At 39.1% G+C, this 67,318-nt stretch overlaps 1 protein-coding gene and 3 long non-coding RNA genes across 5 annotated transcripts; 2 read left to right on the top strand and 2 right to left on the bottom strand.

The window, feature by feature from the left end:
• Nucleotides 1-1,971: 1,971 nt before the first annotated feature.
• On the top strand, nt 1,972-6,311 carry LOC121655549. Its single transcript, XR_006013238.1, has 3 exons — nt 1,972-3,718; nt 3,905-3,967; nt 6,282-6,311. It is a non-coding gene; the product is annotated as an uncharacterized LOC121655549 (long non-coding RNA).
• A 2,932-nt stretch (nt 6,312-9,243) lies between these two features.
• Nucleotides 9,244-11,817, top strand: LOC121655407. Its single transcript, XR_006013189.1, has 4 exons — nt 9,244-10,270; nt 10,592-11,337; nt 11,434-11,568; nt 11,664-11,817. It is a non-coding gene; the product is annotated as an uncharacterized LOC121655407 (long non-coding RNA).
• Nucleotides 11,818-25,596: 13,779 nt separating this feature from the next.
• On the bottom strand, nt 25,597-26,496 carry LOC121655239. The gene is made up of 3 exons (XR_006013111.1): nt 26,417-26,496; nt 26,195-26,324; nt 25,597-26,099 (listed from the first exon to the last, which is right to left on the bottom strand). It is a non-coding gene; the product is annotated as an uncharacterized LOC121655239 (long non-coding RNA).
• A 1,583-nt stretch (nt 26,497-28,079) lies between these two features.
• On the bottom strand, nt 28,080-29,172 carry LOC121654706 (ATP-dependent DNA helicase PIF1-like). Of its 2 annotated transcripts, none has more exons than XM_042008951.1 (2): nt 28,559-29,172; nt 28,080-28,424 (listed from the first exon to the last, which is right to left on the bottom strand). In XM_042008951.1, exons 1-2 carry the CDS (start codon nt 29,135-29,137, stop codon nt 28,383-28,385), a joined length of 621 nt encoding a protein of 206 aa, XP_041864885.1. In that variant the 5' UTR covers nt 29,138-29,172; the 3' UTR covers nt 28,080-28,382. The 2 variants fall into 2 exon arrangements, with proteins under 2 accessions (XP_041864885.1, XP_041864878.1); XM_042008944.1 differs by having other exon boundaries at nt 28,080-28,427.
• Between the last annotated feature and the right edge of the window lie 38,146 nt (nt 29,173-67,318).

Raw genomic sequence — 67,318 nt, forward strand, 5'->3', positions numbered from 1 at the left:
CAGAAATGTCAGTCAAAGCTCATCCAGGTGTCTCATTGTGGTCTGTCTGTGTTACCTGACAGAGTTTCCTCCAGGTGAGGAGAGTCTGGCTTCAGCAGATCACCTGGACAAGCTCAGCTCAGAGAGTCAGAGGATAAATCATCATGTTTAAGTTTAGAAGTGAATCTACAGTTTAGGCCTGAGTCAGTCTGGCTGATCACATGATGGTGGATTTACCCACTCATGTCTTACTTTGTAAAGTCAACACGTGTTAGTTACTCTGATTACTGGGTCTAGTTACTCTGAGCTGGTAGTGATGTCAGCATCACATCTGTTTCTAGTGGCTGAGATTTTGGAAGGGTTGTTTCACAGCAAACCAAACACAAGCATTAAAATCCAGGATCAGGATTTTCTTCACGTTCATGTTTTTGTTCATTAAATAACAGCATGGTTAAAGATGTGTATTTTTTTTTTTTATCAGATGGTGTATTAACTTCATTTTCAGAGCTGGTGAGGACCAGATAATTTCTCATTATGTCCTGGTATATTACACCTGTGAACTGGAAGAGGCTGGACTGTCTGCTTCACATGACTGTAAAATCCTGATAACATGACATGAACATGTTTAAAGCCGTGGTTTCTTCTGGTTGTTTTAGAGTCGGGAACCTCAGGAACACAGAATCTCTATTAGCTGTATTATAGCTGCAGCTATTACAATATGTCTTCATAAATAATGTGCTGGACAAGAGTTGATAACTAGCTTTGGCTTAAAAACTCTGCATGCCATCAGCTACAATATTTTGTGACTATGTACAAATGCAATGTCCCTGTCAAATAACTCAAATAAATAAAAAAAATATTAAGTCAATCTCAGTCTAAATTTATTTTAATTTACATTTTTTTCTAAAACAGTGAGAACCACTGCTTTAAATCAGTCTGTACTTACCAAACAGTCGATAAACCACCAGGAGTTTTTCTCTCTAGTCTGAGAAAAACAGAGAAACAGTTTATTATCTGAGCTGAGAGGACTCAGTCTGCCAGACCTCCAGCACACACACACAATACTGAGGATACCACATTTTAAACTTATTTTACTGTGAACTGTTCAATACGTGTAATTTATAAAACACCAGATAATGAGCAGGTCCTCTCAGGGACGTTATAATGATACGGTCCAGCTCAGATGAAATATAATCCAGTTCAAAGTGATCTAAACCAGTTCTTACAGAATAATGACCTGGCCACAAAAACAATTCACTGTAGCAGTCGTTTCATTTCTATGTAGAGTAGTATGTTAAAGGTCATGTGGACATAAAATCAGTAATAAATACAAGGAATTAATTTTACATCTAGTCAATCTGATGTGTCTCACATTTACAGACAGCAAACAGCTGTAAGACACATCTGCAGTCAGACTGTAGAGTCCTTAAGGTTACTATGTTTATTCTGGTTTCAGTAAAAATCCTCATACCTGTCTGTGCCACCAGAGAAAAACATCTCATCTCTGCTTGTTTTGGTCCCTGTACTCAGTTATAACATTATTAAATATACAGCAGTGCATATTAAACCTTTAACTGAGAATATGAGTTTTCTGACTGGTTAGTCCCTCCAGACAGGATAGTATTAGCAGTTAACTGTATATGAATCCCTCAGACAAAACACACCTAATTATCTACAGGTCTGGTTGAACAGACAGCTAGCAGTTAGCATAATGCTAATCGCTACCTTACTGTACAAGCCTAGTTACTATAAGTGGGATAAGAATGAGTTTTGCTGCTTTCTCCCTAGCTGCCATTTGCCAGGTCATAACTTCGTCACTGTAGTTAAAGAATATACAAATCTGGTGGCTCATTGGTTTGTTTGAATTGGTTTGCTGTTTAACAAGAGCTGGAAGCATATTTATGATGTTAAAAATGAACCTATAGCGACCGTTAGCGTTAGCGACGCTAACGGTTAGCTAGCTTCAGACTGTTAAAAAACACTTGTTCATATGGTTAAAATAGTAATTAATTTCGATCATTCTTGGATTGTTTTTACGTCGCTTACATTTCAACAACATCTCAGGACATGTTAGAGGACATTTACAGGTGTTTATAGTTAAAATATTAATAATTTAACCGTGAGAAATATGGCGTATGCTCACCGTCTGACGAAGCCAGCAAAAGGGGAGGAGGGAGCGCAGCGCGAGGGCCTAGTAGAAACGTTGTGGTGAGTTCACGTGAAGTCAGAAATTCCAGTGCTTGATTAAAGACAGGTAAAATGTGAGTGTTGAATTAGTAAATGTGAAGCTGAAATTAGTTTTAAGTTTTTAAAGCTAAAACAAGTGTTTCAATTAGTTTAAAATGGTGGAAAGGTAAACTGAAATACAGCTAATATAGTTAAACTGAAGTGTTATTGTTAAAGCAGTATCTAACGTAATAACAAAGCTGAATTAAACAATTTAAGTATTTAAAGCTCAAACTGAACATTAAAGCTGCTGAACTGTTTCATTCTTTTTTTTTTATTAATTGTAAAAGGCTGAAAGAACTGAGTTTTGGCAGTTGGAACACAGTCCATCATGTGGCTGAGCACCAAAGAGATGCTTCATTTTCTGATCTCTTCTACCTTCATCTCTAGTCTGTGTGGGTTCTTGCTGTGTGGTTACTCCAGCTTCCTTCTACTGTCCAAATACATGCATGTTAGGTTAATTGTTGACTCTAAACACTGTCTAGGAGTGAATTACTTTGTCTCTGTGTTGGTCCTGTGATGGATTTGTAAGCTTGTCAGCGTGGACTCTGCCTTTCAACTTTGAATTGGCTCCAACACCTAACAACGATGAATCAGATAATAAAGCTATAAGCCCCGAGAAGCCGTGGGTTACAGGGATTTTACAACGGCAGAGGGGTGTGCTAAGGCCCGACGCGAACCTTTAAAAAGGTGCTCCTCCAGGGGCTGCCACATTTTTTCCTCAATGAAAAATTTCCCACCCATACTTAATGCAACCTCCAGCAGGCCTTCTTTGTTTGTCTCCAAAACCCCAATGACTTTCACGGCCATGGCATCAACTGGAACACTTAAATTCTGTGGAACACATAACATATACACATTTCACACCTTCATGAAGATAAAAATTATATACACACACACATCAGGATTATATATATATATATATATATACCTGATCTCTGACGTCTGATATTTGATGGAGGACTTCTGATAGCAGGTATCACGTCTCAGATGTCAGGTAGCTGATAACTGCTATCTGACCTCTGACTTCTGATAACTGCTATCTGACTTCTGATAACTGCTATCTGACTTCTGATAACTGCTATCTGACCTCTGACTTCTGATAACTGCTATCTGAATTTATTTATTTATTTATTTATGGAGCTGAAGTCAACACCTGAAGTTTTAAAAGTACAAATAGCAGAGGAGGACAGACAGACAGTCCTGGAAAACTGTTCCCCACTTTTCTGTCTGTCTGTCTGTCCTCCTTGCATGTCTCCTGCTCTTGTTCTTTCTTAACTTATCCAGGACTGTCTCTCTGTCCTCCGTAGGAGGATTTAAATACTCGACACATTACCATCAACCAATAGTAAGGTGAAGTTTTCATATATGAGTATATGTACGTCAGACACTGTACTGACTGATTTATCTGGTCAGGACGTCTCTTTCTGCAGCCCTGAAGAGGCGAGCAGGGCTAGAGGACCATGATCCAGACATTATCAGAGCAGGACACCAGTGTACGGTAGGATTGCAGGTAATTTCTTTCGTTTATCTTTTTTTAAACATTGTAAAGTAAAAATGAGCAGTAGTCTCAGTCCTCTTCTCCTGCTGGTCTTGTTGTCCTCATCATTTCACAAGACAATAGAGGACAAAGAGATGGTCCTGGAAATCTGTGTTCCCCAGTTTTTGCAGACTGTTTCTCTGTCCTCCTCTCCTGTAGGTTCTTTTGTCTTCAGACACTCTTTGTGAGCAGTGGCAGTGCAGTTTCATTCCAACCAGTCTGGTGAGTTCAAGGTGAAGTGGGAAATTTCAGCAATTGTCAAATGTTCTAGGTTTTGGTACTCCGGCTTCTTCTAGCAGTCCAAATATATAAATGTTAAGTTGATTGATCATAGGACTTAAGGCTAGTGGTTGTTTGTCTTACTGTGTTTGCCCTGTCATGGACTGCTAAGCTGTCCGGGGGGCACCCTGCCTCTCACCTGGGAAATGCTGGTAATTGACTCCAACCCCAAGCATGATGATAAACAGACTAGAAAATGAATGGATGGAAAACAATCAATGAGAAGTGTGGTGCTTAGTCAAATGTGTACTGTGCACCCTCCCTTTGCCATCATACACTTCAAACTGGTCTCGAAATGACATTTTTATTAATGCTTTTAAACAAACACTGTAAACATTAGTGTCTTAAGCAGAACTGGTTTAAATATTTGTATGTGTGTGTCTGTCTGTTCCCTCTCTCTCTCGTTCCATCTCTCCCTCTCTCTCTTGCTCTCTCTCGCTCTTTTTCTCTCCACCTCTCTCTCTCTTTCGCTCCGTCTGTGTCTCTGTGTCTCACCCTCTTTCTCACTCTGTCTCTCCCTCTCTCTGGCTCTATCTCTCCCTCTCTCTGTGTGTCTTTCTCTGGGTCTCTCTCTCTCTGTGTCTGTGTCCACAACATGTGTAATATTATGCAAAAGGGGGAGCTCAGGATCCCCGCTATGAACATAAACTCTGTGTCTATTTGTTACAAGTACAGTACCAGTCAAACGGTTGGACACACCTTTCCATTAAATGTAATAAAAAGTGTGTCCAACCGTCTGACTGGTACTGTATGTGGAAAATGAAACGTTTTGGCTTAATAACAAATTAACATGTACTGCAACATTCAAAACATTCAGAAACTAAAGTAAGTACGGGCAGACACTGCACATTTCTCATGGTTGGTCCACTGGATGAATTGTTGTGACCTTCCCCCCACCAATGATGGCTTTAACGTAAAGGTCCGATTTAAACATTAGGTCTTCAAGGGGTGACCACAGAGACTCCTCAATAAAAAACTTGTCGTTGTCACTGGTGGCGATTTCCAGAAGACCATTTCGGCCCGTCTCGATTATTCCAGTGATTTTGAAGACTTTGTCCTCCTGTTTCACGCTTGTCTGTGAAACACAACATACATTTTTTCACCTTAATGTAAAATGTAATGTCTCTCTGTCTGTGTCTCTCTCTGTATGTGTGTCTCTCTGTATGTGTGTCTTTGTCTGTGTGTGTCTCTCTCTGTATGTGTGTCTCTCTGTATGTTTGTCTTTGTGTGTCTCTCTCTGTCTGTCTGTCTCTTTGTCTGTGTATCTTTCTCTCTATCTGTGTCTCTGTCTGTGTCTGTCTTTCACTCTGTGTGTCTGTCTGTGTGTCTCTGTCTGTGTGTGAGACTGTATGTTTTTCTCATCTATTTTAAAAAATGCATATTGAAGGGAAATTATAGAAATTACCAGCAGCTGTGTATTGGCTGTAGACTGCAGCCGCAGTCCATAGCTGCTTTTGTTGAAGACGAGGTGGCTCAAGGAAACCTCCTTTCCATAGTCTACCTCCAGCAGAGCAGCCTCCCTCCAGAGGCAGATATCCACCTGGGTGTCCTCCTGTAACCATAAAACATAGCATTAATGTTTTTGTCATTGCACACTGTAAGAGGTGACAAACACCTGCCTGACATACAGATATACATCAGGGGAGTCAAACTCATTGTAGGGTTCTATCTTCAGGGCAATCTGATTTCCAGTTAGCCAGACCAGTACAATAACAGCATAAATAACCTATAAATTATGAACTCCACATTTTTTGCTTTGTTCTAAGGAGAAAGAAAAAGCAAATGTACATTCCTTTACATAAAGAACCAGGCACTTAAGAAAAATGAATTGCTGAAATATTAATGTTTCTTTATTTACTGATGTATTTTTCTAAATATTATAATCATTTTTATTTTTTGATAGATGATATAAGAATATCTATCAGAAAGGAAGTCTCATGTCTCCAGACCTTCCTTTCTGAGCAGCGGAGCAGCAGTTTCATTCCAACCTGTCCGATGAGTTTATTGTGAAATGAGAAATTCCAGTAATTGATTGAAAATGCTCTGAAATGTGCTAAATATCAAGAAGAATAAATATCAAGTTTCTAATATGTCAGACCTCAAAGTAACAATGTCTCAACAAAAATTAGATTTCCTTTTTAGTTTTTTTAGTTAGTCTTACACAATGTTTTTTTATTTTTTGTCCCAATTTCTGTGAAGACAATCTTTATTTCCTGGTTAATAGCGCTGATTGTGTCCCTCTGCACCGCCCACCCAGCTGGAGCACCGCCCACCCAGCTGGAGCACCCAGCAACTATAAAGAAATATTATGTAACACTAAATAAACTGCAATCAATCTCAGATGTATCTGTTCATATTTATTTTTATAAATTAGAACAAATGACTAAATAACCAGCATCATTACTGTCATTTAGCAGCTTTTCTCCAAAGGGATTCACCCCTGTGGAAATTGAACTTTAAACTCCTGCATGGCAGTTGGATGCTGAGATATTCAGCCGCTTTTTTCCTACACCAACCACCTGTAGTTTTCTTTGCTACGCACAGTTTGATAAATGAAGCTCCTGGTCATCTACTTTATTTCTAAAACATCAAGCACACTGTACTTTGTATTACACAACTCAACATATCAGTTTATTTCTGGAGCACAATGAAATCTCGTTATCAACTACACTCAGTAAAAACAAAGATAAAAGCATCCTGTTTAATGTGATCCTGTGACTCCGTCCTTTTCTTCCTCACATTGACTCTACTTACCTGTTGCAGCTTTATGTTTTTTAATGGGATTTCCTCGGTCCTCATCTGAATTTTTTTGGGAGCTGAACTCTAAATATAAAAATGAAGGTAAGCATGAATTACATCATTCATTTCCAAGTGTTTATCCAATTACACTATGCCAATCAGAGCTGATGAAGCAGTAAAGCACTATTACGACAATCATTAAAAAAAACAAAAACAAATTGCTCATGTCTTATTTGTACAATCATTTCATGAAACGGACAAAATACACCCAACAACACTATTTTTGTAGTGAGAAAAGATTATAATATTTTAGGATATTACAAGACTTTAACACTTGGATACTTTTCCCTAAAACAACAGGTTATACAGTAGAAAGTGGTCAGTACTAACAGTTTTTTTTGCAATGTTTCATGCTGAAGACTGATCTCACTGAAGTAGTTGGAATGTAGCCTGATCTTTGATGGTTGGTGAGGAGAACTCATACAAAAGCATTTTGTATGTACAATGAAGTGTACAAATGTGGTCATTGCTCAATAAACAGTTAAATAGATAGAAGTTGTAATGTGGATTAAATTTATTGTACACAACCTTTTTCAATTGTGGTGTGAAAACTTACTTCGATGACCCTTCCTTCTACGGTCATATGACCCTGTACCTTCCCAAACTCCCTCAGGTGGATCTTCCTAGAGGGTGGGTCCAGTAGAGCAGTTGCCTCCTTCTTCAAATCTTCAGGCACAGCCACTGGAGAACTGCGCATGAACTGTGTTTTGTTTGTGATTAAAATGGTGTATGGGGGGGAGTTTCCTCTCAAGGAATATCCTCTCATGAGGTAGTTTCTCCCTGCAATCACGCTCTCTGAGAACTCCTCAAATAACACAATTTTTGTAATGATGTTTCCATCACTGATCACTGCCAATTTATTTACTTTTGTCACCATGGGAGTGACAGATCCTTCTGCAAAGTCCCATGAAAGGACTTTGGATTGTGCTTTGGTTGCCACTACATGAACTTGAATTGGTGGCAGTTTGCTGTAGGGGACTGAAGCCTTGGTCTGCAATACAATTTGCAATGCCATCCTGTAACAACATGAAGGTGATACACAGGTAAGAAAGAAAATTAAAAGAATCTTTGATGAATCATTTTAAAAACAGATATAGATTAGAAAGATACTTGTGAATTAAAGTTCAAGGTTCACAAACTAATTTGTTTATAATGTGAAATAAAGTATCCCTGTATAGAATTGACGGCATTTTAGTGCTAACAACTCTTTATGTTCACCAAGTTTTGCCGTCTCGCCCAAAGCAGTGCATCTCCACCATCTGTGACTAGACCAGGGGTCTGCAACCTGCGGCTCCAGAGCCATATGTGGGTCTCTGGACCTTCCACAATGGCTCCTAATACATGGCTAAAAATACTGAAGAACTCATTTTTTTAAGATAAAGATAATAAATGCAGGTTTTGAGCAACTATTGTAATTAGGTTGGAAACTATGGGCTTTTTATATTTATTTATTTATTTATTTATTTATAATTTATGATTTATAATTTATAATAAAAGATTTTCCACAAATATCTACATCACATAGATGAAAGTCTGCCTATCGTCTTTTAGAAAGTTGTATGCTTTTTATTTTAAAACCTAAAAACAGAAATAAAAATGTGGCTCTTAAAAACTAACAAGTCCTATAATAGATAGCATTCAAAAATTATAAGTTATCATTTTTCAAAAGGTCGCCTAACATTTGCGGTTCTAAACGAGCTGGACTAAACTGTACGGTCACCTAACCCTCTGTCTGAAAGAAGCAGGACACGAGCGGAGGATTGCTATAAATGACAGGAACCAGCAACCTATCAGTACACAGAGTTTTGAGACGTTAGAGCCAATCAGAAGCAGAGTAGGGCGGGCATTTGTAAAAACTCCGCTAGGAAAAAAGTTAAAGGAAACCCGAGCTCTGAAAGTGTCAGATAGACCATCAGTCTGGACGAAGAAAGATGTCTCTGTCAAAGTTTATCAAGAAGAGAAAAGTGGACTAAGAAAACAGGGGGGTTAAAGAGGAATTATTATAACAAGTAAAATATGACAAAGAAATATTTTATTATTTGTAATATTTTTGTATAACATATATTTTAGTTTGACAGATGTAACTTCTTGTCTCGCTATTCTCCATATTGTCTATATTACAATATCAAAAACTAAGTGGTCATTTTTCTCCAGAAAGACCACATTAATCCGTAGCTGTGAGGGGTGACTTTTTTTCAGTTATTATTATTATTTATTTATTTATTTATTTTAATTTTTCCGTTTAGGCCTGAATTGAGAATGTAACCCGTTAATTAAAAAGTATTTAGCTAACTAGGAAAACTGCTACGTCACGACCGGTCCCTTGCTATAATGTCAAAAGGATGTCATTTACAGGTAATGTAAATTACTTTTAACTGTTATGTCAACTAAACACACATTATATATATGTTAAACAAATATATATATATATATATATATATATATATAAAAATTTTTAATAATGTTTTAACAACATAGGAAAATGAAAACCTCAAAACCCTTAACTTACCTCTTACTCACTTACTTCTCTGTAGGAATGAATTCCCGCCGCTAGGTGTCTCACGCGCAGCCGTTTTCACGAGAATTCAGCTTCAGTTCTCAGTCGAGTTCTCGCGAGAATTCGGCTCCGTTCATCTACGTGGTCCTTGCCCACGCTGTGCAATCAATGTTGTTTGAAAATGTTTTTATTTAATCATTTTATTCAATGCTTCATGATACTCAACACCTATCATGGAGATTTGGCATATTAATTTATTGCCATCATTACTAGCTTAATGATTCTGGCGTTAGCGATGGATTGAAGTATGTACAACCCAACGCACGGCGGCAGCTAATTCTGTGCCGTTTCTCATCGCTCCATGTTTACGTACGTACATAGTCACTGACACGAGCCAGGTAATAGCAAAAATGTGCCTGTAAACTAAGTACTGCTAATTATACACACGCACACAAAAAGGTTGCCAGCCAAAACGTTAGCATGATAAGCTTGTTGTTGTCAGTTATTGTTGGTTACAGAAAAGATCCCACCTTGTTTTCTAGAAATCAATGTAAAGGTTAAAAATAATGGAGTAAACCTTCCAATTTTTGCAGAAAGAGAATGAAACCACGAAGACCAGAACAGAGGACTCAGCAGCAGAATTAGACAGAGGGATATGTTGAAGTGGTGAGGCTGAATTTTTTACAGTTTAAGGAGACATTTTAGAAGAATTGAAATACTTGACACGTTACCATGAACCAATACTAAGGTGAAGTTTTGATGTATGATTATATGTACGCCAGACATTGTGCAGATTTATTAGGCCAGCAGGTGTTATTGTGCAGAAGACCTCTTTATCAGGAAGCGGTCCAATAACAATGAAGACCACTTCAGGGCTCACCTGGGCAGGACTAGAGGACCAAGATACAGACAGTAGCAGAGCAGGAGACCAGTATACTGCAGGATAGCAGGTAAGGTAAAAATTCCCAAATTTCCCTGAGGACTCTCCAAAGGGATTAATAAAGTATTTCTATTTCTATTCTATTCTAATTTAAGTCCTTTTTCTTTGTTTAAACATTGTAAAATAAAAATGAGCAGCGGTCTCTCTGTCCTTGACAAGTAAGACATGAAGGACAGAGAGACAGTGTGGATGGACTGAGGAACACAGTTTTTTTTTTTTTTTTTTTTTATTTTTATAAAACATATATAGCTCTCTATTTTCAAGTTGTGTTTGTGTATGTAAATTAGCATCAGCCAGCTTTAACTTGTAGGCCTTTGTGGTTTGTTTTCAGATGTTGGAACTCTATTTCATGGACATCATGAAACGGTCCAATGATAATATGAGGAAAGGAACATATGTCAGATGCCACACAGCAAGAAACAGCCACTTCCAGGTTGGAATGTGATGCGATGAGACATAGCAAGATAGCAACAGCTGCAGCAACCACAGGTGCATGTGTCTTGTCTCCTCCTCGTCCTCTGGAGTATTGTCTGCAGCTGGATTGAGCTCAGTCCAACTCATCCTTACTAAGTCACAATTACATGTGTAGTATGACCGGTTTTTGTCCGCTGCAGAACTTTCAAGAGTTGAAGCTGCACAAAAGGAGTCAGGATCAGTTTGGTTGAGCTGTAGTTGCCTTTTTCTAAGATGAGCTGATGTAAACTTGTGCAGGTTAGTAGCTTACTAAGTGTTCCACCACGGGTCCTCCTTGGCTGGATGTGTAAGTTTTTCTAGTGCCTAAAACATGAAGAATGTATCAGTGTTTATGTTGGTTTGTGTAATATGTAGTACATGGTACCGAATACTTATGTTCAAATAAAATGATGGTACAGAATAATTTAGAAAAAACTCTATCTTAAATTAAAAGAATAAAGGACGTAGGTCTTTGGCCTGTGCATTTACCTGGGTGGGTTTGGGTGTGGGTTGATCCTGTGCAAAAGCTGCTAAAAATGACTAAATCGAAACATCAGAAGACTTCACGCGACTAAGAGACTCCTCCTGCCAGTGATCTGGGATATCCTCACAGTAGGAGAAAAGGTGATGAAATGAGTTATTGATATTATAATGATTAAAATATATTCATCCATGTTGCAGATTACAGCATCTAGAGACCATTTACTATGTGTTTATCAGCTCTTCCTCTGCTGTGAGTCTTTCTCTTCACTGAGACCATCGATCCTGATCAGAATAATGTCATCAATACTCCCAAAACATCTGGGTGTGAAACTGCACTGGCCAGGAGGAGACTGGACCTGCAGCACATTTAAAGTATTTATTTATCATGTGTTACGCAGGCTTTCAGCTGGTGGTCTTAGAAAAACTGAGTTAATAACAAAATGTGTTTATCCATTTCTTTTTTTCAGGACCAGTTCCACGTTCATGCCTGCACGACACCATCTGAGCTCTCAGAAAGAGAAACCTGTGCTGAGTCTTGGATCAGAGGCCAAGCATGCTGCTGTTGAGGACCAGCCATCGTTTCTGGACTAACTTCGTCTCATCTGTTCAGCTAAAGGCCTTCTCGGTAAGATTCATCCTTCATGTGTGCAGCAGAGGGCGAACTGGTCCATGGAGGCAGCAGATGATCACCATCTGAGAAATGAAAGCATCACATGGTGAACACACCATACATGTTCACTGTGTCTCCATGTTCTCAGGCTCTCTGGTCTGCACTGGTCAGACACTCCTCAGAGTGTCCATATTCCATATAATCAATTATATATGTGTATTATATATGTGTATATATACATACATATGTGTGTCTATACATAATATTTACATTATTGTGTGTCAGTTGGTGTTATTGTATATTCTAAGAATAATAGATATATTTATAATTATCAATAGAAATGATTATTACAGTGTAATTAATATAGTTACTGGTTATAGAAAGCATCCAGCAGGATTCACACATATGTGTGTTGTCTTTAGATGTTGACTGTACCTAATATTTAGACCTTAACAATAATAAGTTGCCTAATTAAAATGGGGCATTGCAATGACATTTCTACACTTGACATTTTCCTCCATAAACACTGCAAATGCAGCTAACAGCAGGTCCACAATTCAGTTTTCTGACACAGCATCACTGATTGAAGCAGAAGAGACGGCCAAGCTAGCAGAGCCTGGATCATGTTTGTGTGAGTCCTGCTTAGGTGTGTGGTATCTGCTGGTATGTAGGTAAAAAACAGTTTTTACACATGTCTGCATTTAATCTGGGCCAATATAAACCCCAGTTAGGAGACAGTCATCATATAGAACAGAGTTCCCTAACCCTGGTCCTCAAGGCCTATCCTGCAGGTCTAAGATGACTCTCTGCTGCAACACACCTGATTTAAGTTAAATGTCTCTTTGACCAGCTGTGCAGCCTGCTAATGATCCATTAATGTAAAGCATGCTAACATGCTTTAACACTTCTGTTAGTGTTAACATAACTAACATGCTATGTAATGTGCTTATTCAACTAGCTGGGATTCTGGCATGTTGATGGACATAGTTAGCATTTTTGCTAGCATGTTAGCTAACATGCTGTATTTACAGTGTTATTTACAGTAGATGTGTGCACAGTAGTAGAAAATCTGTAAGGATTAAAACCTAAAAACGGAGGTAAAAAGGCCTGAAAAGGTTTAAAGTTGTACTGAAATGTGCTGAAAATAGCTGAAGATAGCTGAAAAGAGCTGAAATGTGTGTGTGTTTATATATATATATATAGAAGTATATATGAACCTCAAATGAGTAGGTAAAATATTTAAAGCTCAAACAGGTGTTAAATGCATTTGAAATAGTGAAAAGTTTAACTGAAATAATCTTGAGATAGTTAATCATGGCTGAAAATGGCTGAAGTCTGCTTGCTGAAGCCTCAGCTGAAATAACCATGAAGCTGAAGTCATTAGTTAAAGTATTTAAAGCTTAATTCAAACTGGAGTTAAAAGGTGCTAAAAGGCTGAAAGGTTGAACTGAAGTGTGCTTAAGATTGCTGAAGATGGCTGAAAAGGGCTAAAATATGGTTGTCGAAGAAGTATATATGAAGCTTAAGTCAATAGTTGGAAGGATTTAAAGCTCAAACTGGTGTTTAAATGTAGTTAAAATGGTGGAAAGTTGAACTGAAATGTGCTTGAGATAGTCAAACATGGCTGTAAATGGCTGAAGTCTGCTTCCTTAAGCACCAGCTGAAGTAATCATGAAGCTGAAGTCAGTAGTTAAAGTATTTAAAGCTGAAAGTGAATATTAAAGGTGCTGAACTGGTTGAATGTAGAAGAAATGATTGTAAAAGGCAGAAAGAGCTGAACCAGAGTCGAATTGGCAGCTGAAACACAGTCCATCATGTAAGTGAGCAGCAAAGGACATGATGAGAGGACAGAGGAAGAGAGATAGAGGAGGACATGTGGCCTGTTGTAATGAGAAGGACAAGAAGGAGACAGGAGAAGAGGACAGAGAGACATGGCTGGACTCAATAGGAGGCCAAAACCAGGTGAGATGTCCATAATCTGGATCAATAGGACTGAATGAATCAGGTGAAAAGTCAGCTGGCTGCTCACAGCTGAGAGCACTCAGTGAGTTGTCATGACAACGGCCCCTCACTTAACTGACAAGCAGAGAGCAGAACTGCACTGTTCCAATCACTTTGCGCACCTCCCGAACAACTCTTGTTTAAGAGAAAACTATAATAGTTGTCCGAATAATTTTTTCACCGTGAGCGACAGGAGGGTCTGGGGAACGCAGGGATGTGGTTTATTTTACTGTAGTGTGAACAGAATTTAAATGGTGACGAGTTAAAAACACATGAGAAATGCATTTTCCTCTTAGAATCCAGATTTGAATGGAAGTCTATGGGAGCAAAAATAGACTTTTCCTCGCTTGGAGAGGCATAGCTCGAGATCTGTAAATCCCAGCTCTGTCATTCTTGGTTCTCTTCGAAGCCAACTAAAATTCCTCCGTTTTGATGTATAATTTATGTCTCTACGATGAAAGTTGTAGGAGTTATGAGAATTTGTTTGGAGTAGCGGAACAGGCTGAAAAGCTAGAGGGCGCTAGAGTGGGAAAGATTTTGTTGAAAATGAAAATTTTTATGATTTTTAAACTTCCATAAATCCAAAACCGTAAAACATATCGGCAAAAAAAAGTCATTTTTAAATAGCGCAATCCGTTGTGAGTTGTTTAAAGTTTGAATGGTGTTTCTAGCTGAAAGTATGTAAAAGTAGTAGGAGTTGAAAGAAGCAGAAGTTTTTGAATGAGCTGAAAGGTTTTCAATTGATTTCAATGGCAAAATATTTTTGTTTAAAGTTAAATATTTTAAAAAGCATAAAAGTTATAAATACCAAAAGTCAAAGCAGGAATGTCCTGAACGAGCTGAACGTTTTGATACCAAAATTGTTGAAATAGCACAAAAAATGCAGAAGGAGAAAGGTGCCGAAAAACGGCGGAAGAATATGGAATAATAATAATAAAGAAAAACAGGAAAACTATAGTGTGAATGCTTAACAGCATTCACACAACTAGAAAAAGCTGTTATTGCATAACAGCATGTGTGAATGCTGTCATGCTGAATGATTGGAATAAAATGCTGAAAAGTGGCTGAAGATAGTTTAAAAAAGGCTGAAATGTCTTTTTGAATAAGTAATTTATTAAGCTGAAGTGAAAGGTTGAAGGACTTAAAGCTCAAACGTGGAAGTTAAAAGGTGCTGAAAGGCTGAAATGTTGAACTGAAATGTGCTTAAGATTGCTGAAGATGGCTGAAAAGGGCTGAATTATGGTTGTTGAAGCAGTATATATGAAGCTTAAGTCAATAGTTGGAAGGATTTAAAGCACAAGCAGGTGTTTAAATGTAGTTAAAATGGTGGAAAGCTGAACTGAAATGTGCTTAAGATAGTTCAACATGGCTGAAAAGGGCTGAATTATGGTTGTTGAAGCAGTATATATGAAGCTTAAGTCAATAGTTTGAAGGATTTAAAGCACAAGCAGGTGTTTAAATGTAGTTTAAAAGGTGGAAAGCTGAACTGAAATGTGCTTAAGACAGTTCAACATGGCTGAAAAGGGCTGAATTATGGTTGTTGAAGAGGTATATATGAAGCTGAAGTCAATAGTTGGAAGGATTAAATGTTTAAATGTAGTTAAAATGGTGGAAAGTTGAAGTAAAATGTGCTTAAGGTAGTTCAACATTGCTGAAAATGGCTGAAGTCTGCTTGCTGAAGCACCAGCTGAAGTAATCATGAAGCTGAAGTCAACAGTTAAAGGATTTAAAGCTGAAAGTGAATGTTAAAGGTGCTGAACTGGTTGAATGTAGAAGTAATGATTGTAAAAGGCAGAAAGAGCTGAAAAAGAGGTGAATTGGCAGCTGAACCACAGTCCATCCTGTAAGTGAGCAGCAAAGGACATGATGAGAGGACAGACAGAGGAGGAGAGATAGAGGAGGACATGTGGCCTGTTGTAATGTGAAGGACAAGGAGGAGACAGGAGAAGAGGACAGAGGGACATGCCTGGACTCAATAGGAGGCCAAAACTAGATGAGAAGTCCATGATCTGGATCAATAAAACTGAATGAATTAGGTGAAAGGTCAGCTGGCTGCTCACAGCTGAGAGCAGTCAGTGAGTCGTCATGACAACGGCCCCTCACTTAGCTGACAAGCAGAGAGCAGAGCTGCACTGTTCCAATCACTTTGCGCACCTCCTGAACAACTGTTCATTAAAAGAAAACTATAAGAGTTATCCAAATAATTTTTACACCGTGAGCGCCAGGAGGGTCTGGGGAACGCAGGGATGTGGTTTATTTTACTGTAATGTGAACAGAATTTAAATGGTGACAAGTTAAAAACACATGAGAAATGCATTTTCCTCTTAGAATCCAGATTTGAATGGAAGTCTATGGGAGCAAAAGTAGACTTTTCCTCGCTTGGAGAGGCATAGCTCGAGATCTGTAAATCCCAGCTCTGTCATTCTTGGTTCTGCTTCGAAGCCAACTAAAATTCCTCCGTTTTGATGTATAATTTATGTCTCTACGATGAAAGTTGTAGGAGTTATGAGAATTTGTTTGGAGTAGTGGAACAGGCTGAAAGGTTAGAGTGAGAGGCTAGAGTGGGAGAGAGTGGAAGTGAACATTCTAAAAGTTATTGATTTTGAAACTGCCATAAATCAATAACTGCTAAAAGATATCAAAAAGTTGAATAGAAGTTTAATAGCCCAATCCCTTGTGAGTTGTTTAAAGTTTGAATGGTGTTTCTAGCTGAAAGTATGCTGAAGTTCTAAGAGCTGAAAGAGCTGAAAGTTTTGAAGGAGTTGAAGGCTGAAGTGCTGAAATCCTATTGATTTCAATGGGAGCTGAAGATCAATAAATTGATCAATAATTTGAAAAGTTGAACAGATATCAAAAAGTTGAATAGAAGCAGGAATCTCCTGAACGAGCTGAATGTTTTGATACCAAAATTGTTGAAATCGGCTGAAGCTAGCTCAAGATGTGGAACGACTAAAAACAGCGGAAGAATAATAATAATAATAACTAGAAACAGCTGTTATTAGCATAACAGCATGTGTGAATGCTGTCATGCTGAATGATTGGAATAAAATGCTGAAAAGTGGCTGAAGATGGTTGAAAAAGGCTGAAATGTCTTTGTTGAAGAAGGATTTATTAAGCTGAAGTGAAAAGTTGAAGGACCTAAAGCTCAAAGTGGAGTGAAAAGGTGCTGAAAGGCTGAAAGGTTGAAAGGTTGACCTGAAATGTGCTTAAGATTGCTGAAGATGGCTGAAAAGGGCTGAAATATGGTTGTTGAAGAAGTGTATATGAAGCTTAAGTCAATAGTTGGAAGGAATTAAAGCTCAAACTGGTGTTTAAATGTAGTTTAAATGGTAGAAAGCTGAAGTGAAATGTGCTTAAGATAGTTCAACAAGGCTGAAAATGGATGAAGTCTGGGTGTTGAAGCATCAGCTGAAGTAATCATGAAGCTGAAGTCAAAAGTTAAAGTATTTAAAGTTCAAACAGAATATTAAAGGTGCTGAACCGGTTGAATGCAGAAGAAGTCATTGTAAAAGGCAGAAAGAGCTGAAACAGAGTTGAATTGGCAGCTGAACCACAGTCCATCATGTAAGTGAGCAGCAAAGGACATGATGGGAGGACAGACAGAGGAGGAGAGATAGAGGAGGACATGTGGCCTGATGTAATGAGAAGGACAAGGAGGAGACAGGAGAAGAGGACAGAGACATACGTGGAATCAATAGGAGGCCAAAACCAGGTGAAAAGTCCATAATCTGGATCAATAAAGCTGAATGAATTAGGTGAAAGGTCAGCTGGTTGCTCACAGCTGAGCGCACTCAGTGAGTTGTCATGACAACGGCCCCCCACTTAACTGACAAGCAGAACTGCACTGTTCCAATCACTCTGCGCACCTCCCGAACAACTCTTGTTTAAGAGAAAACTATAAGAGTTATCCAAATAATTTTTTCACCGTGAGCGCCAGGAGGGTCTGGGGAACGCAGGGTTGTGGTTTATTTTACTGTAATGTGTACAGAATTTAAATGGTGACGAGTTAAAAACACATGAGAAATGCATTTTCCTCTTAGAATCCAGATTTTAATGGAAGTCTATGGGAGCACAAGTAGACTTTTCCTCGCTTGGAGAGGCATAGCTCGAGATCTGTAAATCCCAGCTCTGTCATTCTTGGTTCTCTTCGAAGCCAACTAAAATTCCTCCGTTTTGATGTATAATTTATGTCTCTACGATGAAAGTTGTAGGAGTTATGAGAATTTGTTTGGAGTAGTGGAACAGGCTGAAAGGTTAGAGTGAGGGCTAGAGTGGGAGAGAGTGGAATGAACATTCTAAAAGTTATTGATTTTGAAACTGCCATAAATCAATAATGCTAAAAGATATCAAAAAGTTGAATAGAAGTTTTATAGCCCAATCCCTTGTGAGTTGTTTAAAGTTTGAATGGTGTTTCTAGCTGAAAGTATGCTGAAGTTCTAAGAGCTGAAAGAGCTGAAAGTTTTGAAGGAGTTGAAGGCTGAAGTGCTGAAATCCTATTGATTTCAATGGGAGCTGAAAATCAATAAATGATCAATAACTTGAAAAGTTGAACAGATATCAAAAAGTTGAATAGAAGCAGGAATCTCCTGAACGAGCTGAACGTTTTGATACCAAAATTGTTGAAATCGGCTGAAGCTAGCTCAAGATGTGGAACGACTAAAAACAGCGGAAGAATAATAATAATAATAATAATAATAATAATAAGAATAATAAAGAAAAACAGGAAAACTATAGTGTGAATGCTTAACAGCATTCACACAATAAGAATAATAAAGAAAAACAGGAAAACTATAGTGTGAATGCTTAACAGCATTCACACAATAATAAATAAAAACAGGAAAACTATAGTGTGAATGCTTAAAAGCATTCACACAACTAGAAAAAGCTGTTATTGCATAACAGCAAGTGTGAATGCTGTCATGCTGAATGATTGAAATAAAATGCTGAAAAGTGGCTGAAGATGGTTAAAAAAGGCTGAAATGTCTTTGTTGAATAAGTATTTATTAAGCTGAAGTGAAAAGTTGAAGGATTTAAAGCTCAAAGTGGAGTTAAAGGGTGCTGAAAGTCTGAAAGGTTGAACTGAAATGTGCTTAAGATTGCTGAAGATGGTTGAAAAGAGCTGAAACATGGTTGTTGAAGAAGTATATATGAAGGTGAAATGAAGAGTTCAACAATTTAAAGCACAAATTGCTGTTTAAATGTAGTTAAAATGGTGGAAAGTTGAACTGAAATGTGCTTAAGATTACTGAAGATGGCTGAAAAGGGCTGAAATATGGTTGTTGAAGCAGTATATATGAAGCTTAAGTCAATAGTTGGAAGGATTTAAAGCACAAGCAGGTGTTTAAATGTAGTTAAAATGGTGGAAAGCTGAACTGAAATGTGCTTAAGATCGCTGAAGATGGCTGAAATATGGTTGTTGAAGAAGTATATATGAAGCTTAAGTCAATAGTTGGAAGGATTTAAAGCACAAGCAGGTGTTTAAATGTAGTTAAAATGGTGGAAAGTTTAACTTAAATGTGCTTAAGACAGTTCAACATGGCTGAAAATGGCCGAAGTCTGCTTCCTTAAGCACCAGCTGCAGTAATCATGAAGCTGAAGTAAATAGTTAAAGGATTTACAGCTGAAAGTGAATATTAAAGGTGCTGAACTGGTTGAATGTAGAAGTAATGATTGTAAAAGGCAGAAAGAGCTGAAAAAGAGGTGAATTGGCAGCTTAAACACAGTCCATCATGTAAGTGAGCAGCAAAAGACATGATGAGAGGACAGACAGAGGAGGAGAGATAGAGGAGGACATGTGGCCTGTTGTAATGAGATGGACAAGGAGGAGACAGGAGAAGAGGACAGAGGGACATGCCTGGACTCAATAGGAGGCCAAAACTAGGTGAGAAGTCCATGATCTGGATCAATAAAACTGAATGGATTAGGGCAAAGGTCAGCTGGCTCCTAACAGCTGAGAGCAGTCAGTGAGTTGTCATGACGACGGCCCCCACCTCAGCTGATAGGCACACATAGAAGAGACCAGAGCTGCACTGTTCTCATCACTCTGCGCACCTCCCGAACAACTGTTCATTAAAAGAAAACTATAAGAGTTATCCAGATAATTTTTTCACCGTGAGCGCCAGGAGGGTCTGGGGAACGCAGGGATGTAATTTATTTTACTGTAATGCGAACAGAATTTAAATGGTGATGGGTTGAAAACACAGGAGAAATGCACTTTGGGCCCAGAGTCCAGAAGGCCTTTAGAATGGAGTTCAATGGAGGGCGTAGGTAGACTTTAGAGCAGCGTAGCTCAAAATCCGTAGCTCCCAGCTCCATTATCATCCAGGGTTCATTTGTAGCCAAGAAGATTTCCTCCGTTTTGATATATAATTTGTGTCTGTACGATAAACGGTGTAGGAGTTATGAGAGTTTGTTTGAGGAGTGAAAAAAGCTGAAAAATCAGAGTGTGAAACAGATATCCAAGTTTTAGTGATTTTTAACCTGGCATATCTCATAAACCAGAAAAGATATCAAAATTCTGAATAGAAGATTTATAGCCCAGTCCCTTGTGATCAATTTAAACTTTGAATGGAGTCTCTAGCCCAAAGTATGCCGGAGAAGAAAGGTTTCAAAGGAGACCATGTTTTTGGAGGCTCTGCCAAGATTCCCCATTCATTGCTATGGAAATATGGTGGGTCGAACAACCCTCGATATCTTAAAAAGTTTAATAGATACAGACAACAGGAGTCATAGCAGACATCTACAGGCCGAGCCGATCGATTTGATGTATGAACGGAGTCTGTGGGCCGAACGCTGCGAGAGGAGTAGGCGGACGACCGATGTTCACACCCCAGAGAAGAGGGAAAAACAATTCTATCACTAGAAAAAGCTGTTATTGCATAACAGCATGTGTGAATGCTGTCATGCTGAATGATTGAAATAAAATGCTGAAAAGTGGGTGAAGATGGTTAAAAAAGGCTGAAATGTCTGTTGAATAAGAATTTATTAAGCTGAAGTGAAAAGTTGAAGGATTTAAAGCTCAAAGTGGAATTAAAAGGTGCTGAAAGGCTGAAAGGTTGAACTGAAATGTGCTTAAGTTTGCTGAAGATGGCTGAAAAGGGCTGAAATATGGTTGTTGAAGCAGTATATATAAAGCTTAAGTCAAGTGTTGGAAGGATTTAAAGCACAAGCAGGTGTTTAAATGTAGTTAAAAAGGTGGAAAGCTGAACTGAAATGTGCTTAAGATAGTTCAACATGGCTGAAAAGGGCTGAATTATGGTTGTTGAAGCAGTATATATGAAGCTGAAGTCAATACTTGGAAGGATTTAAAGCACAATCAGGTGTTTAAATGTAGTTAAAAAGGTGGAAAGCTGAACTGAAATGTGCTTAAGATAGTTCAACATGGCTGAAAAGGGCTGAATTATGGTTGTTGAAGAGGTATATATGAAGCTTAAGTCAATAGTTAGAAGGCTCTAAAGCACAAGCAGGTGTTTAAATGTAGTTAAAAAGGTGGAAAGCTGAACTGAAATGTGCCTAAGACAGTTGAACATGGCTGAAAAGGGCTGAATTATGGTTGTTGAAGAGGTATATATGAAGCTGAAGTCAATAGTTGGAAGGATTTAAAGCACAAGCAGGTGTTTAAATGTAGTTAAAATGGTGGAAAGCTGAACTGAAATGTGCTTAAGATAGTTCAACATGGCTGAAAAGGGCTGAATTATGGTTGTTGAAGAAGTATATATGAAGCTGAAGTCAGTAGTTGGAAGGATTTAAAGCACAAGCAGGTGTTTAAATGTAGTTAAAATGGTGGAAAGTTGAACTGAAATGTGCTTAAGATAGTTCAACATGGCTGAAATGGCTGAAGTCTCCTTGCTGAAGCACCAGCTGAAGTAATCATGTAGCTGAAGTCAATAGTTAAAGGATTTAAAGCTGAAAGTGAATGTTAAAGATGCTGAACTGGTTTAATGTAGAATAAATCATTGTAAAAGGCAGAAAGAGCTGAACCAGAGTTGAATTGGCAGCTGAAACACAGTCCATCATGTAAGTGAGCAGCAAAGGACATGATGAGAGGACAGACAGAGGAGAGATGGGGGAGGACATGTGGCCTGTTGTAATGAGAAGGCCAAGGAAGAGACAGGAGAAGAGGACAGAGGGACATGCCTGGACTGAATAGGAGGCCAAAACCAGGTGAGAAGTCCATGATCTGGATCAATAAAGCTGAATGAATTAGGTCAAAGGTCAGCGTGCTGCTCACAGCTGAGAGCAGTCAGTGAGTCGTCATGACAACAGCCCCTCACTTAACTGACAAGCAGAGAGCAGAACTGCACTGTTCCAATCACTTTGCGCACCTCCCGAACAACTCTTCATTAAAAGAAAACTATGAAAGTTATCCAAATAATTTTTTCACCGTGAGCGCCAGGAGGGTCTGGGGAACGCAGGGATGTGGTTTATTTTACTGTAATGTGAACAGAATTTAAATGGTGACAAGTTAAAAACACATGAGAAATGCATTTTCCTCTTAGAATCCAGATTTGAATGGAAGTCTATGGGAGCAAAAGTAGACTTTTCCTCGCTTGGAGAGGCATAGCTCGAGATCTGTAAATCCCAGCTCTGTCATTCTTGGTTCTCTTCGAAGCCAACTAAAATTCCTCCGTTTTGATGTATAATTTATGTCTCTACGACGAAAGTTGTAGGAGTTATGAGAATTTGTTTGGAGTAGTGGAACAGGCTGAAAGGTTAGAGTGAGACCTAGAGTGGGAGAGAGTGGAGTGAACATTCTAAAAGTTATTGATTTTTAAACTGCCATAAATCAATAACGCTAAAAGATATCTATAAGTTGTATACAAGTTTAATAGCCCAATCCCTTGTGAGTTGTTTAAAGTTTGAATGGTGTTTCTAGCTGAAAGTATGTAGAAGTAGTAGGAGTTGAAAGAGGTGGAAGTTTTGAAGCAGTTGAAGGCTGAAGAGCTGAAATGCCATTCATTTCAATGGGAGCTGAAAATCAATAAATGATCAATAACTTGAAAAGTTGAACAGATAACAAAAAGTTGAATACAAGCATAAATGTCCTGAACGAGCTGAACGTTTTGATACCAAAATTGTTGAAATAGGCTGAAGCTAGCTGAAGTTATAGCGTGACGAAAAACGGCGGAAGAATAATAAGAATAACTAGAAAAAGCTGTTATTGCATAACAGCATGTGTGAATGCTGTCATGCTGAATGATTGGAATAAAATGCTGAAAAGATGGCTGAAGATAGTGAAAGATAGCTGAAATGTGACTTTTGAAAAGTATTTATTAAGCTGAAATTAATTGTTTAAGTATTTATAGCTCAAACTGGAATTTAAAAGTGCTGAAAGGTTGAAAGGTTGAAGTGCAAAAACTGCCGCTGTCCATGGTGCTGTCAGGAGGTGTGTGAACGCTCACAACAGACAAACAGTGCTGCTGTCCATGGTGCTGAAGGAAACAGAACATATCGGACAGACCGAGTGCTGAAATGTGGTTGTTAAAGATAGTTTGGATATATTTCAAATGAAGTTATACTTGAACTATATGATTCTCAGGTGTAAGGGTCTGAAGTGGTGAAAAGTGGAATAAATCATTGTAAAAAGCAAAAGAAAAGCTGACACTGGTGAGAAAATATGATGAAACGATGAAAAGTTTAACTTAAATGTGCTTAATATAGTTGAAGAGGTTTGAAGACAGGTGCAATCTGCTAGTTGACAAAGTATTTATGCAGCTGAAGTTAACACTATTAGTCTTTAAAGCTCAAAACCTGAAACCTTCTGCTGAAGTCTTAGCACAAGTAGTAATTAAGTTTAATTCAATAGGAGAATAATCTCAAACTCAGTCTGACAATATTCAAAATGTGCATTTTTATTATTCTTTCTACAAAACAGATCAGTGGAGTTTGTATAAGTAGAAGTTAGACATTTTTAATCAAGGAAGCCATAGATTACATTGAAACTCAATAACATGTAAATGTAGTAACATGAATGACAATTTGAAAAATAAATGTGGCAGAAATTAATTTTATAACAATGGAACAAATTAGACTTTTTAGATTAACCAGAGTTTGATAACATTTCAGATTGAATAAATATAACACATCAAAGTAATATCACTATTAGAAAAAAAATAGCCATTTTAACAAAGAAAGCAGAACATCTGCAATTACAGCACAGATTTTAAACATTTTCTCCAAGAAAATGTGGCAATATCCAAAGCAAATATAATTTATATTAACATTATGACTGAAACATTCACAAGTACAATACAGTTTAACAGATATATTAAAAAATGTAAATAAAATAGTAGGAGAATCTAACTAAACAAAACAAAAAAACAAAAAAAAAAGGAGAATTCTCCACCCTAAAGAAAGCACTGGCTTTGTTTGATAAACGTAATCATATTAAATGCCAGCAATTATATGGAATAAAACATTGGAAAATCAAAAAGCTATTAATAGCACACACTCAAACAAACATCACCCTTTGTCGGGCATTAATAGTAATAAAAAAAATACATATCACAGTTTAAATGGATATGTGGAGCCCATCAGACTTTTCTTTTGTGCTTCGATGTGGGTACACACAGTCTTTCATAGACCCAGCCCCACTGCAGATAATGATATTATTAGTGAACTCTATGAACACATAACCTGAGTTACCCCAGGTTGAACGTAAAACTACAAGACGACTCACATCTCTGGATGTGGCCTGTGTGACCTCCTCAGTAGTTGTGGGCATTTCAGAACTACTTTGAACACCCTGAGGATCATTGTTAATATATTTGGTCACATTATATTCTTTATATGATGTTTGTCTCTAACTGGGGTCTATATTAGTCCAGGTTAAGTGTATATATGTGTTTTCTACCTACATACCAGCAGATACCCCACACTTGAGCAGGACTCACACAAACATGTTCCAGGCTTTGCTAGCTTGGCCGTCTCTTCAGCTTCAACACTGTGATGCTGTGGTGGTTAACTGAATTGTGGACCTGCTGTTAGCTGCATTTGCAGTCTTTATGGTGGAAAATGCCAAGTTTTGAAATGGCATTGCAATGTCCTATTTCATTTAGGCAATTTATTATTGTTAAGGCCTAAATATTAGGCACAGACAGCATCCAAAGATTAACATATGTATGTGTGAGTCCCGCTGGATGCTTTCTACAAATAATCAGTATAATTACTGTACTGTAATAATCATTTGTAATGATAATTATAAACATATCTATTATTCTTATAATATACAATAATAGCAACTGACACAAAATACTGTAAATATGTATATACACATACACATACAGACACATATATATGTAAATATATACATCTTATATATTCCATATGAATATACGGAATATGGACAATTGTTCACACCCCAACACACTCTGAAGATAAACAGAGTGTCTTCGGGTGGGTGGGCAGTCAAAGGAACCAAAGAGAAGGCTAACAGAACAAAGAAAACTAAAACCTTTACAACATTATAATTTATTATCAGGGGAATAATCTGTTTTTAATTTAATAGAATTCACTTGGCAAATATTAACTTTTAATTTATGTTATAAATATGCTTTATTAAATAATTATTTGATTATAATTGGCAGTTATTGTGATTCTTTCATTACTATTATTACTACTATAAATAATATGAAACTATACTATAACATGTAGTCTTTACAAAGACTGGTGGTGTAAGCTGAGTTCAGTTCTGTTTTTACATTGGTGGTTGTCCAGTGTGTTGGTGCAGACTAGACAGTCTGAGAACATGTTGTCACAGTGGAGATGTACGGTGTGATCACCATGTTATAAATATGCTTTATTAAATAATTATTTTATTATAATTGGCAGTTATTGTGATTCTTTCATTACTATTATTACTGCAAAACTAATTCTTTAACTATAAATAATATGGAACTATACTATAAAATATAATCTTTACAAAGATGGATGGTGTGAGCTGAGTTCAGTTTTGTTTTGGTGGTGGTCCAGTGTGGTGGTGCAGACTAGACAGTCTGAGAACATGTTGTCACAGTGGAGATGTACGGTGTGATCACCATGTGATGGTTTCCTTTTCCAGAGGCTGATCATCTGCTGCCTCCATGGACCAGTTCAGTCTCTGCTGCACACAGGAAGGTTGAGTCTTACTGAGAAGGCCTTTTGCTACACAGATGAGAGGAAGTTAGTCCAGAAACGTTGACTGGTCCTCAGCAACGTTTCCCTGCAGCAACATGCCTGGTCTCTGACTCAAGAGTCACCACAGGTTACTCTTTTTAAGAGCTGGTGTCATGCAGGCATGAACATGGAACTGGTCCTGAGGAAAAGAAATGGATAAACACATTTTGGTATTAACTCAATTCATCTAAGACCACCAGCTGAAAGCCTGCATAACACATGATAAGTATATACCTTAAATGTGCTGCAGGTCCAGTCTTCTCCTGGCCAGTGCAGTTTCACACCCAGATGCTTTGGGAGTTTTGATGACAGTATTGATGATCAGGATCGATGGTGAAGAGAAAGACTCACAGCAGAGGAAGAGCTGATAAACACAAAGCAAATGGTCTTAGACGCTGTAATCAGCAACATGGATGAATATATATTAATTACAATAATAATGAATAATTTCATTACCTTTTCTTCTACTGTGAGGAACCCAGGTCACTGGCAGGAGGAGGAGGAGTCTCTTAGTTCCGTAAAGTCTTGCTTCCTCTGTTGTTGTTGTGCAGCATGGCAGCATGATGTCAATGATCTTTCTCAGGCCCAGTCAGGTGGTCAGGTGAAGCTTCACAGGTGACATTTCCTCACCTACTTGAAGAAAGACTGGGATGGCAGCATGTAGAAGACTTCTCTGTGTGGTCCAGCAGTGGTGTCTCTTGTTTGCACCAATAGTTCATGAAGATGATGTAGAAGTGTGATGGTGTAGATCTTCTGCAGATGGTTGTGCTGGATGAAGTTGTCACAGAGGACACAGGAGAACATGTCTCCTGTCTGGAGTACACACGTCTAAAAAAGAAACTTCTAAATAAAAACATCTTTTCTGCCGGTAAAGCATCCTCGTGTCAAAGATTTGGCCATTCAGCTCTAAGTACACACAGATAGTGCAATGAAACTGTGAATAGCTGAATAAATCAGTGATGGTTCCTTTGACTGCCCACCCCACCCCCAACCCACCATGCCCTGCACCCTGTGGGTATCAGCTGGTATATCAATACACCAGAAAGCTCATGCTTTCTGGTGTGTTGATGTAGTTATTTTGAACAGCTTTAGTCCAGCTGCTGGATGTATACAAACCAGCAGCTGTACTGCATGGTAAGCCTTCTGGATGCTGCAAACAGTTGCTGGTATATGCAAAACCAGCAACTGTGCTGCAGTTGCTGCAGTACAGCTGCTTACCATGAGGTGCAGCGGCTGGTTTGTACCAAATCAGCCGCTGCACTGCATGGGAATTCTTCTGCATCCAGAAGGCTTACCATGTTTGGCCTGTGCATTTACCAACCCAAACCCAACCCACCCAGGTAAATGCACAGGCCAAAAATCTATTTCCATAATTATTTTCTACCATTAATTCTCTATCCATAAAAGTTCTGTACCATTAATTCTCTATCCATCAAAATTCTGTACCATTATTTCTGTTTCCATAAATATTCTGTACTATTATTTCTGTTTCCATAATTTCTCTGTACCATGATTTCTCTGTATTCATGATTTATTAAATTTTTGCACACTTTTCACTGATCTGTACACCAAAATACAAAGTAAAATGTTTTTCAAATAAACGTCCTCTTTAAAACTCACCAGACATGTTCATGGTTCACTGGTGGAAACGATGCAGAACACCGGGTTATGGTAGCTCCAGTACGTCCTCATCACACCAGAATGGAGACACTGCTGACGCTGGGATATAAATACAAGATCTAGTAGTGTGTTCTTGTCTGTGGTGGCAGATGTGATCAGCTGTGTATAACCTTTAGACTGGAACAGCTCCAAAATGGGCTTGGGAGAAGTGGGTACCTGATTCTCATTGAAGTCGCCGCAAACAATTACAGGGTGACAGTCCATCGTCTCCAGTGCATCCAGAAGGCTTACCATGTTTTCCAGGAAGCGTCTCAAACTGTAGCTGGGGGGTCTGTACACCGCTGCGATCAGTGCCTGGACTGGAGCCTCAACCTTCAGAACTACAAACTCAAGATCAGTCACATTATGCAAATACTGTTTTTCATGCACCTGAATGTGGTTTCGCACATAAACAGCAATTCCACCGCCACATCTGCTGGCCATCTGAGGAATGTTTGTGTACGACACGTGTCTGTTACGCTTGTACAAGGTGAATCCATCCAGCTGAAGACTGTCTGCAACAAAGGAGCCCTGCAGGTGAGATTCGGTTAGACACAGTACATCGGCCAGACACAGTTCATGATGTCTCTTGATGTCATCGATGTGAGATGGCAGTCCCTCTGTGTTGTGATGGACGACGGTCAGAGTGTCAGGCCTGTTAACTGTTTCTCTCAGAGGAAGAAGAGGCATCATGTCATCCACACTGGCTTGTCTCATGGTCTGGATGGCTGCAGTAACTTCAGGGTTGGCGTAGATTTTCTTCTCATCCAAGTCCAACAGATAGAGTCCGCTGAGAGAAGTCACCCTGCTTAGAGCCACATAAGCCATGCCTGCTTCAAAGATCTTCTTCAAGGAAACTACAGCGGCATGTGTCGTTAAGCCTTGAGTTTTATGCACGGTACAAGAAAAGGCCAGCTTTACGGGGAACTGTCTACGTACCACTCCTTTCTGTTTCACAGTATCCTCTGCTCTCTCCACGTAAACCAGATCGTCAGATCCTGCAGGTCCACTACGTCTTCCAGCTGTTTGACTGTCCATTCTCAGCCCAAGCTTTGTGATGCGTTGATCCGTCTCAGAAGTAATCACCTTCATCAGAGTACCAAAGGCACCATTCACCAATCCTTTCTGTATGTCGATGTTTCTGGTGAGCATGACACGAGCTCCTTCCGCAAGTTTCAGGGTGTCAGGTAAATCATTGCGTCCTCCTTTGCTGGGTTTGTCTTGCCGTGTCATTCTTTCTGATCGAGAATCTTTCTGGAAGTCGTCTGCATCAATAGTGATGATGTCAGAAAATAACCGAGACAGCGTTGCTGAGTTGTGATCTTCAACCAACTTATTTGTGGGGAAAATGTGCAGAACATCGGTGGAACAAAGTTCTGGTTTAGTGATGGCTTGTGTCAGCAATTCTCTGTCAGACTCAGACAGTTCCTCATCTTTCTCCTTCACTCGAATTCTGTTCAGCATTTCTGCAAAGGCAACATCATCTTTCTGACGCATGATCTCAGTCAGGGTGATCATCTGAAAATGTTCCTGCCATAGGTCAATCTCAGATGGGTCGTGTACACAGAGAGGTTTAGACTGTCGTACTGGTGGCAGCTGATAAAAATCTCCAACAGCTAGGACTGACATTCCTCCAAAAGGTCTGTTATTACCCTTGATCTGTTTCAGTCTGGCATCCACATAGGCGAAAAGCTGCTTGGAAACCATAGAAATCTCATCAATGATAATGATCTCAGCATTGTACAGTTCAGCTCTGACTTCATCCAGTTTATTGCCAAGTCCTTGAATGGGAGGTTTTAAACTGCGAGGCAAGCGAAGGAGAGAATGCAATGTCGTTCCACCAATCCCGAAAGCTGCAGTTCCCGTAAATGCAGTGAGAAAAACAGTAGGGCTCGATATGTCGGCTTCCTCTGCATGTCTCCGTAGTCTGCTCAGTATCTTTGATGCTTCTGAGTGAATGCATTTGATAAGATGAGACTTTCCTGTTCCTGCACCACCGTTGACATAAAAGAAAAATGGCTCTTGATTGACAGAACAGACACGTTTGATGCACCAGTTCCTGATTGCATAGAACACACAGGCCTGCTTCTGGTTCAGGTTCTGATACATTTGTCTGAGAACAGTTGGATCAATGGCAGGGGCTTCTCTGATTGCACGGAGTTCTGTTGCAGCATCTGACTGAGGACAAAGGTCAGGAACATTTTCCTGCTCATTTTCATTGATTAGCTCTCTTACCAGCAGGTCCTCATCACAATCCAACCTCACAACTTCAGATTCTGGAGCAAGATTACACCATTCATCAATCACAACGTTTCTGTTCTCCTCAAACTCCTCCAGTGCTTCTTCAATGGCCTCACTGTGTTTCTCGTACTTGTCTCTGTTGTGTTTGACAATGTTCTTCACATAGACAGAATGGTTTGATCCGGGTAGCACGACCCATCCAGAAGAGTAAAAAGACTGATATGTAGGAAAGTTTCTCTTTAATTCCTGCTCTGATCTGTGAGGAAGGTACAGTCTCAGTAATCTCTCATGAAATTCTTCAGGATGCTTTTCCTTTGAACAGTGGTAATATCTGATAATAGCAGGTTTATCATTTTTACGCTGTTGAACATATCCTAGTCCATTGAGCAGAGGAAAGACATCGTCCTTTTTAGCATTTTCACTCTTGACAAACCTGCAGTTAGCAGCAAAATCAGCCAAACACATCTCCTCATACTCTGGTCTCTCTGGTCTGGCTTTATACTTGTCATTCAAACTTGTCATCCAGACGTCACAAGATTCTGGTGGCAGTTCCTCCAAGAATGCTATTGAACGACTCATTTTACAGCAGTTTTCTTCTGTGGGAACAAAAATTGTGCTTCGTGAAGATTTTTTCATTTTTATTCCACATGCACGAGTCACACACTCCTGAGCACTGACTTCTCTTTTCTTTGAGTAAGCTTGCATGACGGCTCGCATCTCATCACACTCATTGACATGATCTCTGTCTGCGTTCTGTAACATATCTGTCAAGTAGTTTGAAAGATTTGTCTCCTGTTTTGTAATATATTTACAGAGATACTCCACACAGGAATAAGCATTGACAATGTATGAAACATCGATGTTAGCGTCCCAGGCTTTCAGCAGATGTGGGTTGTAACCATTAATCCAGCAGTCTTTGGGATCACGTTTCAGGTGGACGGCAATCTTTTTGTTCATCAAATGAAGACATCCTTCATATTCTTGCAGCGTCAGGTTGCAACGAACCAGGATCTGTTGTAAAGTCAAGGAAGCAATTTCAGGTTCATTAAGCAGGTCCATGAGAGGTTTCAGTTTCTCTTTGGCAGCGTTAATGTCTCCTTCTTCATCAGGTCTCACAATCATGGTTTTTCTGCAGGGCGGCTTTGGAAAACCAAACCGACAACCAGAGTTTACACTCTTGAAACAGGTTCTTGTGTGGTTCCTACTGTGTTTCTGGAGCTCACTCACTTTCCTGTACAGTTCAGGTTGTGTGTCTGGGTCAGGCAACTGGGCTGAGATGTATTTGTCAATGAAATCACAGATAGTCTGATCGTCATTCACATCAAGTTCTACAGCATCCTTTACCCAGACGAGACCATGTATGTGTGGACTTCCTCTGTGTTGGAACTCCAGTCTGTAGAAAAAATCGATAATTTCTCCCAGAGGTTGTGAAGGAGAGAGAAGCAGGTCTCTGAACAGGGCTTCAATGCGCTTATCAAACATACGCATGGATGTGACAGGGTTGGATCTGAGAATTTCACTTTTTTCTGACCAGTTTAGAGCTTCAAAATCTACGTGTTCACCTTGCTGTCTCTTTATAGCTGTTATCACTTCAGGCCATCTGAATTCAGCAGCAGAAAAAGTCAGAAAGAACGTAGGAGTTCCCAACTGTCTGATCATGGCAAAAAGATCTTTGGAGGCTCTTTCCCAGTATGCAGGAGTTCCTCTTAGTGGGATCATGAATCTGACTGCATCTTTATTTCTCACCAGCTTCTGAACTTCTGTTCTGTCCTGTAACATGGCTGAGTTTATTTCTCTTCCATCTCTGGTTTTTGTTTTTCCTTTTCTTAACTGTACCATCATGCTGGAATTGGCCAAGTGAATTTCAGTGACAAATTGTGCAAAGAACAGATAATTAGGATCTCTAGCAAACCGCTCATCAATGTGGAAAAGTCTGGACTTGAAATATCCACTAGGTGTGACATATGTTTCTCGAGCTTCATCTATGGTGTTCTGACCCGTAGGAAATTGGCAGGGAAACGCTATGGCTTCAAGTTTTGGGGTTTTAAAAAAGCTGACTGGATCATTTCTTTCTGCTGGAGCAACACAGTAGATGCTATCGGTGTAACCGAGAATCTCATCTGATATGTCAACAGGCTGAAGACACGATTCTATAGCAAAACCTCCATTTGGTAGATCATCTGGTTCTGCATCGTCTCTGTGTTCCGCTTCAGTGTCACTCTGCATGTCCTGATCACTTTGAGGCTCATTTTCTGCATCACACAGTGCATCTTTCTCTATCATGTCAATCTCCATTAAATCAGCTTCATCATAGTCATCCTCTCCCATGCTTACATCATCATCATCGTCTGCATCAGGAAGTGTTGGATCACAGAGTTCAGCTTCGTCTCGGATAGTAATATCCTGATACTGGGGATGGACCTGCTTCAGTTTGAGAAGTGCTTGAACAAGTTTGGACCAGGTGACAGACTGAAACAGCTGGTGGCCTTTATAAGACAGACGTCTTTTCAGTTTTACTCGTAAAACTTGAGAGTCAGAACGTAGTCTAGGTAGCATGTTAATTGTCTCATTAACTTCTGATGGAACACACACCACATTTCCACGTATGAGTCTTTGTCTGCCTTTAGGTAGAGGAATGATCTTGGCAAACGGTATGCACTTTGCTATCAGATGTCTCTCCAAGATGTTTAGATCACACAGTTCAGGTGGAATCTTACGGAGTTGAAGGTTATTTGCTGCAGAGAGTCTTGGCATGTTTCCTTTTTTAAGATGTTCATGGCATGTGTGACAAACCCACTCTTTCTTTCTCTCATTGGGCACAGAGCACTGCTCATTTATACAGGATTCATCACAAACATGAACGTACTTTCCAGTCAGGCACTGTGCAACTACATCTGGATTTTTCTTATAATTTGATCTTTTGCAAACTTTAACTTGGTTGGGAAAAGATGCTTTTTCACATGACGAACAAACAAAGGTGGGACCTGCTTTTATGTTTGATCTGAAAACAGATATTGCTTCATTGATCAAATTGTTCTCTGGCTCACTCTGGTTCTGCTCTACAATGGGATTTATTCTGTTCTCTGGTTCAGTTTCTACATTGTGAGTTTTTCTGTTCATTCGTCTATATTTCCTTTTTACATCCATAGCACATCTGATCTTATGCATCATCCTGAAAGAATGGTTGTTATTGTATCTGTCTCGAATCAGTTGTTTCATCAGTTGTTTGTGTCTGAGTCTGAATAATCTGTCATTTGCATAACGTTGGGTAATATAGGTTTTCTGACTGTCTCGAAATTCTTTACTTTGTTTGTATCGACTTCTGATATATGTTTTTTTTGTGTTTCGTAACACCTCATTTTGTCTGTAACACTGCTTCATGTACTCTTTCTGCCTCTGTCTAAATTCAACATTTTCTCTGTAAGAATTCCTGATAAATGATCTTTGTTTCTCTCTAAATTCAGCATTATGTTTGTACTGATTTCTTATGTACTGAGTTTTCTTTTGTCTAACATTAGGGTTGTTTTGATATCTGTTGGTAGAGGTACATTTTTTCTTTGCTCTATAAAGTTCATTAGAAGAATATAGCTGCCTCTCTTTCTGTTTTTTATCAACTTTTTGTTTTCTTGGTTTTTCTGTCAATAATAACCTCCTTTTCATTTTTAGCCTTTGGTTTTTACTATACTTGGACAGTTTACAGGCGATTTGTAGCAGTGTAGCATCAGAAAGGTCTTTAGCTGGTCTATTTATTGTTGGGAAAGAAACATTTGGTTCACATTGAATAGTATTACATGCTGCAAATGAACTGATTTCATTCTGTTCTGGTTCAACACTGATATCAAGAGATTGTCTCATTGGTGCTGTAAAAGTGTTTTCAATGGACACGTTGGCTACATCAGAGGAAATCTCAGTGATAGGGATCAATACTTGAGCTGTCAAGTTTGATTCTGCTGAAAAAGAGTCCTGTGTTGGACAAGATCCCACCTCAGTGTGTTGTTCAACAGCATTAGTATGAGCCGACATTTCTGTATAAATGTTCTCAGACTGATGAGTGGCTGTACATGTGTCTGATTCATCCACACTTTCATGCACCAAAGTTGGTGTATCAACAGCTGTTGATCTGTTGTCTCTGTCTGGTTCAGCATTTCCCAGGCCGAATGAGTTTTCCATGTAAAACGACAGGGGCTTAAGCTCATATTCACGATGTAATGGCATGTGAAATCTATTATAGATTAATTTGATCCGGTTGATCAGGTCAGTCAGACGTGTAAATATCAGCATTATAGCGCTCCCAATGTTGTAAATTCCTGGTGGTACTGGCAGTCCATGTTTGGTTCTTCGATGTGGGTCAAAAAAGCCAAAACGACCATCACTAGTTCGAAAGACTGCAATCGATAACCCACCCATGATGAGCACTGCATACTGTACATCGGTAGACAAACGGTTCAGTCCTGTCTCAAGACTCTGAAGACCACATACACCTCCAAAGTTCCCATAATAAGATGGCTGAGTCAGGTCTACGTGGTATTTAGTCTTTCGTGCTTTTACTTGTTCAGGTAATTCATCTGTAGCAAGATAAGCATTACCAGGAAACCTCTGTATGATCTGTCGGTACAGTCCATCACCTTTATCCAAAACACGTTGAAGATCTGCTCTGGTAACGTTTTCATCCTCATGGAGAAACGACAGAAACATCAAACTGTTTGCCACACATTGTTTGTTTCTAGATTTAACTCCATATCTGACTGAATCCTGACTCCTTGGAGCACACACTCGTGTCACAGATGGTTGAGGTTCCACGTTTACTCTGCGTTTATGAGATGGTCCAGCTGCATCAAGTCCTCTCTTCAGAACGTCAGCATAAGATACCCGTGGTACACTCTGGTTTACCTGGTGTTTAGATGCATCATGCTGGGGAGTATTCATGACAGTTTTACCATCAGAAGCTGGTGCTGAAGTGGAGGAACTGGTCTGATGTCTGCTGTTTATTTGCTGAGCACTAGAAGACTCTACAACAGGCGTATTATTTCTGGGATTTCCTCTCTTTACCATGTCAGCATAAGAAATCTGTGGCTGTGTCTGATTTATCTGCTGTGTAGCTGAGGCGTGTGATACACTGGGAGCATTGTTTTGTGATCCGTTCATACCTGTATTTCCATCAGAAACCAGAACTGCAGGTGGAGATCTCTCAGTGGATGGCACAGACACGTTTACCTGGTTGGTGCTCTGAGAAGTGATACCTGCTTGTTCACCTTTTCCTTCTTTCTGCTCCTTCCATCTGCGTTTCTGAGCTTGAGACTTCTGGTTACGTCTTGGCATAGTTGTTCTTCAAATCCACAAATTTAAGACAAGTAAATATTCAGGTTTTATTTTCAACCACTTGTGCTACTTGCAATATACTGAAAGGTTTCTCTCAGTATTTATTCAAAAATTATACCAGTAAATATAATGTTTAGGCTACACAATCAGCTAGTATTTATCAGTTGACCCAAAACTATTAAAACAGTTGTGTTATAAAGTTTATGGGTGTGAATAATCAACTAGGTTTTCACGTGAAATTAATCTGATACCAACTCTTAAAGGGAAATGTAATCACTGCAAGTGGTTAAGCAAGAACGCCCCAAAATATTTACTGTTCAAACTGTAAATTAACCAAGTTCTTTGTCCTTAAATCTTCAAAAATTATTCTGAATTAGATGAATAAGCTAGAATCTGTTAAACTAAACCGGTAACTTTTACTAGGAGAGGTTTTACAAAGAATTAATACCCAGAAATATATAGAGATCAGTTACGTCAGATGTTACACCAGATTACTTCTTTGGTTTTATGCTACTCTTAGTTTTGCCAATAGATAGAGCTGTATGAATTTAATAATCTGTTTTAGATATGACACTAAGCTCTAGTCAGATCTGTGACTGTTTTATATCGACTTTTATGACGCAAATCTGGAACGCAGCGGCAGCAGTGACACTGGCGGGATGAAGATGGCTTCTGGTCTCTGGCTTCCTCTCCTCGTCAGTTCAGCTCAGGACAGACAGCAGACTGCTTCTCCAATGCTGGATGTGGTCTTTTATAGCAAGACTTTAACAAACCTGCAGTGAGTTCAGTGGCAGCTGCACAGGAGCTGATTCTCTGGAAATAAACACACTCCAGGAACGTCTAGTGGTTATCTTTTACTTTTATTTATATATTTTAACACAAATAAACTTTAACTGTGTGCAGCACAAATACTTACAGCTCACAAACCTTCAGTTAGTCCAGAATGAGGATCAGCAACAAACTGAGATAAATGACAGTGCTCTGGATTTTACTATAATCCAATTAGGATTTTTATGTGTGGATTTATCTCAATAGTGAACTACAAATCACAAGCGCTGTATAAAGATGTACTTTTGGCGATGAATAAATTGAGCTGATCTCTATCAAAAGATCAAAATGATATAAAGTATAAAATATGTCTGAAGTCCAGCCAAATTTTTTTGTGTATTGACTTCTTTATTCTGCTGCAAATGTATATTTCAAATAACTGTATTTGTCTTTGGTCCAATTAATGTTAAATGTTTATGTCAAATCTGGAAGAGTATTTTTAATGTATAGCAATTCCAGTTAACTATGTTCTTTCCAATTGTAAGTGCAAGGGTGCAGGATAGGACAGAACAGCGGAGAGATAGAGCGTGAGGGCGGAGATGCTCTCAGGATTAGAACAGATAGACCTCAGCAGGATCACCACGGACTACCGATGAGGGTTTATAACCAAATATTTCAGAAAGGCCAATAATGAGAGTCCATTAAGACAGAAGATCAGAGAACCATAAAACTTTGTCCATATATCAGGTGGCATATATTTCTGGTGTCATATATCAGAATCCAAAAAGATCAAAAACCAATATGGCGCACCACCCTATCAGGGGTATAAGGTGCTAATGGCGCACCACCCTATCTGGGGTATAAGGTGCTAAAGATAGATGAGGGATAGATTGATACAAGATAGAATAACCAATATGTAGATAGATATGCACTAGAGTGATAGGAAAGATAGATATCCAAAAATGATAGAGGTAGAGGGGGGGAGGGGTGGAGAGGTGGAGGACACCAGGACACCTGGAAGACAGAAAACACTGATTAGACATTGTTTAACTCAACTCAATGAAACACAATCTAATCTGGAGACGCTTTAACTATCTTAAATATAAAACAAAGTCTCCTTATTAAAAAAATCACTAATTTTCCTGTAAAACTGTTTGCAGTAAGATCAGAATGGGTAGTTTTTTAAAGGCAGCTTTGGTTCACTAGCATCAGGATACTAACAAACATCTTTATATAAATGTTCTGAAAGTTGTTTTGCACTTTTTTCTGTATATATTATCTGGCAAAATCATATTTCTCATTCCTTGTTTCAGTTTGAGAAAGGCCACATGAAACTAAGTCCATCTAGGTTTATTAAGCTGTGGGTTTAGTAACAGGTCTGTAATGACTGAAGGCTGCAGATGTTCAATCATCCACGTTACACATAAAATATAAAATTACATCCAAGATCTTCAAATGAAGAGAAAGCTGAAAGAAAAACCAAGTTTAATAAATCTCTGTGCAGCACTACTTCCAGCGGTTTGTGTGAAAATAAATGGCATCATGAAAGGTAGAACCCACTCAGACCCTCTGACTTGTTCTACATCAGGGCTGCTGGTTCAGGCCTACGAGGGCTGCAGTCCTGCAGGTTTTCAGTGTTTGCTGCTCCAACACACCAGACTACTGACATGGACCCAACACAACAACTCAGTCAGGTGTGTTGGAGCAGGGAGACTTTAAAACCTGCAGGACTGCTGCCCTCATAGGACCAAACTGTGTAGTCCTGGTCTACATGAACCAGATCAGTCCAGAACCAAACACAGGTGATCACTGCAGATTCTAGTCTAGGTAGATCTGAACTTTCTCTGATGTCATGCAGACCAGGAAACAAGTTTACCACAGAGCAGCTGCAGTTTGTAGACCAGAAGAATCCAGCTGTTCTGGTCCAGTCCCACCTCTGGCTGACAGGACTCACCTGCTCTCTCCTGATCCAACAGCTGATTAACTCAGATGGAAACTTCATGTTTACATGTTACTGATGACAGAGCTTAAACTGACCATCACACATCATAAATGAGCAGAGAGAAAACATCAGAGCTGCAGGTGTTCTGTAACATGATGATCCATGTTTCAGCTCCTGGATGTGGTCTGAGAGGAAGAGTCAGCAGCTGCTTATTGGTCTGATTCATTTATTAAATGTAGGAACCAGGATGAAGCTGGAACACACGGATCATAATAAAGTGTCATAATTACATGAACACATGCTGCTTTCTGGCTGTGGTCGTTAAATCCATTAAACGGGACCTAACAGGAAGTTCCAACTGGAAACTGTCGGCTTTATACTGGTGGACTCCGCCCACTGCTGCTGAACCAGGTCTGATCCATTTACAGGTAGAACAGCTCGTCTCTCATGTCTGACTTCAGCTTCATGTTTCTAGATGTGTTTTTATTAACACGTATGTAGGAACTCACCTGGTCAGCAGGACTGATCAATAACAATATTTAATGAACTTAAGCAGGATGAAAAGGTTTAAATGTGAAACCCTCATACATTCAGTCATGTGATGGACTCAACCTCCATCTACTATAAACACTTACCAGACAAAGCAGGAATCCTGAACCCCGTTCTCTCGGGAGTCTGATAAGAGAAACAGAGAAGTTAGTTCACTGCCAGAAACCATCAAAAGATCATCTGATCTCACAGCTGACTGCTTCTGCTCTGGTCTCAACAGGATGAGCTTTGATCCAGACTTTTCTGGACTTTAACTTGCTGGTAGAAGATCATTTCAGAGGCTGGAAGCTTCATGATCAAAGATAAAAATATCATGTCCTCTTTCTACAAGGTGACATCAGTCCTGCTGCTGATCTATACAGAAGTGATCAGAGGTCAGAAGGAAAGCAGAGCAGCAGCAGATCAGCTGTGAAACATCTTGAATGACGACGGATGTTCCAGTTCATGGATCCAGTCTGAGAGGACCAGGTCTGCTGGTCTGGATGTTAACCAGCTGCACGTCTCAAGAGGCTCCAAGTGTTTATGGTCCAGATGTAAAATAACAGCTGTTCTACATCTTCTGAACTAAAAGCTTTCCAGGAACATGTCAGGATCCTCAGAGAAACATCTGTTTACATGTGAAACATGAACATCTGTGGTGGAAGCTGCTTGGTTCTCTACAAGCTGCTGGACTAATTATAAATGTTTATAGCTCATTCCTGTAGTTTAAGAAGAAACATGAATGTGACTGAACTGAACAGACATGAACAGATTAACACGAGACTGTATGAGCTGATGGTGGCCGACATGTCTGTGTTCCTACAATCACTGAAAGATGATAAAACTGTCCAGCTCCACTACAGATATTCAATCCTCCACTTTACAGGAACTCATCTAAACTTTACTGACTCTCCTCTGAGGCGTCTGATACGAGTTATGTAAGAATACAGGAACATTGCGTGTTTCATACATGATCATACGTACCGCAGCAGAAGCACAGGATGCAGCCAACAATCTCTCAGCCTGAGAAAAGAGACGACAGGTTAGTTACCAGATCCATCTCTTCTGGTTAAAGTCGGTAAACAGCTGTGGAGGTAAAACAGCTTTTCAGTTACTAAGATAACCTGTGTTTGCTGGACTGTAGCTGCTGGTGTGTCTGGGTTTAAAGCTTTGATACTGTGTACTGTTGGGGAAACAATGACTTAACTAAAAACCCATGACAATAATCAATAATCATATTTTTCTACAAACAGCAGAAAACTGAAGTTCCACTTAAATTAACCTGAATATTTTCTTTATTTTCCATCTTGATGTCTCGTCCCTGAGAACCATAACGTCACGTTTGCTGGTAAATAAAACAGGATTCATCATCTTTAAATGAGGCCAAAGTGTCTTTAGGAGCCACTGAAGCTTATTTACTGGACATGATGAGGACAGTCGTGTCTGTAATCTTCTAGAAAAAACCTGAGATGCTTTCATTACTGTCCAGTAAAGTCAGACATTTCTTCTGTGTGATTGTAAGTAAAGAAATCAGTGAAATGTTCTACTGTAGAGCTCCATCCAGCTCCTTGAATCAGTGTTTATGGCTGAAAGAGTCTCAGTGGGAGACCTCATATCTGTTAAATCCAGCCAGCAGCAGAGAACTGGACCAGTCTGATCAGGTCTGAGTTCAGGAAGCACACAGTGTGTTAACATGTAGAAACCTGAGAAGAAGAAATGTTTAAATCTGCTGCTCTACCATCACCTGGATGGAGGAGGAAGACGTCTGTATGACCGCTAGATAAATCTCATGTCAGAAATCTAAAGCAGCTTTTAAAACAAACACCTGATGTGATGATAAAGTAAAACTGAATCATTTATCTTCCTCTTCCACCTTCATCCAGGTATATTCTGCTTCACGTCTGATCTGTTCCTGTTCAGACTGACTAAACAAACATCCTGCTCTCCTCCTAAAACTGAACCTTCCTCAGTAAAAACCTGTAATCTGTGATTGTCTCTGCTTGTTTTCAGCTTGCTGTGAAACAGAAATGTCAGTCAAAGCTCATCCAGGTGTCTCATTGTGGTTCTGTCTGTGTTACCTGACAGAGTTTCCTCCAGGTGAGGAGAGTCTGGCTTCAGCAGATCACCTGGACAAGCTCAGCTCAGAGAGTCAGAGGATAAATCTTCATGTTTAAGTTTAGAAGTGAATCTACAGTTTAGGCCTGAGTCAGTCTGGCTGATCACATGATGGTGGATTTGCTGACTCATGCCTCACTTAGTAAAGTCAACACGTGTTAGTTACTCTGATTACTGGTTACTGGGTCTAGTTACTCTGAGCTGGTAGTGATGTCAGCATTACGTCTGTTTGTAGTGGCTGAGATTTTAAAGGGGTTGTTTCACAGCAAACCAAATACAGGCATTAAAATCCAGGATCAGGAATTTCTCCCAGAAGAAAGATGAATTCAGGAGAACATATGTGGATAAAAACAGAGACTTTCTGTGTGAGATCATCTTCTGCTCTCTGGAGACGGTTGGCTTTATAAAATACCTGATCAGCTTCCAGCATCCTGACCACTACACACCCTGAGTTTTCCACATCTAGACTGGTTTGTAGTTTTACTTGTGATACCAGGATGTAAAAAATTATCTTAACATACAAAATGAACAGGCTGACTGATCAGAACATATTTTTCTCTGAAGACGTCATCCAGCTTTACTCCATGAAACTGAACACTTCTTCCATCACATTTAACTCCATTCAGGCCATCAGGACCTAGTGGATTTAACAGTCCTGGTAAAACAAAGTTCACTCTTTCATTTCTAAAGTTTAACATATCAGGACAACATCAATGTGACTTGGTCTTCATCAGATTTCATGTTTCTGTTCATTAAATAACAGCATGTCTATAGATGTGTATTTTTTTTTTATCTGATGGTGTATTAACTTCATTTTCAGAGCTGGTGAGGACCAGATAATTTCTCATTATGTCCTGATAAATTACACCTGTGAACTGGAAGAGTCTGGACTGTCTGCTTCACATGACTGTAAAATCCTGCTAACATGACATGAACATGTTTAAAGCTGCGGTTTCTTCTGGTTGTTTTAGAGTCAGGAACCTCAGAAACACTGAATCTCTTCTGATGCTGGTTTTATAGCTGCAGCTACTACAATATGTATTAATAAATAATTTACTGGTGATTATAAAGTCATTTCTCAGTCTGAATTTATTTTAGTTTTTTCCTAAACCATGTGACAACACCCAGTGAAAACCACTGCTTTAAATCAGTTTGTACTTACCAAACAGTCGATAAACAGCAGAAGTTTCTCTCGCTAGTCTGAGAAAAACAGAGAAACAGTTTATTATCTGAGCGGAGAGAAGTCAGTCTGCCAGAACTCCAGCACACACACACACACACACACACATAATACTGATGATACCACATTTCCATTTTATTTTGCGGTAAAATCCTCAATGCAGCTAATTTCTAAAACACCAGATAATGACCAGGTCCTCTCAGGGACATTTTTAATGATACATTCCAGTTCAGTTTAAATATAGTATCCAGTTCAAACTGTTCTGCTGTATGAAGAGTCCAGTTTAATTGTACCAGTTTCATTTAAACAAGTTCTTACAGAATAATAACCTGACCATAAATAATAATTTAAAAAAAAAAAAGTCACTCAAGCAGTCATTTCATTTCTATGTAGAGTAGTATGTTAAAAGTCATGTGGACATAAAATCAGTAATAAATACAAGGAATTAATTTTACATCTGGTCAATCTGATGTATGTCTCACCTTTACAGACAGCAAACAGCTGTAAGACACAGCTGCAGTCAGACTGTAGAGTCCTTAAGTTATCTATGTTTTGATCTGGTTTCAGTAAAAATCCTTATACCCGTCTATGGAACCAGAGGGAAAAAAAACTAATCTCTCCTTTTGGTCCCTATCAGCTTAACAGTTAACTCAGCTACAACATTAAAAACTTTTAAGCTGTGCATATTAAACCTTTTAACTGAGAATGACAGTTTTTTGACTGATTAGTCCATCCAGACAGGCTAGCACTATCAGTTAGCTGTATATGAATCCCTCAGACAAAACACACCTAATTATCTATAGCTCAGGTTTAACAGACAGCTAGCAGTTAGCATAATGCTAATTGCTAGCTTACTGTACAAGCCTAGTTACTATAAGTGGGATAATAACGGGTTTCGTTGCTTTCTCCCTAGCTGCCATTAGCCAGGTCATTTAACTTCGTTCCTGTGGTTAAAGGATAAATAAATCTGGTGGCCCATTGGTTTGTTTGAATTCGTTTGAAGTTTAACAAGAGCTGAAGACATTTTTAGGGTGTTAAAATTAGCCGTTAGCAGCCGTTAGCGTTAGCAACGCGAACGGTTAGCTAGCTTCAGACTGTTAAAATATACTTGTTCATATGGCTAATTTCGATTATTCTTTGGCTGATTTTGCATCGTTTACCATTCAAAAACAACTCTGGACATGTTAGAAGATGCTTAAACGTGTTTACGGTTCGTAAATGAATCATTTAACCGAGGGACATTAGATATTAATCTCCGCTAGCGTGACGAAGCAAAATGGATGTACTTCCGGTCCGTTTCGATTAATACAGTTAAAATAGTAATTAATTTTTGATCGTTCTTGGACTGATTTTACTTCGCTTACAGTTCATCAACATCTCAGGACATGTCTGGGGACGTTTACAGCTGTTTATAGTTCAAATATTAATAATTTAATCCAGAGACAAATGCCGTGTACTCACCGTCTGACGAAGCCAGCAAAAGGGGAAGAGAGAGCGTAGCGCGAGGGCCTAGAAACGCTGTGGTGAGTTCACGTGAAGTCAGGAATTCCAGTGCTTAATTGAAAAGAGTGTAAAATATAAATAAGTGAAGTTCTCAAACATATCAGCCCGCTAACTATCAATGTTTTCTAAGTAATATAGACAGATTTATTACAATTACAACTGTAATTAAGATGATTATAGTGTGATAGTAAAGCCATTGTAAGGTGCCTGAACACCCTTCAGTCCTTGATTTTCTCTTTAAAACTAAACATTTCACATGTTAATAGTTGCATCAGTGAATAAGATAATGGATTTTTCAACTGTTGTGTTAATAATTAAATGGTTTTGCACAGAAAAGCTCTGTATATTATTCACGTGTGGATATTGTTATGTTACGTAAGTCAGCCATAACTCTATCACAACTGATAATGCTTTGCCTTTCAGGATTTCCATGAATTAATTTTATCAGTTGAAGCCATGAAAGATGATGGCTGGTTAACAACTACAACATAGTGGTAGCTGGCATTGCTTAGCTTTGCAGCTAAAGAGGAACTCTGAATCAGACTAAATTTAACTGTGCTTAAGATTACTGAAGATGGCTGAAAAGGGCTGAAATATGGTTGTTGAAGCAGTATATATGAAGCTTAAGTCAAGAGTTGGAAGGATTTAAAGCTCAAACTGGTGTTTAAATGTAGTTAAAATGGTGGAAAGTTGAACTCAAATGTGCTTAAGATTGCTGAAGATGGCTGAAAATGGCTGAAATATGGTTGTTGAAGCAGTATATATGAAGCTTAAGTCAATAGTTGGAAGGATTTAAAGCAAAAGCAGGTGTTTAAATGTAGTTAAAAAGGTGGAAAGCTGAACTGAAATGTGCTTAAGATAGTTCAACATGGCTGAAAATTGCTGAAATATGGTTGTTGAAGCAGTATATATGAAGCTTAAGTCAATAGTTGGAAGGATTTAAAACACAAGCAGGTGTTTAAATGTAGTTAAAATGGTGGAAAGCTGAACTGAAATGTGCTTAAGATAGTTCAACATGGCTGAAAATTGCTGAAATATGGTTGTTGAAGCAGTATATATGAAGCTTAAGTCAATAGTTGGAAGGATTTAAAGCTCAAACTGGTGTTTAAATGTAGTTAAAATGGTGGAAAGTCGAACTGAAATGTGCTTAAGATTACTGAAGATGGCTGAAAAGGGCTGAAATATGGTTGTTGAAGAAGTATATATGAAGCCCAAGTGAATAGTTGGAAGGATTTAAAGCTCAAACTGGTGTTTAAAAGTAGTTAAAATGGTGGAAAGTTGAACTGAAATGTGCTTAAGATTGCTGAAAATGGCTGAAAATGGCTGAAATATGGTTGTTGAAGCAGTATGAAGCTTAAGTCAATAGTTGGAAGGATTTAAAGCTCAAACTGGTGTTTAAATGTAGTTAAAATGGTGGAAAGTTGAACTGAAATGTGCTTAAGATTACTGAAGATGGCTGAAAAGGGCTGAAATATGGTTGTTGAAGAAGTATATATGAAGCTTAAGTCAATAGTTGGAAGGATTTAAAGCTCAAACTGGTGTTTAAATGTAGTTAAAAAGGTGGAAAGCTGAGCTGAAATGTGCTTAAGATAGTTCAACATGGCTGAAAAGGGCTGAATTATGGTTGTTGAAGAGGTATATATGAAGCTGAAGTCAATAGTTGGAAGGATTTAAAACACAAGCAGGTGTTTAAATGTAGTTAAAATGGTGGAAAGTTGAACTTAAATGTGCTTAAGATTGTTCAACATGGCTGAAAATGGCTGAAGTCTGCTTGCTGAAAGTGAATGTTAAAGGTGCTGAACTGGTTGAATGTAGAAGTAATGATTGTAAAAGGCAGAAAGAGCTGAACCAGAGTTGAATTGGCAGCTGAAACACAGTCCATCATGTAAGTGAGCAGCAAAGGACATGATGAGAGGACAGACAGAGGAGGAGAGATAGAGGAGGACATGTGGCCTGTTGTAATGAGAAGGACAAGGAGGAGACAGGAGAAGAGGACAGAGGGACATGCCTGGACTCAATAGGAGGCCAAAACCAGGTGAGAAGTCCATAATCTGGTCAGCTGGCTCCTAACAGCTGAGAGCAGTCAGTGAGTCGTCATGACAACAGCCCCTCACTTAACTGACAAGCAGAGAGCAGAACTGCACTGTTCCAATCACTTTGCGCACCTCCCGAACAACTCTTCATTAAAAGAAAACTATGAAAGTTATCCAAATAATTTTTTCACCGTGAGCGCCAGGAGGGTCTGGGGAACGCAGGGATGTGGTTTATTTTACTGTAATGTGAACAGAATTTAAATGGTGACAAGTTAAAAACACATGAGAAATGCATTTTCCTCTTAGAATCCAGATTTGAATGGAAGTCTATGGGAGCAAAAGTAGACTTTTCCTCGCTTGGAGAGGCATAGCTCGAGATCTGTAAATCCCAGCTCTGTCATTCTTGGTTCTCTTCGAAGCCAACTAAAATTCCTCCGTTTTGATGTATAATTTATGTCTCTACGACGAAAGTTGTAGGAGTTATGAGAATTTGTTTGGAGTAGTGGAACAGGCTGAAAGGTTAGAGTGAGACCTAGAGTGGGAGAGAGTGGAGTGAACATTCTAAAAGTTATTGATTTTTAAACTGCCATAAATCAATAACGCTAAAAGATATCTATAAGTTGTATACAAGTTTAATAGCCCAATCCCTTGTGAGTTGTTTAAAGTTTGAATGGTGTTTCTAGCTGAAAGTATGTAGAAGTAGTAGGAGTTGAAAGAGGTGGAAGTTTTGAAGCAGTTGAAGGCTGAAGAGCTGAAATGCCATTCATTTCAATGGGAGCTGAAAATCAATAAATGATCAATAACTTCAAAAGTTGAACAGATATCAAAAAGTTGAATACAAGCATAAATGTCCTGAACGAGCTGAACGTTTTGATACCAAAATTGTTGAAATAGGCTGAAGCTAGCTGAAGTTATAACGTGACGAAAAACGGCGGAAGAATAATAAGAATAATAAATAAAAACAGGAAAACTATAGTGTGAATGCTTAAAAGCATTCACACAACTAGAAAAAGCTGTTATTGCATAACAGCATGTGTGAATGCTGTCATGCTGAATGATTGAAATAAAATGCTGAAAAAGTGGCTGAAGATGGTTAAAAAAGGCTGAAATGTCTTTGTTGAATAAGTATTTATTAAGCTGAAGTGAAAAGTTGAAGGATTTTAAAGCTCAAAGTGGAGTTAAAGGGTGCTGAAAGTCTGAAAGGTTGAACTGAAATGTGCTTAAGATTGCTGAAGATGGTTGAAAAGAGCTGAAACATGGTTGTTGAAGAAGTATATATGAAGGTGAAATGGAGAGTTCAACAATTTAAAGCAGAAATTGCTGTTTAAATGTAGTTAAAATGGTGGAAAGTTGAACTGAAATGTGCTTAAGATTACTGAAGATGGCTGAAAAGGGCTGAAATATGGTTGTTGAAGAAGTATATATGAAGCTTAAGTCAATAGTTGGAAGGATTTAAAGCACAAGCAGGTGTTTAAATGTAGTTAAAAAGGTGGAAAGCTGAACTGAAATGTGCTTAAGATTACTCAAGAAGGTGCTAAAAGGCTGAAAGGTTGAACTGAAATGTGCTTAAGATTGCTGAAGATGGCTGAAAAGGGCTGAAATATGGTTGTTGAAGAAGTATATATGAAGCTTAAGTCAATAGTTGGAAGGATTTAAAGCACAAGCAGGTGTTTAAATGTAGTTAAAAAGGTGGAAAGCTGAACTGAAATGTGCTTAAGATCGCTGAAGATGGCTGAAAAGGGCTGAAATATGGTTGTTGAAGAAGTATATATGAAGCTTAAGTCAGTAGTTGGAAGGATTTAAAGCTCAAACTGGTGTTTAAATGTAGTTAAAATGGTGGAAAGTTTAACTTAAATGTGCTTAAGACAGTTCAACATGGCTGAAAATGGCTGAAGTCTGCTTCCTTAAGCACCAGCTGCAGTAATCATGAAGCTGAAGTAAATAGTTAAAGGATTTACAGCTGAAAGTGAATATTAAAGGTGCTGAACTGGTTGAATGTAGAAGTAATGATTGTAAAAGGCAGAAAGAGCTGAAAAAGAGGTGAATTGGCAGCTTAAACACAGTCCATCATGTAAATGAGCAGCAAAAGACATGATGAGAGGACAGACAGAGGAGGAGAGATAGAGGAGGACATGTGGCCTGTTGTAATGAGATGGACAAGGAGGAGACAGGAGAAGAGGACAGAGGGACATGCCTGGACTCAATAGGAGGCCAAAACCAGGTGAGAAGTCCATGATCTGGATCAATAAAACTGAATGGATTAGGGCAAAGGTCAGCTGGCTCCTAACAGCTGAGAGCAGTCAGTGAGTTGTCATGACGACGGCCCCCACCTCAGCTGATAGGCACACAGAGAAGAGGCCAGAGCTGCACTGTTCTCATCACTCTGCGCACCTCCCGAACAACTGTTCATTAAAAGAAAACTATAAGAGTTATCCAGATAATTTTTTCACCGTGAGCGCCAGGAGGGTCTGGGGAACGCAGGGATGTAATTTATTTTACTGTAATGCGAACAGAATTTAAATGGTGGCGGGTTGAAAACACAGGAGAAATGCACTTTGGGCCCAGAGTCCAGAAGGCCTTTAGAATGGAGTTCAATGGAGGGCGTAGGTAGACTTTAGAGCAGCGTAGCTCAAAATCCGTAGCTCCCAGCTCCATTATCATCCAGGGTTCATTTGTAGCCAAGAAGATTTCCTCCGTTTTGATATATAATTTGTGTCTGTACGATAAACGGTGTAGGAGTTATGAGAGTTTGTTTGAGGAGTGAAAAAAGCAGAAAAATCAGAGTGTGAAACAGATATCCAAGTTTTAGTGATTTTTAACCTGGCATATCTCATAAACCATAAAAGATATCAAAATTCTGAATAGAAGATTTATAGCCCAGTCCCTTGTGATCGATTTAAACTTTGAATGGAGTCTCTAGCCCAAAGTATGCAGGAGAAGAAAGGTTTCAAAGGAGACCATGTTTTTGGAGGCTCTGCCAAGATTCCCCATTCATTCCTATGGAAAAATGGTGGGTCGAACAACCCTCGATATCTTAAAAAGTTTAATAGATACAGACAACAGGAGTCATAGCAGACATCTACAGGCCGAGCCGATCGATTTGATGTATGAACGGAGTCTGTGGCCCGAACGCTGCGAGAGGAGTAGGCGGACGACCGATGTTCACACCCCAGAGAAGAGGGAAAAACAATTCTATCACTAGAAAAAGCTGTTATTGCATAACAGCAAGTGTGAATGCTGTCATGCTGAATGATTGAAATAAAATGCTGAAAAGTGGCTGAAGATGGTTAAAAAAGGCTGAAATGTCTTTGTTGAATAAGTATTTATTAAGCTGAAGTGAAAAGTTGAAGGATTTAAAGCTCAAAGTGGAGTTAAAAGGTGCTGAAAGGGTGAAAGGTTGAACTGAAATGTGCTTAAGATTGCTGAAGATGGTTGAAAAGAGCTGAAACATGGTTGTTGAAGAAGTATATATGAAGGTGAAATGAAGAGTTCAACAGTTTAAAGCACAAATTGCTGTTTAAATGTAGTTAAAATGGTGGAAAGTTGAACTGAAATGTGCTTAAGATTACTGAAGATGGCTGAAAAGGGCTGAAATATGGTTGTTGAAGCAGTATATATGAAGCTTAAGTCAATAGTTGAAAAGGATTTAAAGCACAAGCAGGTGTTGAAATGTAGTTAAAAAGGTGGAAAGCTGAACTGAAATGTGCTTAAGATCGCTGAAGATGGCTGAAATATGGTTGTTGAAGAAGTATATATGAAGCTTAAGTCAGTAGTTGGAAGGATTTAAAGCTCAAACTGGTGTTTAAATGTAGTTAAAATGGTGGAAAGTTGAACTTAAATGTGCTTAAGACAGTTCAACATGGCTGAAAATGGCTGAAGTCTGCTTCTTTAAGCACCAGCTGCAGTAATCATGAAGCTGAAGTAAATAGTTAAAGGATTTACAGCTGAAAGTGAATATTAAAGGTGCTGAACTGGTTGAATGTAGAAGTAATGATTGTAAAAGGCAGAAAGAGCTGAAAAAGAGGTGAATTGGCAGCTTAAACACAGTCCATCATGTAAGTGAGCAGCAAAAGACATGATGAGAGGACAGACAGAGGAGGAGAGATAGGGGAGGACATGTGGCCTGTTGTAATGAGATGGACAAGGAGGAGACAGGAGAAGAGGACAGAGGGACATGCCTGGACTCAATAGGAGGCCAAAACCAGGTGAGAAGTCCATGATCTGGATCAATAAAACTGAATGGATTAGGGCAAAGGTCAGCTGGTTCCTAACAGCTGAGAGCAGTCAGTGAGTTGTCATGACGACGGCCCCCACCTCAGCTGATAGGCACACAGAGAAGGGACCAAAGCTGCACTGTTCTCATCACTCTGCGCACCTCCCGAACAATTGTTCATTAAAAGAAACCTATAAGAGTTATCCAGATAATTTTTTCACCGTGAGCGCCAGGAGGGTCTGGGGAACGCAGGGATGTGGATTATTTTACTGTAATAAGAACAGAATTTAAATGGTGACGGGTTGAAAACACATGAGAAATGCACTTTGGGCCCAGAGTCCAAGAGGCCTTTAGAATGGAGTTCAATGGAGGGCGCAGGTCGACTTTAGAGCAGCGTAGCTCCAAATCCGTAGCTCCCAGCTCCATTATCATCCAGGGTTCATTTGTAGCCAAGAAGATTCCCTCCGTTTTGATATATAATTTGTGTCTGTACGATAAACGGTGTAGGAGTTATGAGAGTTTGTTTGAGGAGTGAAAAAAGCTGAAAAATCAGAGTGTGAAACAGATATCCAAGTTTTAGTGATTTTTAACCTGGCATATCTCATAAACCATAAAAGATATCAAAATTCTGAATAGAAGATTTATAGCCCAGTCCCTTGTGATCGATTTAAACTTTGAATGGAGTCTCTAGCCCAAAGTATGCAGGAGAAGAAAGGTTTCAAAGGAGACCATGTTTTTGGAGGCTCTGCCAAGATTCCCCATTCATTCCTATGGAAAAATGGTGGGTCGAACAACCCTCGATATCTTAAAAAGTTTAATAGATACAGACAACAGGAGTCATAGCAGACATCTACAGGCCGAGCCGATCAATTTGATGTATGAACGGAGTCTGTGGGCCGAACGCTGCGAGAGGAGTAGGCGGACGACCGATGTTCACACCCCAGAGAAGAGGGAAAAACAATTCTATCACTAGAAAATGCTGTTATTAGCATAACAGCAAGTGTGAATGCTGTCATGCTGAATGATTGAAATAAAATGCTGAAAAGTGGCTGAAGATGGTTAAAAAAGGCTGAAATGTCTGTTGAATAAGAATTTATTAAGCTGAAGTGAAAAGTTGAAGGATTTAAAGCTCAAAGTGGAATTAAAAGGTGCTGAAAGGCTGAAAGGTTGAACTGAAATGTGCTTAAGTTTGCTGAAGATGGCTGAAAAGGGCTGAAATATGGTTGTTGAAGCAGTATATATAAAGCTTAAGTCAAGTGTTGGAAGGATTTAAAGCACAAGCAGGTGTTTAAATGTACTTAAAAAGGTGGAAAGCTGAACTGAAATGTGCTTAAGATAGTTCAACATGGCTGAAAAGGGCTAAAATATGGTTGTTGAAGCAGTATATAAGAAGCTGAAGTCAATAGTTGGAAGGATTTAAAGCACAATCAGGTGTTTAAATGTAGTTAAAAAGGTGGAAAGCTGAACTGAAATGTGCTTAAGATAGTTCAACATGGCTGAAAAGGGCTGAATTATGGTTGTTGAAGCAGTTTATATGAAGCTTAAGTCAATTGTTGGAAGGATTTAAAGCACAAGCAGGTGTTTAAATGTTGTTAAAATGGTGGAAAGATGAACTGAAATGTGCTTAAGACAGTTCAACATGGCTGAAAAGGGCTGACGTCTGGGTGTTGAAGCCTCAGCTGAAGTAATCATGAAGCTGAAGTCAATAGTTAAAGGATTTACAGCTGAAAGTGAATATTAAAGGTGCTGAACTGGTTGAATGTAGAAGTAATCATTGTAAAAGGCAGAAAGAGCTGAAACAGAGTTGAATTGGCAGCTGAAACACAGTCCATCATGTAAGTGAGCAGCAAAGGACATGATGAGAGGACAGACAGAGGAGGAGAGATAGAGGAGTGCATGTGGCCTGTTGTCATGAGAAGGACAAGGAGGAGACAGGAGAAGAGGACAGAGGGACATGCCTGGACTCAATAGGAGGCCAAAACCAGGTGAGAAGTCCATAATCTGGATCAATAAAACTGAATGGATCAGGTGAAAGGTCAGCTGCCTCCTAACAGCTGAGAGCACTCAGTGAGTTGTCATGACTACGGCCCCCACCTCAGCTGATAGGCACACAGAGAAGAGACCAGAGCTGCACTGTTCTCATCACTCTGCGCACCTCCCGAACAACTGTTCATTAAAAGAAAACTATAGAAGTTATCCAGATAATTTTTTCACCATGAGCGCCAGGAGGGTCTGGGGAACGCAGGGATGTGGTTTATTTCACTATAATGTGAACAGAATTTAAATGGTGACGAGATGAAAACACATGAGAACTGCACTTTGGGCCCACAGTCCAGGAGGCCTTTAGAATGGAGTTCAATGGAGGGCGCAGGTCGACTTTAGAGCAGCGTAGCTCTAAATCCGTAGGTCTGAGCTCAATTTCTCCCCAGGATTGATTTGTAGCCAAGAAGATTTCCTCCGTTTTGATATATAATTTGTGTCTGTACGATAAAAGGTGTAGGAGTTATGAGAGTTTGTTTGAGGAGTGAAAAAACCTGAAAAATCAGAGTGTGAGAGAAATCCCACAGTTTTAGTGATTTTTAACCTGGCATATCTCATAAACCATAAAAGATATCAAAATTCTGAATAGAAGATTTATAGCCCAGTCCCTTGTGATCGATTTAAACTTTGAATGGAGTCTCTAGCCCAAAGTATGCAGGAGAAGAAAGGTTTCAAAGGAGACCATGTTTTTGGAGGCTCTGCCAAGATTCCCCATTCATTCCTATGGAGAAATGGTGGGTCGAACAACCCTCGATATCTTAAAAAGTTTAATAGATACAGACAACAGGAGTCATAGCAGACATCTAGAGGCCGAGCCGATCGATTTGATGTATGAACGGAGTCTGTGGCCCAAACGCTGCGAGAGGAGTAGGCGGACGACCGATGTTCACACCCCAGAGAAGAGGGAAAAACAATTCTATCACTAGAAACAGCTGTTATTAGCATAACAGCATGTGTGAATGCTGTCATGCTGAATGATTGGAATAAAATGCTGAAAAGTGGCTGAAGATGGTTGAAAAAGGCTGAAATGTCTTTGTTGAAGAAGGATTTATTAAGCTGAAGTGAAAAGTTGAAGGACCTAAAGCTCAAAGTGGAGTGAAAAGGTGCTGAAAGGCTGAAAGGTTGACCTGAAATGTGCTTAAGATTGCTGAAGATGGCTGAAAAGGGCTGAAATATGGTTGTTGAAGAAGTGTATATGAAGCTTAAGTCAATAGTTGGAAGGAATTAAAGCTCAAACTGGTGTTTAAATGTAGTTTAAATGGTAGAAAGCTGAAGTGCAATGTGCTTAAGATAGTTCAACAAGGCTGAAAATGGATGAAGTCTGGGTGTTGAAGCATCAGCTGAAGTAATCATGAAGCTGAAGTCAAAAGTTAAAGTATTTAAAGTTCAAACAGAATATTAAAGGTGCTGAACCGGTTGAATGCAGAAGAAGTCATTGTAAAAGGCAGAAAGAGCTGAAACAGAGTTGAATTGGCAGCTGAACCACAGTCCATCATGTAAGTGAGCAGCAAAGGACATGATGGGAGGACAGACAGAGGAGGAGAGATAGAGGAGGACATGTGGCCTGATGTAATGAGAAGGACAAGGAGGAGACAGGAGAAGAGGACAGAGACATACGTGGAATCAATAGGAGGCCAAAACCAGGTGAAAAGTCCATAATCTGGATCAATAAAGCTGAATGAATGAGGTGAAAGGTCAGCTGGCTGCTCACAGCTGAGAGCACTCAGTGAGTTGTCATGACAACGGCCCCCCACTTAACTGACAAGCAGAACTGCACTGTTCCAATCACTCTGCGCACCTCCCGAACAACTCTTGTTTAAGAGAAAACTATGAGCGTTATCCGAATAATTTTTTCACCGTGAGCGCCAGGAGGGTCTGGGGAACGCAGGGTTGTGGTTTATTTTACTGTAATGTGGACAGAATTTAAATGGTGACGAGTTAAAAACACATGAGAAATGCATTTTCCTCTTAGAATCCAGATTTGAATGGAAGTCTATGGGAGCAAAAATAGACTTTTCCTCGCTTGGAGAGGCATAGCTCGAGATCTGTAAATCCCAGCTCTGTCATTCTTGGTTCTGCTCGAAGCCAACTTAAATTCCTCCGTTTTGATGTATAATTTATGTCTCTACGATGAAAGTTGTGGGAGTTATGAGAATTTGTTTGGAGTAGTGGAACAGGCTGAAAGGTTAGAGTGAGGGCTAGAGTGGGAGAGAGTGGAGTGAACATTCTAAAAGTTATTGATTTTTAAACTGCCATAAATCAATAACGCTAAAAGATATCAATAAGTTGTATACAAGTTTAATAGCCCAATCCCTTGTAAGTTGTTTAAAGTTTGAATGGTGTTTCTAGCTGAAAATATGTAGAAGTAGTAGGAGTTGAAAGAGGTGGAAGTTTTTGAAGGAGTTGAAGGCTGAAGAGCTGAAATGCCATTCATTTCAATGGGAGCTGAAAATCAATAAATGATCAATAACTTGAAAAGTTGAACAGATAACAAAAAGTTGAATAGAAGCATAAATGTCCTGAACGAGCTGAACGTTTTGATACCAAAATTGTTGAAATCGGCTGAAGCTAGCTCAAGTTATAACGTGACGAAAAACGGCGGAAGAATAATAGAAAATAATAAAGAGAAACAGGAAAACTATAGTGTGAATGCTTAAAAGCATTCACACAACTAGAAAATGCTGTTATTGCATAACAGCAAGTGTGAATGCCTTTCATGCTGAACGATCGGACTGAAATGCTCAAAGATGGTCAAAGAAGGTTAAAAAAGGCTGAAATGTCTTTTTTGAAGAAGTATTTATCAAGCTGAAGTGAGAAGTTGAAGGATTTAAAGGTCAAAGTGGAGTTAAAAGGTGGTGAAAGGGTGAAAGGTTTAAGTGAAATGCGCTTAAGATTGCTGAAGATGGCTGAAAAGGGATGAAATATCGTTGTTGAAGAAATATATATGAAGCCCAAGTCAATAGATGGAAGGATTTAAAGCTCAAACTGGTGTTTAAATGTCGTTAAAATGGTGTAAAGTTGAAGTAAAAAGTGCTTAAGATAGTTCAACATAGCTGAAAATGGCTGAAGTCTGCTTGCTGAAGCATCAACTGAAGTAATCAGGAAGCTGAAGTCAATAGTTAAAGTATTTAAAGCTTAAACTGAATATTAAAGGCGCTGAACAGGTTGAATGTAGAGCAAATCACAGTAAAAGGCAGAAAGAGCTGAAACAGAGTTGAAGTGGCAGCTTAAACACAGTCCATCATGTAAGTGAGCAGCAAAGGACATGATGAAAGGACAGACAGAGGAGGAGAGATCGAGGAGTACATGTGGCCTGTTGTCATGAGAAGGACAAGGAGGAGACAGGAGAAGAGGACAGAAACATATGTGGAATCATTAGGAGGACAAAACCAGGTGAGAAGTCCATAATCTGGATCAATAAAACTGAATGAATTAGGTGGAAAGTCAGCTGGCTCCTAACAGCTGAGAGCAGTCAGTGAGTTGTCATGACAACAGCCCCCACCTCAGCTGCACACAGCACACAAAGAAGAGACCAGAGCTGCACTGTTGTAATCACTCTGCGCACCTCCCGAACAACTGTACATTAAAAGAAAACCACAAGAGTTATCCAAATAATTTTTTCACCGTGAGCGCCAGGAGGGTCTGGGGAACGCAGGGATGTGGTTTATTTCACTATAATGCGAACAGAATTTAAATGGTGACGAGATGAAAACACATGAGAAATGCACTTTGGGCCCACAGTCCAGGAGGCCTTTAGAATGGAGTTCAATGGAGGGCGCAGGTCGACTTTAGAGCAGCGTAGCTGAAAATCCGTAGCTCCCAGCTCCATTATCATCCCGGGTTCATTTGTAGCCAAGAAGATTTCCTCCGTTTTGATATATAATTTGTGTCTGTACGATAAAAGGTGTAGGAGTTATGAGAGTTTGTTTGAGGAGTGAAAAAAGCTGAAAAATCAGAGTGTGAGACAAATCCCATAGTTTTAGTGATTTTTAACCTGGCATATCTCATAAACCATAAAAGATATCAAAATTCTGAATAGAAGATTTATAGCCCAGTCCCTTGTGATCGATTTAAACTTTGAATGGAGTCTCTAGCCCAAAGTATGCAGGAGAAGAAAGGTTTCAAAGGAGACCATGTTTTTGGAGGCTCTGCCAAGATTCCCCATTCATTCCTATGGAGAAATGGTGGGTCGAACAACCCTCGATATCTTAAAAAGTTTAATAGATACAGACAACAGGAGTCATAGCAGACATCTACAGGCCGAGCCGATCGATTTGATGTATGAACGGAGTCTGTGGCCCGAACGCTGCGAGAGGAGTAGGCGGACGACCGATGTTCACACCCCAGAGAAGAGGGAAAAACAATTCTATCACTAGAAAAAGCTGTTATTGCATAACAGCATGTGTGAATGCTGTCATGCTGAATGATTGAAATAAAATGCTGAAAAATGGCTGAAGATGGTTAAAAAAGGCTGAAATGTCTTTGTTGAAGAAATATTTATTAAGCTGAAGTGAAAAGTTGAAGGATTGAAAGCTCAAAGTGGAGATAAAAGGTGCTGAAAGATTGCTGAAGATGGCTGAAAAATGGTTGTTGAAGAAGTATATATGAAGCTGAAATGAAGAGTTCAACCATTTAAAGCACAAATTGGTGTTTAAATGTAGTTAAAATGGTGGAAAGTTGAACTGAAATGTGCTTAAGAAAGTGAAACATGGCTGAAAATGGCTGAAGTCTGCTTGCTGAAGCACCAGCCGAAGTAATCATGAAGCTGAAGTCAATAGTTAAAGGATTTACAGCTGAAAGTGAATATTAAAGGTGCTGAACTGGTTGAATGTAGAGCAAATGATTGTAAAAGGCAGAAAGAGCTGAAAAAGAGGTGAACTGGCAGCTGAAACACAGTCAATCATATAAGTGAGCAGCAAAGGACATGATGAGAGGACAGACAGAGGAGGAGAGATAGAGGAGGACATGTGGCCTCAAGGACAAGGAGGAGACAGGAGAAGAGGACAGAGACATATGTGGACTCATTAGGAGGACAAAACCAGGTGAGAAATCCATAATCTGGATCAATAAGACTGAATGTATGAGGTCAAAGGTCAGCTGGCTCCTAACAGCTGAGAGCACTCAGTGAGTTGTCATGACAACAGCCCCTCACTTAACTGACAGGCACAGACTGGGAAAAGAGCAGAGCAGAACTGCCGAATCACTCTGCGCACCTCTCGAACTCCTCGCTCCTGACAGAAAACTTTAGGAGATATCCAAATAATTCTTTCACCGTGAGCGCCAGGAGGGTCTGAGGAAGGCAGGGATGTAATTTATTCATCCCTACTTTGAACAGAATTTAAATGGTGGCGAGTTAAAAACAGAGGAGAAATGCACTTTGACCCAGAATCCTGCCTCTGATTTGAATGGAAGGGTATAGGAGCAAAAGTTGACTTTTGCTCGCTTGGAGAGGCGTAACTCAAAATCTATAAGTCCCAGCTCTGTCGTGCTTGGTTCTATTCGAAGCCAACTTAAATTCCTCCGTTTTGATGTATAATTTATGTCTCTACGATGAAAATTGTAGGAGTTATGAGAATTTGTTTGGAGTAGCGGAACAGGCTGAAAAGCTAGAGGGCGCTAGAGTGGGAGAGATTTTGTTGAAAATGAAAATTTTTATGATTTTTAAACTTCCATAAATCCCAAACCGTAAAACATATCGGCAAAAAAAGTCATTTTTAAATAGCGCAATCCGTTGTGAGTTGTTTAAAGTTTGAATGGTGTTTCTAGCTGAAAGTATGTAAAAGTAGTAGGAGTTGAAAGAAGCAGAAGTTTTTGAATGAGCTGAAAGGTTTTCAATTGATTTCAATGGCAAAATATTTTTGTTTAAAGTTAAATATTTTAAAAAGTATAAAAGTTATAAATACCAAAAGTCAAAGCAGGAATGTCCTGAACGAGCTGAACGTTTTGATACCAAAATTGTTGAAATAGCACAAAAAATGCGGAAGGAGAAAGGTGCCGAAAAATGCGGTATAATAATAATAATAATAACTAGAAAAAGCTGTTATTGCATAACAGCATGTGTGAATGCTGTCATGCTGAATGATTGAAATAAAATGCTGAAAAATGGCTGAAGATGGTTAAAAAAGGCTGAAATGTCTTTATTGAAGAAATATTTATTAAGCTGAAATGAAAAGTTGAAGGATTTAAAGCTCAAACTGGAGTTAAAAGGTGCTGAAAGGGTGAAAGGTTGAAGTGAAATTATTGCTGAAGATGGCTGAAGTGTGCTTGCTAAAGCATCAGCTGAAGTAATCATGAAGCTGAAGTCATTAGTTAAAGTATTTAAAGCTTAATTCAAACTGGAGTTAAAAGGTGCTAAAAGGCTGAAAGGTTGAACTGAAATGTGCTTAAGATTGCTGAAGATGGCTGAAAAGGGCTAAAATATGGTTGTTGAAGAAGTATATATGAAGCTTAAGTCAATAGTTGGAAGGATTTAAAGCACAAGCAGGTGTTTAAATGTAGTTAAAAAGGTGGAAAGCTGAACTGAAATGTGCTTAAGATCGCTGAAGATGGCTGAAAAGGGCTGAAATATGGTTGTTGAAGAAGTATATATGAAGCTTAAGTCAGTAGTTGGAAGGATTTAAAGCTCAAACTGGTGTTTAAATGTAGTTAAAATGGTGGAAAGTTTAACTTAAATGTGCTTAAGACAGTTCAACATGGCTGAAAATGGCCGAAGTCTGCTTCCTTAAGCACCAGCTGCAGTAATCATGAAGCTGAAGTAAATAGTTAAAGGATTTACAGCTGAAAGTGAATATTAAAGGTGCTGAACTGGTTGAATGTAGAAGTAATGATTGTAAAAGGCAGAAAGAGCTGAAAAAGAGGTGAATTGGCAGCTTAAACACAGTCCATCATGTAAGTGAGCAGCAAAAGACATGATGAGAGGACAGACAGAGGAGGAGAGATAGGGGAGGACATGTGGCCTGTTGTAATGAGATGGACAAGGAGGAGACAGGAGAAGAGGACAGAGGGACATGCCTGGACTCAATAGGAGGCCAAAACCAGGTGAGAAGTCCATGATCTGGATCAATAAAACTGAATGGATTAGGGCAAAGGTCAGCTGGCTCCTAACAGCTGAGAGCAGTCAGTGAGTTGTCATGACGACGGCCCCCACCTCAGCTGATAGGCACACATAGAAGAGACCAGAGCTGCACTGTTCTCATCACTCTGCGCACCTCCCGAACAACTGTTCATTAAAAGAAAACTATAAGAGTTATCCAGATAATTTTTTCACCGTGAGCGCCAGGAGGGTCTGGGGAACGCAGGGATGTAATTTATTTTACTGTAATGCGAACAGAATTTAAATGGTGATGGGTTGAAAACACAGGAGAAATGCACTTTGGGCCCAGAGTCCAGAAGGCCTTTAGAATGGAGTTCAATGGAGGGCGTAGGTAGACTTTAGAGCAGCGTAGCTCAAAATCCGTAGCTCCCAGCTCCATTATCATCCAGGGTTCATTTGTAGCCAAGAAGATTTCCTCCGTTTTGATATATAATTTGTGTCTGTACGATAAACGGTGTAGGAGTTATGAGAGTTTGTTTGAGGAGTGAAAAAAGCTGAAAAATCAGAGTGTGAAACAGATATCCAAGTTTTAGTGATTTTTAACCTGGCATATCTCATAAACCAGAAAAGATATCAAAATTCTGAATAGAAGATTTATAGCCCAGTCCCTTGTGATCGATTTAAACTTTGAATGGAGTCTCTAGCCCAAAGTATGCAGGAGAAGAAAGGTTTCAAAGGAGACCATGTTTTTGGAGGCTCTGCCAAGATTCCCCATTCATTCCTATGGAAAAATGGTGGGTCGAACAACCCTCGATATCTTAAAAAGTTTAATAGATACAGACAACAGGAGTCATAGCAGACATCTACAGGCCGAGCCGATCGATTTGATGTATGAACGGAGTCTGTGGCCCGAACGCTGCGAGAGGAGTAGGCGGACGACCGATGTTCACACCCCAGAGAAGAGGGAAAAACAATTCTATCACTAGAAAAAGCTGTTATTGCATAACAGCATGTGTGAATGCTGTCATGCTGAATGATTGGAATAAAATGCTGAAAAGTGGCTGAAGATAGTTAAAAAAGGCTGAAATGTCTTTTTTGAAAAAGTATTTATTAAGCTGAAGTGAAAGGTTGAAGGACTTAAAGCTCAAACTGGAGTTAAAAGGTGCTGAAAGGCTGAAATGTTGAACTGAAATGTGCTTAAGATTGCTGAAGATGGCTGAAAAGGGCTGAATTATGGTTGTTGAAGCAGTATATATGAAGCTTAAGTCAATAGTTTGAAGGATTTAAAGCACAAGCAGGTGTTTAAATGTAGTTTAAAAGGTGGAAAGCTGAACTGAAATGTGCTTAAGATAGTTCAACATGGCTGAAAAGGGCTGAATTATGGTTGTTGAAGAGGTATATATGAAGCTGAAGTCAATAGTTGTTTAAATGTAGTTAAAATGGTGGAAAGTTGAAGTAAAATGTGCTTAAGGTAGTTCAACATTGCTGAAAATGGCTGAAGTGTGCTTGCTGAAGCACCAGCTGAAGTAATCATGAAGCTGAAGTCAATAGTTAAAGGATTTACAGCTGAAAGTGAATATTAAAGGTGCTGAACTGGTTGAATGTAGAAGAAATGATTGTAAAAGGCAGAAAGAGCTGAAACAGAGTTGAATTGGCAGCTGAACCACAGTCCATCATGTAAGTGAGCAGCAAAGGACATGATGGGAGGACAGACAGAGGAGGAGAGATAGAGGAGGACATGTGGCCTCAAGGACAAGGAGGAGACAGGAGAAGAGGACAGAGACATATGTGGACTCATTAGGAGGACAAAACCAGGTGAGAAATCCATAATCTGGATCAATAAGACTGAATGTATGAGGTCAAAGGTCAGCTGGCTCCTAACAGCTGAGAGCACTCAGTGAGTTGTCATGACGACGGCCCCTCACTTAACTGACAAGCAGAGGGCAGAGCTGCACTGTTCCAATCACTCTGCGCACCTCCCGAACCACTGTTCATTAAAAGAAAACTATAAGAGTTGTCCAGATAATTTTTACACCGTGAGTGCCAGGAGGGTCTGGGGAACGCAGGGATGTAATTTATTCATCCCTACTTTGAACAGAATTTAAATGGTGGCGAGTTAAAAACAGAGGAAAAATGCACTTTGACCCAGAATCCTGCCTCTGATTTGAATGGAAGGGTATAGGAGCAAAAGTTGACTTTTCCTCGCTTGGAGAGGCCTAGCTCCAAATCTATAAGTCCCAGCTCTGTCGTGCTTGGTTCTGTTCGAAGCCAACTTAAATTCCTCCGTTTTGATGTATAATTTATGTCTCTACGATGAAAATTGTAGGAGTTATGAGAATTTGTTTGGAGTAGCGGAAGAGGCTGAAAAGCTAGAGGGTGCTAGAGTGGGAGAGATTTTGTTGAAAATGAAAATTTTTATGATATTTAAACTTCCATAAATCCAAAACCGTAAAACATATCGGCCAAAAAAGACATTTTCAAATAGCCCAATCCGTTGTGAGTTGTTTAAAGTTTGAATGGTGTTTCTAGCTGAAAGTATGTAAAAGTAGTAGGAGTTGAAAGAAGCAGAAGTTTTTGAATGAGCTGAAAGGTTTTCAATAGATTTCAATGGCAAAATATTTTTGTTTAAAGTTAAATATTTTAAAAAGTATAAAAGTTATAAATACCAAAAGTCAGAGCAGGAATGTCCTGAACGAGCTGAACGTTTTGATACCAAAATTGTTGAAATAGCACAAAAAATGCAGAAGGAGAAAGGTGCCGAAAAACGGCGGAAGAATATGGAATAATAATAATAAATAAAAACAGGAAAACTATAGTGTGAATGCTTAACAGCATTCACACAATAATAATAAAGAAAAACAGGAAAACTATAGTGTGAATGCTTAACAGCATTCACACAACTAGAAAAAGCTGTTATTGCATAACAGCAAGTGTGAATGCTGTCATGCTGAATGATTGAAATAAAATGCTGAAAAGTGGCTGAAGATGGTTAAAAAAGGCTGAAATGTCTTTGTTGAATAAGTATTTATTAAGCTGAAGTGAAAAGTTGAAGGATTTAAAGCTCAAAGTGGAGTTAAAGGGTGCTGAAAGTCTGAAAGGTTGAACTGAAATGTGCTTAAGATTGCTGAAGATGGTTGAAAAGAGCTGAAACATGGTTGTTGAAGAAGTATATATGAAGGTGAAATGAAGAGTTCAACAATTTAAAGCACAAATTGCTATTTAAATGTAGTTAAAATGGTGGAAAGTTGAACTGAAATGTGCTTAAGATTACTGAAGATGGCTGAAAAGGGCTGAAATATGGTTGTTGAAGCAGTATATATGAAGCTTAAGTCAATAGTTGGAAGGATTTAAAGCACAAGCAGGTGTTTAAATGTAGTTAAAAAGGTGGAAAGCTGAACTGAAATGTGCTTAAGATCGCTGAAGATGGCTGAAATATGGTTGTTGAAGAAGTATATATGAAGCTTAAGTCAGTAGTTGGAAGGATTTAAAGCACAAGCAGGTGTTTAAATGTAGTTAAAAAGGTGGAAAGCTGAACTGAAATGTGCTTAAGATTACTGAAGATGGCTGAAAAGGGCTGAAATATGGTTGTTGAAGAAGTATATATGAAGCTTAAGTCAATAGTTGGAAGGATTTAAAGCACAAGCAGGTGTTTAAATGTAGTTAAAAAGGTGGAAAGCTGAACTGAAATGTGCTTAAGATCGCTGAAGATGGCTGAAAAGGGCTGAAATATGGTTGTTGAAGAAGTATATATGAAGCTTAAGTCAGTAGTTGGAAGGATTTAAAGCTCAAACTGGTGTTTAAATGTAGTTAAAATGGTGGAAAGTTTAACTTAAATGTGCTTAAGACAGTTCAACATGGCTGAAAATGGCCGAAAGTCTGCTTCCTTAAGCACCAGCTGCAGTAATCATGAAGCTGAAGTAAATAGTTAAAGGATTTACAGCTGAAAGTGAATATTAAAGGTGCTGAACTGGTTGAATGTAGAAGTAATGATTGTAAAAGGCAGAAAGAGCTGAAAAAGAGGTGAATTGGCAGCTTAAACACAGTCCATCATGTAAATGAGCAGCAAAAGACATGATGAGAGGACAGACAGAGGAGGAGAGATAGAGGAGGACATGTGGCCTGTTGTAATGAGATGGACAAGGAGGAGACAGGAGAAGAGGACAGAGGGACATGCCTGGACTCAATAGGAGGCCAAAACCAGGTGAGAAGTCCATGATCTGGATCAATAAAACTGAATGGATTAGGGCAAAGGTCAGCTGGCTCCTAACAGCTGAGAGCAGTCAGTGAGTTGTCATGACGACGGCCCCCACCTCAGCTGATAGGCACACAGAGAAGAGACCAGAGCTGCACTGTTCTCATCACTCTGCGCACCTCCCGAACAACTGTTCATTAAAAGAAAACTATAAGAGTTATCCAGATAATTTTTGCACTGTGAGCGCCAGGAGGGTCTGGGGAACGCAGGGATGTAATTTATTTTACTGTAATGCGAACAGAATTTAAATGGTGGCGGGTTGAAAACACAGGAGAAATGCACTTTGGGCCCAGAGTCCAGAAGGCCTTTAGAATGGAGTTCAATGGAGGGCGTAGGTAGACTTTAGAGCAGCGTAGCTCAAAATCCGTAGCTCCCAGCTCCATTATCATCCAGGGTTCATTTGTAGCCAAGAAGATTTCCTCCGTTTTGATATATAATTTGTGTCTGTACGATCAAAGGTGTAGGAGTTATGAGAGTTTGTTTGAGGAGTGAAAAAAGCTGAAAAATCAGAGTGTGAGACAGATATCCACAGTTTTAGTGATTTTTAACCTGGCATATCTCATAAACCATAAAAGATATCAAAATTCTGAATAGAAGATTTATAGCCCAGTCCCTTGTGATCAATTTAAACTTTGAATGGAGTCTCTAGCCCAAAGTATGCCGGAGAAGAAAGGTTTCAAAGGAGACCATGTTTTTGGAGGCTCTGCCAAGATTCCCCATTCATTCCTATGGAAATATGGTGGGTCGAACAACCGTCGATATCTTAAAAAGTTTAATAGATACAGACAACAGGAGTCATAGCAGACATCTACAGGCCGAGCCGATCGATTTGATGTATGAACGGAGTCTGTGGCCCGAACGCTGCGAGAGGAGTAGGCGGACGACCGATGTTCACACCCCAGAGAAGAGAGAATCCAATATATCACTAGAAAAAGCTGTTATTGCATAACAGCAAGTGTGAATGCTGTCATGCTGAATGATTGAAATAAAATGCTGAAAAGTGGGTGAAGATGGTTAAAAAAGGCTGAAATGTCTGTTGAATAAGAATTTATTAAGCTGAAGTGAAAAGTTGAAGGATTTAAAGCTCAAAGCGGAATTAAAAGGTGCTGAAAGGCTGAAAGGTTGAACTGAAATGTGCTTAAGTTTGCTGAAGATGGCTGAAAAGGGCTGAAATATGGTTGTTGAAGCAGTATATATAAAGCTTAAGTCAAGTGTTGGAAGGATTTAAAGCACAAGCAGGTGTTTAAATGTACTTAAAAAGGTGGAAAGCTGAACTGAAATGTGCTTAAGATAGTTCAACATGGCTGAAAAGGGCTGAATTATGGTTGTTGAAGCAGTATATATGAAGCTGAAGTCAATAGTTGGAAGGATTTAAAGCACAATCAGGTGTTTAAATGTAGTTAAAAAGGTGGAAAGCTGAACTGAAATGTGCTTAAGATAGTTCAACATGGCTGAAAAGGGCTGAATTATGGTTGTTGAAGAGGTATATATGAAGCTTAAGTCAATAGTTAGAAGGCTCTAAAGCACAAGCAGGTGTTTAAATGTAGTTAAAAAGGTGGAAAGCTGAACTGAAATGTGCCTAAGATAGTTCAACATGGCTGAAAAGGGCTGAATTATGGTTGTTGAAGAGGTATATATGAAGCTTAAGTCAATAGTTAGAAGGCTCTAAAGCACAAGCAGGTGTTTAAATGTAGTTAAAAAGGTGGAAAGCTGAACTGAAATGTGCCTACGACAGTTGAACATGGCTGAAAAGGGCTGAATTATGGTTGTTGAAGAGGTATATATGAAGCTTAAGTCAATAGTTGGAAGGATTTAAAGCACAAGCAGGTGTTTAAATGTAGTTAAAATGGTGGAAAGCTGAACTGAAATGTGCTGAAGATCGCTGAAGATGGCTGAAAAGGGCTGAATTATGGTTGTTGAAGAAGTATATATGAAGCTGAAGTCAGTAGTTGGAAGGATTTAAAGCACAAGCAGGTGTTTAAATGTAGTTAAAATGGTGGAAAGTTGAACTGAAATGTGCTTAAGATAGTCCAACATGGCTGAAATGGCTGAAGTCTCCTTGCTGAAGCACCAGCTGAAGTAATCATGTAGCTGAAGTCAATAGTTAAAGGATTTAAAGCTGAAAGTGAATGTTAAAGATGCTGAACTGGTTTAATGTAGAATAAATCATTGTAAAAGGCAGAAAGAGCTGAACCAGAGTTGAATTGGCAGCTGAAACACAGTCCATCATGTAAGTGAGCAGCAAAGGACATGATGAGAGGACAGACAGAGGAGAGATGGGGGAGGACATGTGGCCTGTTGTAATGAGAAGGCCAAGGAAGAGACAGGAGAAGAGGACAGAGGGACATGCCTGGACTGAATAGGAGGCCAAAACCAGGTGAGAAGTCCATGATCTGGATCAATAAAGCTGAATGAATTAGGTCAAAGGTCAGCGTGCTGCTCACAGCTGAGAGCAGTCAGTGAGTCGTCATGACAACAGCCCCTCACTTAACTGACAAGCAGAGAGCAGAACTGCACTGTTCCAATCACTTTGCGCACCTCCCGAACAACTCTTCATTAAAAGAAAACTATGAAAGTTATCCAAATAATTTTTTCACCGTGAGCGCCAGGAGGGTCTGGGGAACGCAGGGATGTGGTTTATTTTACTGTAATGTGAACAGAATTTAAATGGTGACAAGTTAAAAACACATGAGAAATGCATTTTCCTCTTAGAATCCAGATTTGAATGGAAGTCTATGGGAGCAAAAGTAGACTTTTCCTCGCTTGGAGAGGCATAGCTCGAGATCTGTAAATCCCAGCTCTGTCATTCTTGGTTCTCTTCGAAGCCAACTAAAATTCCTCCGTTTTGATGTATAATTTATGTCTCTACGACGAAAGTTGTAGGAGTTATGAGAATTTGTTTGGAGTAGTGGAACAGGCTGAAAGGTTAGAGTGAGACCTAGAGTGGGAGAGAGTGGAGTGAACATTCTAAAAGTTATTGATTTTTAAACTGCCATAAATCAATAACGCTAAAAGATATCAATAAGTTGTATACAAGTTTAATAGCCCAATCCCTTGTGAGTTGTTTAAAGTTTGAATGGTGTTTCTAGCTGAAAGTATGTAGAAGTAGTAGGAGTTGAAAGAGGTGGAAGTTTTGAAGCAGTTGAAGGCTGAAGAGCTGAAATGCCATTCATTTCAATGGGAGCTGAAAATCAATAAATGATCAATAACTTGAAAAGTTGAACAGATAACAAAAAGTTGAATACAAGCATAAATGTCCTGAACGAGCTGAACGTTTTGATACCAAAATTGTTGAAATAGGCTGAAGCTAGCTGAAGTTATAGCGTGACGAAAAAACGGCGGAAGAATAATAAGAATAATAAATAAAAACAGGAAAACTATAGTGTGAATGCTTAAAAGCATTCACACAACTAGAAAAAGCTGTTATTGCATAACAGCAAGTGTGAATGCTGTCATGCTAAATGATTGAAATAAAATGCTGAAAAGTGGCTGAAGATGGTTAAAAAAGGCAGAAATTTCTTTGTTGAATAAGTATTTATTAAGCTGAAGTGAAAAGTTGAAGGATTTAAAGCTGAAAGTGGAGTTAAAGGGTGCTGAAAGTCTGAAAGGTTGAACTGAAATGTGCTTAAGATTGCTGAAGATGGTTGAAAAGAGCTGAAACATGGTTGTTGAAGAAGTATATATGAAGGTGAAATGAAGAGTTCAACAATTTAAAGCACAAATTGCTGTTTAAATGTGCTTAAAATGGTGGAAAGTTGAACTGAAATGTGCTTAAGATTACTGAAGATGGCTGAAAAGGGCTGAAATATGGTTGTTGAAGCAGTATATATGAAGCTTAAGTCAGTAGTTGGAAGGATTTAAAGCTCAAACTGGTGTTTAAATGTAGTTAAAATGGTGGAAAGTTGAACTGAAATGTGCTTAAGATTACTGAAGATGGCTGAAAAGGGCTGAAATATGGTTGTTGAAGAAGTATATATGAAGCTTAAGTCAATAGTTGGAAGGATTTAAAGCACAAGCAGGTGTTTAAATGTAGTTAAAAAGGTGGAAAGCTGAACTGAAATGTGCTTAAGATCGCTGAAGATGGCTGGAAAGGGCTGAAATATGGTTGTTGAAGAAGTATATATGAAGCTTAAGTCAGTAGTTGGAAGGATTTAAAGCTCAAACTGGTGTTTAAATGTAGTTAAAATGGTGGAAAGTTTAACTTAAATGTGCTTAAGACAGTTCATCATGGCTGAAAATGGCTGAAGTCTGCTTCCTTAAGCACCAGCTGCAGTAATCATGAAGCTGAAGTAAATAGTTAAAGGATTTACAGCTGAAAGTGAATATTAAAGGTGCTGAACTGGTTGAATGTAGAAGTAATGATTGTAAAAGGCAGAAAGAGCTGAAAAGGAGGTGAATTGGCAGCTTAAACACAGTCCATCATGTAAGTGAGCCACAAAGGACATGATGAGAGGACAGACAGAGGAGGAGAGATAGGGGAGGACATGTGGCCTGTTGTAATGAGATGGACAAGGAGGAGACAGGAGAAGAGG

The sequence above is a fragment of the Melanotaenia boesemani genome, chromosome 2 (assembly GCF_017639745.1).
Source record: "Melanotaenia boesemani isolate fMelBoe1 chromosome 2, fMelBoe1.pri, whole genome shotgun sequence".
In the NCBI taxonomy this organism is placed as follows: domain Eukaryota; kingdom Metazoa; phylum Chordata; class Actinopteri; order Atheriniformes; family Melanotaeniidae; genus Melanotaenia; species Melanotaenia boesemani.

Coding starts and splice junctions, on each gene's coding strand:
- LOC121654706 (XM_042008944.1), bottom strand. CDS start 29,137: ATGATCACCCTGACTGAGATCATGCGTCAGAAAGATGATGTTGCCTTT. Junction 28,428..28,558: donor CTGTGAAACAGAAAGGAGTG/GTACGTAGACAG, acceptor TGTGGCTCTAAG/CAGGGTGACTTCTCTCAGCG.